The 72,089-nt window shown below is 28.3% G+C and overlaps 1 long non-coding RNA gene across 1 annotated transcript; it reads right to left on the bottom strand.

The window, feature by feature from the left end:
• Positions 1-3,099: 3,099 nt before the first annotated feature.
• LOC148226518 (uncharacterized) lies at positions 3,100-37,866 on the bottom strand. Its single transcript, XR_015812293.1, has 7 exons — positions 37,812-37,866; positions 4,453-4,621; positions 4,292-4,376; positions 4,151-4,236; positions 3,927-4,080; positions 3,702-3,860; positions 3,100-3,207 (listed from the first exon to the last, which is right to left on the bottom strand). It is a non-coding gene; the product is annotated as an uncharacterized LOC148226518 (long non-coding RNA).
• Positions 37,867-72,089: the final 34,223 nt, after the last annotated feature.

Here is a 72,089-nt window from a genome sequence, read left to right on the forward strand (position 1 = left end):
ATGTTATTTAAGAACATGTCATTAGAAGTTTTATTTATTTGTATTTTTATGTTTATTAAATAAATTTAATAATATTTCTTGAATACCATGTTTTATTTTATTATGAATTACCCAGCCTAAAAAATAAGCTAAGTGTTCCGCCAAAATTTTTGGATTTGCCAAGTGTTCCGTCGCTGAAAGAGTTTGGGAAATCCTGCTCTAGGGTACTCTAAAACTCGCAGCCAAAAGTCGCCGAGCAGTGACGGGTTGTCGACACCGCCCCTTGACAAATTTAAAAAGTGATTCATTGAGTTCACGCTACGCTTTTTTCGATGTGCATATGTAATATCCACACTCCCAAGTCATCCACGGAAGTATTTCTGCATAAGAGACTACAGTGATACGGGAGTCATCAACGGATACATCACGACAAATCTCAACTGCTTCACCCTCACAGCCGACAATAATACAACTCGACACGTCAGCGAATATTGTCTGACTTTGTAGATCTGCCATTTCAACTCCACCCCCTTATAGCGGCATCTTCGTTTCTCTATGTACATATGTAGTAATTTATATATATTTATAAAATAAACTGTTACCGGCTTTTCATACTTTACAAAGTCACACCCCTTCAGGCTCAAAATATATAATTTTGAAATGAAAATACACAATACAAATTTAATTTAGAATGTATTTATATAAGAATCCGAAATCACGTGATTTTAAAAATTAGCATGAAATAGATCATATTTAATAAATTGGTTTTGTGTTACTAATCTTCCTTACATTAAAATGTTTCGTTTTTCGAAATTCTCATAGCAAATGAGAATCATTCGTTAAGATGCAGAACGAGGTTTGGGTTCCAATCCACTTTGACTGATTGTCAACAATGGTCGTATAGTGTCCCACGTACACAGGGAACCAAATTAATTTCATTAGATTTCGCGAAAGCCGCCGAAAGTAAATACGCCGACAGAGTCGGCTCCACGGTCCATTAACTTCGGAGGAAAGAAATTCGAGGCCCCCGATCGGAATTAATTGCGGCGACGCCTATTTCTCCTAGTTTCCTAGTCTGTCGAGAGATCAATGGAGTTAATGATTGATCAAGGCGTGGGAACGAACCTTGGGATAAATGCGGGCTTTCCTTTTTTGTGTACGTATGTATGCCTGTAAAGTACATGTACTACGTGTACGAATGCGTGATTAATAGATTATTTGTAGCGGAAAAAGTTTAACACACACATTATGTATTGAAATAGAATAAAAGTCCGATGATTGATCACTTTTAGCTAAGTTGGAGTGTATGTACTTTAAAAATGTGTTTATTTTCAACGCTACCTAGCCCATAATCATTATGTCTTGCATACATAGTGTTTATTAATTGGATCAAATAAAAATACTTGTTCGAGTATAAATCAAAAGGCATATTAAAAATATGAATTTTAATCAAGAAAAGTAAAATTCACGCGCAGTGCAGTTGGGCGGATATAAATATTTAAAGAGTCATGTATATGCAAACATATCAAAGATACGTTTCAAACTGACCTTATCATACGTTTCAACATGTTTTGTTTATTCGCAATAGCAATCTCGGTCGTGTTTTATCATTTTCCTGCGTGCGGTATTCAATTCAATGATAACGAAATATAAATATAAAATGAGTCGTTCCCATATTATACATATTATCATTTTATTAACCAATAGAGTAGATATTTAATTTCAATATAAATCTTTAATATTAGTAAATAAATTATTTATTATAATTATTTTAAATAATAAATCATGGTTGCTTCTCTCCAATCCATAAACAATATAAAGTTGAGCGATTATTAACGGTTCCTGTTCAATAAAGAGCATGTTCCTGTGTGGCGTATTTACATTATTTTATATTAACGATATCAAAAAACACTTAATATTATAACTTTATTAGTTTTTCCATAATCACTGCAATAAGCAAATTAATTATTAATAATTAAAATAAATTAACAGGAGTCATATATATATCAAACTCTATATATTTTTGAAGCGTATTTTAATGACTGAAAATCTGTCGATTGGGATGATTAAGTAAATTGTTAAAATATATTTCTTTTAAAATAAGATTTTTAAGCCAAATTGTTGTATTTGTCGGAGTAAATAATACCTAATATCACAAAATAATTATCATAAAATAATTATAAGTGCTTATCCATAAACGAAACGACTAGTTTATTATTTTATATTTTAGAAGTATATACACATTACGACGTTATGCGATTTTACAGAGTAAATACTATTTTAAATAACTGTTTGTATTCGATATATCGTTTAAAAAATTATCGAATATTTATTATGAAAATAATAAAGAAGTCCAAAAAGAAGATACCTTTGCTTCTATTCATTCTGCCAGTTATTAGTTCATATATTTCTAAGTAGAGCCACGATCTTTGATCCGATTGAAAATTCAATTCCGCGCCTCGCAATCGGAAATTAACTTTCGACTTATACTTAGTAATTTCCCGCCGGCAACTTATCTCTACATTTACTCATACAATTGCATTTTTCTCACTATCGACACTATTCATTTAAAAGACGCTCGATAACTTTCCAAACAATATGGTTCTTTTGAATTCAACTGAAAATTTTGTGCGTGCAAGTCAATAGTGTAAATATTTTTTATGTAAAATACAGGAAGCAAAGGAAGCACGCGCACATGGGCGCAAAGATCAAAAGATCGCTTTATCGAACAATCGAAACGGGTTCGACGAAAGGCTTCAACTTCAGACGCTTTTTACCCTCTTTTGTGTGGGTGAAAAACGCAAAAGAGCGATTTTATAAATAATACAATATTGATGCAAACAAATAATACAAATTTTCGCATTTGTGCCACTTGATAGAAGTTTACCTCGAGGAGAAACGATGCCTTTTGAACTTGGCCACAATGGCTTCCAGCGTTTAAATGCATAATGCCCTGTATAGCTTTTAACTCCTTGTTGAAACGTTCTCTTGTATCAATGTTGCTTTTTATTTTATTTATTTACATTTACGGAAGTGGAATTTGTATTTATGCGACTTTATTACATTTCTCACTTCAGTTCCTTAAACATTTGATTTAAAAAATATAAAATAAATACATTATAATATAAAAAAACGGTTTAATAATTTTGAAAAGAGAAAATATTTTTAAAGCACGTATATAAATTTATTTCAATTCTGTCATCTTCACCATTATTTTCAGATTTCCACCTAAAAATAAAAATAAAAACATATATTTAAAGTTTAATATTTCATATTGAAGTTGTTATAAAGCTAAAACAAAGACATTTTACTAAAAATTTCGTAACTTAAAATTAACTAGATACAATAATTTTTTTTTAGAAATTAGAGATTAATTTAGAAAATATTTTTATTTTTGGTTAGTGTGCATAGTTTTAAATCATTGAATATTTTTTAAAATAAGAAATAATTAAATTCCACCAGACTAGAGACAAATAAAAATTTTAAATACATATTTGCGGAAATTATAAAAAAAACAACACAGTGACCATGGCTGGAGCATCACAGCCGAAATATAGAAAAGTAAATGTAAATCGTGATCAATCCCGAGATTCTAATAATATATATACATATACAAAATTGTAAGCATTTTGTTAATTCAAATTAATAAATTAAGTTAAATAAGAAGAATTTTGAATGCAAGAATCTATTTTTTAATAAAAAATGTATTAAATTGTATTTACCGGAATATATAATATTATATCACAAGTTAGTATTTACAGGTATATAAGACACATTGGTTTCCGAGGTATACTGTTGATTGAAACGCATTGCCATCGTATCTTCTCGTTTTATTTCTTTGTACGTCTTTATAATAGCAAAACTGAAGTATATATGAATAGCTGTAAAAAGACATTTGAAAAATAAATTTAATATATAACTAATAAAATAATATATGTTATACAAACCTTCATATAAAATAATCAAACAAAACCATGTAATACCATATGCATAATAATTTGGCGTAAAATACGCTGGTATAAAAATAATTGAAAACAATAAGAATATTGCCATTATTAATACATACGAAATAACACATGGAATTAATAATATTCTTTTGCGCTGAAAATAATATAATATTATTATTTATATAAATAATTAAATTTTATTGTGTATTAAAAATTTTTGGTACCTTTTTCATTGCAACAACTAAGCAAATATTTATTATTACATAATATATAAACACTCCAATAAGAATTTCCAGTATCACGCTCACAACTAAAAAAATAGTTATTACCATATTTTATTAAAATTTATATATCTTCATATATACCTTTGTTATTACTAAAATGAAAATCTAATTCAGTTGAAAATATTCTTAGAATACTTAGAGATGTTAATATAATACTGGAACATACCTATAAACAAATAATATTTTTTTTAAATATTTAAAAAAGTAGCTTCAAATATATGATTTGTTGTTTAAAGACTCACAAATTCTATCCAGCCAACAATTTTTACGCCTCTCTGATATTCACATAGAAAACAGCACTTATTTTCTCTGTCCATTTTGGATTTTAGTATATATAATATATTTTTTAAGTTTATATCACAATGTTTTCTTCGTAGCGAACTTCACTCTTAGACTAATCCATGACTACTGCTGCTAAAAATGAGTTAAATATAAATCTTCCAGAAATAAACCATTACAAACATCAAAGTGTGTTAAAATGCTTACAACGCACGATAAATCTAACGTAAAATTGTGCTATGCTTTATAAAATATGACGCATGTTTAATTTACACAAATATAATTTACTATACATATTGAAAAACTAAACGTTTAAAGTTGTTGTATTTATTGAACTATTAATTATATCAAATCGTACGATTATTATTGTTATATATTATTAAAGCAAAGAATTTTTAATATGAATATAAATGTATACTTATATCTAAAAGAAACAATAAAAATTCTGCTTATTTTTATTTTTTAAGCTAAAAGCAATTAAATATTTAGATATTATCGGCCTTGCCTTAGAAACATTTTTATAATAGGAAAGACAAGTTAAAAGTATGAGATATTGAGTAAAACAAATCATTAAATCCCTAGTTTTTAAATCATTTATTAAAACCAGTTATAGTGGTCCCAAAGAATTGCATTTTAAATTATATAAAAAAATAAAGACTGAAATATTGTTTTTAATTTAAGTCACTCTGTTCTTTGTATCAAAATATAGTATAATTAGTTTTTCAAATATAGACTACAAAATATATAAATAAAAACGATCTCTACTCTTGATATAAACTTATTAAATAAAAATAATATTATAATAAACATATTGGTAATTATTATTTCTAATGAAAAATTAAATTACTTGGAAATTTATTATATTATTATCTTGTTAACCTTTTATAAAAATATGTTTTACGTATTTGCATGTTTATGATACCTTCCAAGAATATATTTATAAAAAAAATGCAGTGCTAATATTTTTATGTCATATACATTCGTTTAGCTTTAACTGGATTTCACTGATATAATATAATGAACACAAACGTACACAAAGTATGTACGAAGAGAATGTGTCAAAGTGGTGCGCGTTTCAAGAAGATTCTCCAGTTGCACAAAGCGGTTTCGTCTTTTAATTCAAAGCGACTGGAGGATTGCGTTGTGATTTTTATTTTTCATCAGCGCTTTTCGAGGAGACGGGGAAGAAGATCAAAATAAATCGCTCCTGTCTACCCTTTGCTCCGTTGCTTTTAAGACCATACACGTGCCGAGGAGTAGAGCTTTCAAAAGCTCTCTTCTTTCCTACAGCAATGAGGCTGCAGCGAATGCGCGCCTTCTCTGCGTCAACTGAAATGTGAAATAGTTGCTTGAATTAAATCGAAAGTTGCGAGAAACTTTACACATACATACACACAGCACCTGCTTTTCGTAAGCGTCTTGTTCGCTTTGTGCAGCAAACGTATGCTGGGAACGTTACACCAACTATTTTAACACTGTCACGCCAATGCGAGCTTTCCAACTCTTGATTGTACGTCCACCACCAACAAAAGCAAATTAATTAACCCAACAGGTACTCTTACATTTTGCCATTTAGTTTTTTACTCAATTGGTTAGAAACACTGCAAGTTTTTAGTAAAGTAAAATTTAATAAAAATGGAAAAATAAACTATTCTTAAAAAACATATTTCATTCTGGCGTTACAGTCTGAGAGACTTGACTTTATCTAATATTATCATCCATTTTTCGCTTTGGTTTTTCTGGGCTAAGCATCGCTAGTTGCCATGGTCATGTAGAGCCTGCAAATGTCTCTGTACAGTCGCGGTCTAATTAAGCTCTTTAAAAAGCTTATTAAAAGCTAGCCGCTTTGCAGGTTTTGAGTCATCCATGCGGAGTAGATATCCACCCTATTTAAGACGTTGTATTTTGAAATATTTTCTTACGGTTTCAGTTTGATGTTTTAATCTGCTAAATATCACACTTATAAATCAGTCTGAAATTATTCCATTAAAGTTTTATAAACACATGCTCTATTGTTCTAGATAAACGAGGATCCTCTTTGTACATAGGAACAAGTTATATTGAAATTGTTGATAAACGTAATATAATATACGATATAGCTGTTTGAGAAATGTCATAAATAGTATTGAAAATGTTTTTATACAGTGCTTATAAAATCTTAAAATATTAAAACAAATTAAGTAGGTATCTAAATATTGCTTTATAGGTATTTAAATATTTTAAAATATTATTTTTGCTGAATCAACGAAGAGAACAAATCAAAATTATAGTAGCGATTTATATACAACACCAGTCGAGGGACACGCCAGATACGAATCTGAAGCCCTGCGAACTATGCCCACGAACCTAGCAGCTGTATAGAATAACACAGCATTCCTATGTGCGCTTTGTGTACAGTTTACATTCACGATTGTGTATATAATGTGGTATAAAATCTGACTATACATACTCGATTCCACTACACATCGATACTCGGATCACTACTTCGCTCCAATAACTTCTTCGTTACAAGAACTTCTTTGCCTACTGACTCGCCTCCTGTTCGAGCAATCACCTCGAAAACACGCTTTCAAGAATATTATTAAAATACAATATTAAAGATAATCTAATTTATTTGTTAGTAACGTTTTAGCGAAATAAAGAAAGGCTATTAAATCGTCCATCAAATATTGTATAAAATTATTAACAATAATAATTATAGCATAAATATTAATTGTTTAATTATTTATGTCGTAACTTATGTGTTAAAAACCAATGTTATTACCGAGTTATTGCCGCCCTAATTGCATTACACAAAATTATGTGTTGGGACGTATCGCGAATATTATGGACGTGTTTAGCTCATGTCTAACTATCCAAATGGAATACTAATGGCACACTACATCGACTTCGAATTTATATACATAGTTATAATCACCATATAATATCGTTCACAGTCAATATAATAACAATAAACAGTAACCGGCCGAGATAAGGGTCAAAGGGCGGCAAGTTATCAACATTAATCATCCAACAAATTATTTTGTCGCTGTTTCCAAGAATGTCCAAAATCTTTGAATAATTTCTGCCCTTGAAGCTTTACTTTGCATATTGTGAAACACATATTAATTAAAACTTTAGAAATAAAATAATCGATCATTATATCAATTTTATTACTTAACTTAAATACCTTAGAGGAATATTTATAGAGCTTTCTACACCATACACTAAATAAAAGTTATTTTGGTAACAGGAGACTTTGTTACAAGTATAAAATTGTATTAAGGTTATTTAATATATAATAATATCTGGAAGTAAATAACAAATTATAAATATCAGTCGTAGTCAAATCGTATATATGTATATTATTATATAAGTTAACCACATGTCCCCGGATTGTACAAAACAGTCCCGAATATTTTAAATGCATTATTTTATTAACTTAGTTTTCCGTTATGAAGTTAATACAAAACGAATATAAAGATATAGGTTTTAAGAAAATCAAAGTTTTTAGAATAGTTAACATAAATGGAAAGAGGAGTATAAGAAGTAAATTTAATTAATAATTATCTGATTATCATGACCATAGATTTATAAATAAATATGCAATTACAATGTTTGTTAATAATACTAATAATGGGTAATAGCTCCCTTTATAACATAATTTTTATATAATACTTAAACAATATTGGGGTAATTGGTTCCATTTTCTATTATGTGAACAATGATGAAAGTACAGAATAAAATCAAAATAACAACTTTGATTAAACCCCAAATTGAAGCTGTCAAATAAATAATAAAATTAATTAATAATAAAATTCTTATAATCTATATATTAAACCAGGTTATTATTTATAATTTTAATACAAGATTACCATATATTTTTTTTTACTTTTATATTTTTATTTTTAATTACATATCTGACCATCGTGATTCGAAAGCTTTTCTAATGCGTCATGACAGCTATTATACAAATAATAATTTTACATATTTATATTAAAAATAGCTATTTCACTCTTTCTTTACCGTTCTGACCGCAATAGTAAAGAAAAAGGGACGCGATCGCGACTTTCTAGAGCACTTTAAAACTCTCAGTTGAATGTCACCGAGTTTTGCCGGATTGTCGACACCGCTCATAGCAACTAAGAAAAGTGCTTTAATAAGTAGACGCTACACCGATAATACAATAAGCTATATCCCAACGTTAGGATACATATGCAATTACAACCCGTACTCTCACTTATAGAGATATCTCAGAAATTTAATTTGAATTTTCTCTAACAACAAGAAGTACTTCGCTTTTCTGGGATTCCAGACAATGATGAAATATTCAAATACGGTATCAACTTACGTATTTTACAAAACGCAAATGGACAAAAAATTAATAAAATGACACGCGTTCCGTATAGCAAAATTGAGCATCCTCAACGTCTTATCCCAAACTTTAGCGATGTGCATATATAATCCCAATCCTTTATAAATGTTGTATGTATAAATAAAATTGATTTAATATTACATTTATTTGTTTAATACCCCTGAATTCAAACAAACATGTAAAAAAGATGCTTTATAGTCAACTTTTAAAAACAATTGTGAATAATAATATAACTGACACCAGTTAGAGATAAGCATTCGTAATGAAGATAAGCTGCATCTCGGGTACATGCTGATTAAATATGCATCAGCGATTTACAATAATTTTAAAAGGCTTGGAACGGACTGCCATTTTGTATTAAAAATATTGTAAGATAAATTTAACTGTAATTACTATAATTGAACATTAGTATTATTAAAGTTCAAAGTCAAGTTATGATATTGTAATGATGCGAATACGAATATGCTAATACTCAAAGCATAATGCATTAGATTTTAATAAATTAATTCTAATTAAAACCGCGCATGTGTTTTGTCGTCCATGCGGGACAGATGTCCGACTCATCTGAAACGTTGTTTTTTAATATACTTGACATCAGACTCCTCGTACAATTCGTACATCTCGTTGTTCTACCAAAGACACCATGACCCAAGACTAATGAGCCAAAATTCCTAAGCTTTATGCAACTACTGAACGAGGATTGGCTGCAAGGCATATTTGTCGAGACCAAAGGATAATTTGTTGCTAAAATTAATATTCTGCCAATCATAATTTTCGCGTTAATAAGATAAACAAACTCGTTAATACCATCAATGTAGATATCGTTAGCATGGATTTGGATTTGATTTAAACAAGTTTTTGGTAATAATGTCAATTTCATCTGCACATGCAAGTAACTGCAAGGTTCAAATTGTCTCATAAAATATTTTTAAGTTCAGGATGACCTTTTCAAAGATAAAGAGCAGATATGCGAGAGAAGATAACCTTGTCTCGAGACTCTTATAAAAGTATTAAAATTATCCAGAAGTTATTGTTTGCGGATTTGCTATTTTTTCCTCGTTAATATGGCAAGGTTGACGAGTCCGTCCAATATATGAACGCTCATCGTATTGGTATTGGTGATAAAATATAATAGGGTGACCATGTGAAATTACAAGTGCAATTAACTTTCACTTTTTAATTTAGTTTGTTGAGGAAAGTGTAAAATATCACTTTCTCACTTATTTTGTTTATTTGTATACATATTTAGCTCAAAAACATGAGAGCAGTTTTGATATCACTCTGCAGGATGAATATCTGTTCAATATAATATTTTTTAAAATACCAATAGAATATTACAGGAATTGTTTTATTGATTACAAAATACCACAACATGATCATTTATAATAAAAATTTAAACATTGTAATTTTTAATGCAATTTCCAACGTATAGTCACCCTACCATTAAAACAGTAATAAACATTAGTTACGTTCTTCTATCGGTGTAAACAAATTCGCGGAAAACTGTTTATGTATGCATGCATGCGTACACGCACTTTCATTTCCAACACAACGATGATGAGCTCTAACATATTGGATGGACTATACATGTAATTCCGAAATCATCTATTGCGTTGTATAGTTTTCCTCTATATATTCTATCGTAAACATCCTTCAAATCAACGAATATAATAATATATATAGCAAATGCAAAATTTTACTCATTATGCTATTTTCTAAAAGTATAAGCTGATGATTTATACGAGGTCGTGCAATGTTTACTTATTTAATGTGATTTCCATTTAAATATACAATGGTTCAATGTGCATACGGTCACGCATTGAGAATAATTTTATATAATTTTATCAAAGCGACACTCGAATGACCCCGTTTGTAACTGATAAATTGAATCGTAGTTCATTTTGTTTATGTAGATTAATTTTGCATGTGCGATAACGATCAGATGCCGATCGCGAAAAAGTCAAATGACGTTTATCAAACTGGGGTAACAATGGTGCGATTTGTATGTGAAGTTTGGTTTCCGATTTAACCGCCGCAAGAAAGGGCAACTGCTTCCTCTTGAATACACTCGCCAACACGTTGAATCCTTCTTATTCAGGGTTGTCTCTCTCTGCTTTTGACAACAATGGGCCACATTGTGGGGCGAAACGTAGGGGTAGCCTCGTACCCGCAATCCGACGGTAAAATAACTTTTCGTTTCGCCACGTTCGAAATAACGCCGCAGTAAAATATTGCGGGACGTTCTCGGCTGTAACGTATCTTTGTCGTTAATAAAATAAAAATAATAATAAGTTAAAGTTGAATATATATACTGTTCTGTATTTTCATTAAGTAGAGTTTTTAAACTTGTAATTTTGTTCTGTAGCAATATAAGATAATCCGTTTCAATACATTTGCTTCAATTAATTCGTCTATTATTTTTGCTAAAAAATATTATGTAATATTTAATAATTAAATGGTTTTGCTACAGGAGATAATATGCATTATAATTTTGTCCATTACACACAAAACGGATATTAAACATGCATATCCACTTCCGGAACAACATTATTGTACCAATGGATGAAACTACTCTTGTGTTAACACATCGACACTTTAGTGCTGTATTGCAGCTGTGAAATCGTAATCGTCAAACGCAATCTAGCACTATTATCTCAGAGCATTACCCATGCGAGCTTTCCTAAAACTAGGTTTGTAATATATTAGCAGCTATTCATAATAAATAAATAAATTTAATTTTTTTTTTTTGAGAAAGCTTTGGTATTACATTAAAAAAATACAATAAATATAATATCACGTAAATAAAAATTGTGTGTATTCGTAAAAAAACTCAAAGGGAATAGATTAGAAATAATTCCTACATTGATAGTAATCACATCAGAATCCTACCATCCCTTGTTTAGTTAATCCTGGCCTATCAGAATCTAATATTAAAAAATAAATTAATCACAAATTAAATAATGGTTAATGAATACATGAATACTGAGCTCTGTAAGTGTCAATCAATCAGTGAGCAAATCATAGGCAACAAGTTCGTTTGTATTATTTTAAAATATTAGTTGAAAATATATGTATAATACATGTCATGCCATGATCCGGCCCTTCACAAAAAAATTTGCTGACCCCTACATTAATAGAATATAATATTTATTTTAAAATGTGATTTACACATAATTTATTTTAATATCTACAACTAAACTTTGATATTAGATTTATAGATTAATATTCAAACGTTCTCGTCGAGTTTGGCAATCTACGGCAGATCCGGTAGGTATGAATACATTACCACCGGGCAAGACCGGACAAAGTTGTCCGCATCGTTTTCACCGTGTCCATTGTCGGACAGGCGGTTGTATGTACAGATAAACAGTACGTGTGAATCTGGGACAAACTGCGATCCCACCAATAAAACCTTTGTAATCTAAGCGATGCGGGTGCAAAATGACCGCCCGCTTGTCTGCTACCGTCTTTATTATATATTTTGCGCAGAAACTTGCCCTTTTTAAAAACGACCCTGGCAATGCGCAAAACCAATCTCTCAATCACGCCCAACGTATAACTTAACTACATCCTTCATGAAACTAGGTAGAGTTACTATAAAATAAATTCAACAAGTCATCAAGATTATTTCTTGTTTATTTTTGCTTTCGTCATCTTTATATCATTCTCAATATAATTTTTTTATCTCCACCCATTTTAATTGATTAATTTAAAATGTTTTGGAAGAAAAAATATTTATATTTTTTATCAAATATGTATGTGGCAAAGTTAGTTATTTAAATTATATTCTTAGCTATCTCAAAAATTCTACATATAATGATAATATTAATAATATTTACCTTTTTCATAAATAATTTTCTAACAAGTTGTAGAATAATTTATTATATATTATCCAGCATCTTTAAAATTTAAGTTTGAATTATCAATGGAGTAAGCTTCTGATGTATAATTGTTTCAAAATTAATTTTGATTACCATATATTCAAGTTTTATTCCATACCAGTAATAATTAAAGCTTCAAAATCAAATCAAATTTTACCTCAACTGGACATGAATCATCAGATTTTATTATCGTAATATTCATTGTCAGATTATTCTATAGATGTTTTGTTACCATCATTGGTATTATATCATGTACATAGAACTAATACATTGATCTCGTATAATATGTATTAGGTTAATGCTAGCCAGGTGAATTTCATGTTTTAATCATAGCCCATGTGATACAGGTAAAATTTTCGCACACAAATTGTTTACTCCATTTATGATAGATGCTTTAATTATAAACTGTATTCATATTCAATAAAACGATTTTATATATTTTTTTAAATTTTGCAAGCACCACATTTATACAAAATTAAAACGTAGAATAAAAACAGTCGTGCAGTATGCAGTTAGCAATTTTAATATTACTAAGTCTTTAAATAAATCCTGTGATTCGATCTCTGAAGAAAAACTCAAAGACAAAATTCAATTATTTTGTAGTCTAATTTCCCCTAAGCTTTCTAAAAATATATCAGTATCTACACCACTATATCGTATAACATTAAATTAATTACAAAAAATTACCTTATGAATTAACCAAATCAAAAACTACAGCAAATTGATATTTGACCCTTACCTTGCATATTATCACATTTTAAGCTTTTAATTTTTGTATATTGTATTTTTTTTAATTAACATAGTGATAATAAAAAGTCCTTTAAGAACTATAATAAAACTTATTAAGCAGCAGCACAGTTCCCAATTATCATCTTTATTCCACTATACATAATTCAATAATAATATTCTTAATTCGTAAATCAATAAAAGCAGTCCTTGCTAATTTTTAATTTGTTCAAATTGTTTATTATATATCATTTGTAAGTATTCGGAAATCGTGGAATATAAATGAATTTTGATATAAAAATTTAATTTGAAAATTCTTCATAAACCATTTTTGACTTGGTATGCCCTTATTTATCATATCCTATCTGCCGGACTTTGTTATTTTTCCGGAAAAAAGTTTCCGTTTTTTTAAAGACGATCCGTCGCGCCCTAATGCGTAAAAAACAATTCCTTAATCCCGCGCTCCGTTTATTTAATCAAATAATCTATTTATTTAAAATTAATCTTCAACTTGAATTTTGAGAAAAAGGAAATTGAATAAAAATGAAATTTCATTTCTGTGCGCGAACGCAAAACGTTCGTCATTAGGGCTTGCGAAGGGAAAAGGAATTATGTTTCGTGTGTTTGAGTTTGAAACTGGTTAAACAGATTTTCACAGTAGCCATGCGGCAGCGTGCCATTCGGAATTTTGCGGTTCTTTCCATCTTATAATATTTGTATTGAAAGATCATTGCTCAATTGAAAGCTACTATAAGTTTAGGCAGTTAGTATAATCTAATATAAACAACCTAGTATTATTTAACCCTTATCTCTATCTTGAAATTTAAATAATTTAATATGTGTTATAAATATTATCCAGACCGTACTAGTGGTGTTTATTTTTGTTTTATTTAATACAAAGCTTGTTATTACTTAATTTTAGCACGTTAGTTGTAAGTGAAGCTTTTCGTGGGTACGTCTGTAGGCTTCAGGCGTCTCTGAAGCGCATTTAACTATAGAAAACAGACGTAGATATGCGAAGAGAGAAGAGGCGGCTTCTGCGATCTTCGATAGTCTAAAGTTGATTGAAATTTGTATCGACTTAATGCGTTAAAATTAGAAAGTTCCTTAATTTTTGACGCCCTTAACTTCGAAGTAGATGTACAAGTCTGAATGTCAATAGAAGTGGCAAAAAGAGTCTTTTAAAAATTGATCGTTGATAGCCCTTGCTTCCGATTCATATTAAATTTTGTTTTCCACTCCTCAGATTACAAAAAAAGTTACTGTTGGGGAATAAAAGATTGTTTTTGGCTGCTAGAGCAGATCATAAACGGCCGTTTGGGTGGAAATCCGGAATGCACGTGTTATCCTTTTTCAAAGCGTTTGCGATGGATACATTCTGAAGGTTGCAAGTTCGCTTGAGATCAAAGGCGAGAGTTCTCTACAATACCATCTCATGACCACGAAGGAAAACCGTGCGATAGAAATTGGACCGAACGCTAAATGGCCATTTTTATGGCTGCCCGCGGGCCCTCCCTTCAGTTGAAGCGCTGTATGTGACATTTAAAAAAATAAAGAACCTTGTTTAAGGTCGAGTCAAATACATTTCTCTCCCCTAGAGAACAGCAGGTGCACGCAATGCGACTGCACGCTACCTCATTTCCCCATAATTTACCAATATCTAACTTATGTGACAAGAAATAGTTTGATATGTCAGAATTTTCCAATGTTTGACAGTCATCAGTCAAGATAGCTTCAGAATAAGTCCAGACCTTAAGTCAGTCCGCGCAGCGTACCGACGCAAAAACATAATCGAGTGAGGATCGCAGTTTCCCATTAAGAAAACCTTATAAGACAAAGACAAAGCGAGTTTAATAATTCCTGACTAATAGGTAACATTTCTCGGATGTTTTGTTCCCGGAAACGAGAAACTTAAAATGAATATTTCCGTGAATCTCACCCGTAAAAATCGTGTTTTAAAAATGTTTTCAAAAAATTCAATTCAATTCAAAAGAAAAATTAAAAACTTTTTTAAAGTAAATTAATTAATTAGCTAAAATAAAAATGTATTGATTTGTAATTAATTTATTACTTGTTCTAAAAATAACATTTTAAAAAGCACAGACAGTCAAGGAATAAGTCGCTTAAAGATAATCTTTTTTATTAAATGACAATACCCTTTGACTTTATATTTTTTTTAAGTGCGGCATTATTAGCATCTGCCAATCAATCAATTATACTACAAACTTGCCCATTAACTTTTTCGCATAAATTTCACGTTAAGTTTCATTTTCAACACTATCGTATTCAATCTTTTTGTTGAATAACTTATTAAAAACCTAGCTAGCATAACAAGTAATTGAAAGCTTCAACTAATAAAACGAATCTTATATAAGAGCTTTTGAAATTCTAGTCTTAACGTATTATCATCATTTTTACGTAAATAATCAAATAAAAAATTCAAAGTTTGATGAGCGTGACCAAATTTGCATTACATTTACCCAAAGCTTCAGCAGCTAGTTTGATTTGATTAAATGCACTGCAAATATTCCTCAATATTAGAAGATTACTGTCATACGCTAATGTTAAGAAACTCAAATCTTTCAATACCTCTCGAACGGTGTCAACAATTTTTAGAACCCTCTTTACCATGGCACAATGCTATTTTAAAAATTTACTCGTGAGCTATCAAAATTTAGGATTTTGTAACGAGTGGCTGAATACAAGGTAAGAGTAGTAATTTTTAATTTATTCCCTTGAAAATGTTTTTTTCTCAGTAAACGAAAAAAGATTTTCTTAGTTAAATCTGATTATAGGTCGGGTTTGCTATCTGAACTTTCAACAACCGCTTTGTTTTTCTATGATTCGAATACAAAGCCGACTTTCTCTTTCTAGTGTTTAGACGTTACAAAAATGCCATTTTTTATTCTAATTCTAAAAAATCTTCGCATGCGTTTATCTTTGCTAAGTTCATGCGGTATTTATTTTCCCTGCATTTTCCTCTGATTTTGTATTGAGCTCCTACACACATGACCAAGAATATCCTATTTGTATTTGCAGTTAGATTTATTTTGATTGCGACTGTTAGGATGTAGTAATTTACTTTGACTATTCTTTAGAGCAAAATTTACAATAAGAAACTCTATAAGCCATTTTTGACATTCTTAACATTTGCAAATGATTTTAGTTGTAGTAGTTGCAATCCTTTTCTTTAAAACATGATATAGCATACATTTTTACATTTTGAACATATAAATTAGTTAACTTTTAAAGTACAAAAATACAGGGATAATTATTTAACGATACAATAAAAATAGATAGAAACTAATCGGCAAGTACAGCGCAATTGTTGAAAATTGTCATCATAAAAACCCCAATTTTTCAGTACATCTTATGTTTTAATATTCAATCAAAAACTATTTCTTTGTATTATTTTTTCTTTGTGTTATTATAAAATTTAATTAGCTTTTTAAAAGTTTTTATGATATGAAATATTTAGCTTTGTTTATTTAAACTAAAGTTTTAAATATTTTTAATATATAATTATATTTTTAAATGCCCCTCTTACGCCCTATATTTAATTCACGCTACTGCTCCACAATTAGTTATAAATAACTGTTGTCTGCTCTTTCTACATGTTACGTGTCACTGCTAGCATATTTAGCTATTTAGTTTTTTAATTTTTATTTAATTTTTTTTTGCCGTAACCTTAAGTATCGACTCACTTTAAATGCCACTGCTTTATGTACATAAAAAACCTAATATAAAACATTTATAAACATACGATTAAATTGCTATGTTTTTATCTTATTAACGAAAAAAACAATGTAAATTGCTACAATGCTTAAGCTCGGAAGATTCAAGGTACGTTGTATTTTTAAATATTTATATCTTCGCGTTTATATACACGCACATAAGTACGACGTCTGTGCCGGGCGGAGACAAAAAATATTTTTTATTTACACAATCTAAATCATACAAAGGAGTAGAGAAAGAAAACGAAAGGGCCTCCACTCCCGGCAAACATTGTCTGGGGGCGCCTCGTTCCCTTTAGTTATCCACGCCCCGTGCGTCGGTACTTTGAAATTATTAAAAGTCGAGATGAAACGAAGGCAGTCTGGCCTCGGGCGTGGAAACAATTTCCATTCGCAGACTCGCTAAGTCTTTGTACGCTAATAGGGCCCTATATGATGCGAGTCGTCTTTGGCCAAATGCGTGTCATTCGACGTCCATCACGACTTTTAACCCTCCTCGCTATAATGACTTTTTGCGCCGTTTCCCTTCCGCAAAACCATTAAAATTCTTCGCTTTTGTTTGCCTCTATCGTGGCGTTTTATCATATGCGTGACGTAAAAATTAAATTATTTTTTTATATTAAATAATATCTCGAAATGATTATATTTTATACACATATTTTTACGTTAATAAGTAATTTAATAAAGTACTTATTTTATATTTTATTAAAAATCCAATGCTTTAATTTATTTTCTGTACATGTAATTTAATCAATACTAGGAATAAAGTCGATCTGAGGCTCAAGAAAATCAGATTGACGTTAGTCGAGAGGTGTGGATAACAATTCCGATTATGTAAATGAGTTTAATCGCATTTTTCTTAAGAAAAATGTTTAATTGAGAACTCACAGAAATTTTCTGATTTCTCGAGAATTTTCATAGAGCCTCTTTTTTAATATATAGATAAAAATTTAATTTCTACGTATATTTTTAAATATCTTACATGATTGAAAGTATGCATGCTTTCTTAGAAGCATTTGTAAGTATTTTAATGGCAAAAATTACTTACGATTTTCTCAACTACAACAATCAGATTACAAAAAACGGCCCGCGTGGAAATCACCAGATTGCAAAATTGTATAGAGGTTTTCACAGAGTTACGATATAATTTTTTTTCTTTTCTTATGTGGTATTTTTTCAATAATCTAAAGGAGTTTTTAATCTTTAATGTAAAGTAGCAATAACTATTAATTAATATTTTTTTTGCGATTCGAATATAAATACAGGAGCCCTGGATTTATTCATAGCTTGACCATCTGTAATCTGTGGTCCTTTGATTATTTGCGTCCATTATAATAAATCATCGTTTTATTGAAGTTAGTTCTTTTCAACGATCATTTAGTTCCCTGTGCATCAATACAATAAATATTACTTCAATAATATTTTATATGTATTTTTATAATCACATGCAATATAGTAAATATATTTTTAATTTATCAGTATTTCTTGAAAATTAGAGAAGAGAAAATTCTCATTTATCAAGAAATAAAATACATAAAAAACTAGATTGCCTATGTAAAAGTAAAGACTAACTGCTAGTATCAAATCGTTTTTCAACATACTATTTATCAAGTCAGTAAATTTGATTGGTTTATTCAATAACTTATTAAAATAATTAGTAGGTTTTATAAAGGGTAAGTTGATAATTAATGAGTGATTATAAAAAAATATATTTTTTATTTTAATGACAAATTAAAGTATGTTTATGAATTTATAGTTTTAAAAAAAAAAGTTGCTATACATTATACACTACGAAATATCTAGTAGATACTCCCTACTTAGGATATAAGGACTTTATCCGAACTCGCACTTAGTGGGGTTACGACGAGTATCAACCGAGCTTTAGGAAACTATGGAAGCAGCAGCTTCATACAGTATTTATAAGTAATTACACGTGTTGAAAATATAATATCAATTTATATTATCCTAAACTTTGCCAATAATCGTGAGGTCAACACGAAACTTATGTTATTTCATATCCTTATATAAATTGCCATAAATTTAATTTTAATTTTAAAAACAAATACCTTATAAAAATGCAATATTTTAATCTATTTATATAATATTTTCACCAATATGTTTCTGTACAGTATCATAGAGATACGTATTTTGAGGATCTATTTTTGCATTTTGATTTACATATTTACGCAAATTATGGAATATTAATTTATAATATTTTACCAACATTTCAATCGTTTGAGCATATACCATTACAAATAGTAAATCTATATTTATTTAATACTACTCTCATCACCTATTTGAAATTTTTATTATATGGTTTCATATGCTTCATATGTAATAGCATTACACTTTAGTTAAAATTATACAATATTATTCACGTACTATTATAAATTGTTATTGTTTTATATTTACCCTAAATACATTTTTTATCCTTTACAGAATATTTTATAAAGAATATTTTTGTTCTTTCGCGTTATTTTCTCAAGCTCAAAATGTACTATATTTACTGCTTAAAATTCATTCGAGCAAAACTTAGTACCTACCCGAAATATATTATTCGTAAGTTTATCATATTTATATAATACTAAAATATAGTATCCTTATATGTTCCAAAAAAATACTTTTACACCCATATTAAACATTTAGTATGCAGAGCGTGTTTGTAAAATTGTTTATTATTTTTACAGTACTACACTTTATTTACGATTTCATTTTGGCGTGTTAAATTTAAAATAAATAACTTATAAAGTGGACCCAATTATCTCACGTACCGAACATAATATTATAACACAACGCTCCATGTGTACAAACAATTGTGCTGCAAACCATACTGAATTTTGAAGTGGTTCCGTTCAAAATGCATTAATTTGCTTTGCTTCAAAATTGAGATTTATGATATTGCTCCTGTTCAAATGGCTTGTATGATATTTGATCAAAGTAATTTAAGGTATACGTACCATGTTGTATTGAAATTATAACACTAACTAGTAGATTATATAAGGCAATAAACTCAATTCCTATTGCTTTGTCTATCTTTTAAAAACATTAAAAGTCAAACTTTGATTAAAATAAAAACCATTTTTTTAAATGATTTTGTTCATAAAATTTATAATTTTTCATCCTATTTTAAAATTTATGAGGTACTTCACTGTTATGATTATTGTTTAAGCTACTAAAAAGTTCTTAGCTAATGTGTTCATTTAATTCATATTTATTTAATTAAAAAAATTATACTAAATTCTTAAAAAAATATTGAAAAATATCATAAAAATAATCGAATGCATTTTAACTTAATAAATTATACAATCAGTGATTACTATAATTAAATTGAATTAATATAATTAACCTAAAAGTAGTCGTGCTTTTAAGTAGTTCATATTTTATGGCTCCAGGTCTCTATTTAAGTTTAAATATTAAAATATCCTTAACTTATTCATTTAAATATAATAAAACATGTAAAGATTTAATTTTTTCACATATGTATATGATATTATATTTTTTATTTTTTTTATAAACAATTATTAATTATGGTTTCATATATTTTTAATGTGAGGTATGTGATAATTTTATTTGTATATTGTAGTAGTAATTTTTATTTTGTATATTAAATTATAAAATAATTATATACCAGTGTCTTGTATTTAATTATAAAGTATGTACATACATATACATATATTTCTCTATTATATTTAATTTTGTAATAAACGTTTTTATCATCAAGTCGAACGTGCTTGTTAATATACTTATATTATAATTAATTAATATGTTCATGTTTAATTATAAAATGATTAACATTTCTTAAAATATACTTCATAAGCACCAAATTGAAAATTACAAACGATTTTTACATAACTTTCATAATCTGCTTATGAAGTATCTATACAAACACGGCACGCTTAGAGCAACGTAAACATTCGATATTGATTTTATTATGTATTAATAAACGCTTCGGATTATCGTCGATAAGCAACTCAGCAAGTTCAAAAACTCAAGATATAGTATGTAAATATTATATAACTCAATTTTAAGTTAAGAAAAGCTCTCTAAACTTGACTATGTAAAAGCGCGCAAATTTTCATTAGCAATCCGTCTGCAAGTGTGTGTCTGTATGATCGAAGCAAAACTGTATCAATAAAACACGTAGGTAAATATAAACTTTGTATAGAAGCGGTTTCGCTTAATACATATTTAATCAGGTTGACGTTTTGTTTTCAGCCGTTTGTGTTTATCGGACACCTGAAACGTTAGCTCAACTGAAGTGTAAATTGCAGACAAAACCCGTTTTTCTTTTCAACCAGCTTAAATTTTCAGTCCTGGCAAAATTAATCAGAAAACTGGTGAATGAGAACGGAATCAACTTGGACGAGAAAATATGTGAAATCAAAGAGTATTCATGGCAAAAATTGTTTGTCGGAATTTCGCGAATGTTGAGGTCAGTTTGTGAAACAATGAAACGAATTATAAATAAAGTTATTTTTTATTTTGCCCATTGTTACTTAAATAAAATTCGAAAGCAAATTTCTTTTGGCTATTCTTTTATAATTTTAATTGTGCTTTATTTTTCAATGTTGTACTTAATATATCGGACCTTATTTAATAACGAACATGCCTCGACACGACAAGATATTTACTTATGATTTTCATTATTGTATCACAATTTTCATTGTTGTATCACGAAGGTATAATATTTAAACCATAATTAAAACAGGTTTGGATTAATTCAAAACCAATTAAATTTTTTTTATAATAAAACTTTTATAGATTGGAGATTAATTTGTAATAAGCTGATGTATATGTTAAAATAAATGTGTATTACCAGTATCACATCAAAATAATTTTTCACGAGTATATATGTTAATTTATATTAGCAAATATATACTTTAACTTATGCTAGTGAAATTATATGCTGCTTTAAAATAGTTATGAAACTCAATTTAAAAGTTTTTTTTTATAGTAACAAAAAATCTCGTTGAATATGTGAATTATTCTATTTACATTAAAATGCTTTGTGGTTTAGGTTCATTTAGGTTTCTTTTTGATTGTAGGCTGTAAATTTAATGAAAGCAGTTTCTTAAAGTGCAAGATAAAAATACGATCTCTTTTACATCGATTGATGAGTGAAAAAGAAAAATGAGTTGCCTCCATCAACGTGACACGAAAAAAACATTTGGTCAGTCAGGTCAATTCCCATTAAGCGCTTCCAAAGCCACCAACTAAATAATATAATGCTTACGGTGAAATATATAAAGTATCTTGTGTAATAGTGTTCTATAATCTAGTCATCATTTATTTTAAAACAGTTTTGTACTATCTTACAAAAAGAACACAATTGCATTAGTAAACAAAACTATATGTGGCGAATATTATCTGTAAACCATCACTGAAGAGTTAGAGCAGTCGCACTATTATTTTAAACTATTTGTTATAAAATTAGCGTATAAGTAAATAAGTCAAAACTCTCTATCGACTCGTCAAATAAATGAGTAGCTCTCACTCTAGTTGTAGTTAATAAGTTTTTAAGTAATGATTTTCAATAGGAGGTTTTTGCAAAATTTTTCATTATATAAACACAAAAACATACTTTTAACAAATTAAACATTTACGTAATTAAGGAAATTGTTTTTACTAGACAATTAAGTTAAATTGTATAGCAATTGTACAAATAAATAATATTATGTTAAAGAAAGAAAATAAATTATTAATGGCGAAATAGTCCTAACATTACCACTTGCTTCATTTTTAAGTCATAGCATTATTCTTCTAAAGGGATTAAATTATTAAGCGTTCAGAAAGATAATTCACTATAATAACTACAAAAATATCCCTCCCAAAAATTAATAAAAATCTGCAAAATGTCGATAAAAATTATATTTGTATATTTTAATATTTATTTTTAATTGAATGATAATATTTTAAACGGAAAGCTTATTGAAAACCACCTAACATTAAAAGCTTTTTTTTTGTATAAAACTAACTATATCACTTTTTGAGATTTTCTTATTATTTTTTTATTCCCTTCGGGGGGAAATAAATATGTTTATATATTTGTTGAAAAATCTAGCTACAATTAGTAAATTAACACAATTAAAATTAAGTTTGTGATGGTATATTTTATAACAAACACAATACTAATATTTTGCTACATATTTTTTTTACAATTATTACAATATGTTTACCCTTATTTGACATGAAATGATACTATGTAAATACAATATTTGATAGATAATAATTTTTTTTTATTGTAAATATATGTGAAATTGTAGTAAATATATGAAATATAATATTAATATTGGTTTTATTGTCTTATACTACATGTGTATATGTATCAATAAATGTATATGCTATTTTGTATGTTAATTTTAGTAAATTACATTTAATGATCATTTAAAAAAATAGTTATTATTTTATAATACTTATAATAGTCGATTACAGTATTAACAAATAAGTTATTTATAATATATTTTTTATTATATTGTGACTTATAGAAAAATTGTGAATATAGAAGTGGTTATACACATATAACCTTGTATAAAATAGTATGCTTGTAAAATTAAAAAAAAATGTGTTAAAATAAAGTAGTAAAAACTAATAAGATTATTTTTAACATTTTATCACAATCCTAATTTTGTATAATAATATATTATACATTAATGAAAATTATATTACTGTCGAAAAGTTTATTTAAAAAGTAAGGATATTGCATTTATTAAATGAAGTCGTGGGTCATTTATTTTTCTGTCGTTTCTCCATCCCTAGTTATCTGCTCGTAAATTGAAGATGCTCCCTTGGGCTATTAGTATCATAGCTATCAATACACTGAAGTGTATTAGAAAACATAATTCAACTTTAAAACTACAATTTGATCATTAATGTAAAATCTGCTCACATTTTTTTTATAAAATTCTATCACACAAAACTAATAACATTACAGTTTTAAATGCAAACATGACACAAAAAAATAATTGATTAAAATAAGATATATTGATTTCCTATTTTTTAAATAATTTTATTCGGTTTTACAATAAACATCTCTGGGGTAAATAGTAATGTGGCAACTAGAAATTTTTGATTTAAAAATCGAAAGCATATGGATAATTGTAATTATGAAAACGTTATGAAAGCTGCTGATTTATTAAAGAAAATATATCTAAGAATGGTGATATTGATAAGCATAAATATATAATAGCTGATCACTTAAAAAAAATACATCTGAGCAAATTAATGCAATGTATTTAATTATTATATAGAAAATATGTTTTTTTAACTCTCGCCATAATTTATTTATTTATAATAACATTTTGAAGTTTTTAACAATATTGAGAGGCGGGGCCGCATGAGCGAGTGTACTTCTGATCTATTAATAAGATCTTATTGATCTATAAGATCCGATAAATCTTCATTGTAATGTAACTTACAATGAAGATTTAACAATACAATATTTACGTATAATATATTGAACACTGACGTTTTGAAAACATATATAAATCTATAATTAATTAGGAAGCTAAAGTATAGCAGTGAAATAAATATTTTTTAAAACACGCAGTTCTTAAAGACATAAAATATTGTTGTTTCGTTTTAATTTAAATAATCAATAAACATGCTAAAATTTTGTACATTCGCGAAAGTAAATTTCGTAGAATCTTATTCGCGCTGGCATTACCGAACGAGATCTGTTTTACCAACATACTTCACAGCTTCACCCACCCGATAAGAGATGTCTCTCCGTAAGCGAATATGAACTTCTCGCCACGAACATTCACAACAGCCGATACGTCCATCTTAATAACGCTCCCAGGTAAACGTTAATTAGATTGTCCTCGAATATTCTCACCTTTTACCAGAGACCCGTTTAAATCACTATACCAATACCCCGGCTAAATACGTTAGGTGCCTCGCAAATTAAATCAATTACTTTATCAGCCGAGCTTCGATATATTCAGGGCTCCTTGCCGTTAACACAATAACTTAATTTCCAATTCTGAATTTATAAATGTGTAAACTTGTGAACAATAGAGCGAGAGGGAGGTAGAGAGAATTGGTAGCGGGTCGAAATAAGGTGAAATTGAAATTTATTATATTATAATACACGTACTGTACATGCGTATGTAAATATGTAAATTAATTTAACATTTAGCGAACTGTTCATAAAAATACTTTTTTTTATATTTTTGGAAGTTATTCACAGTTAAAAATGTACCTACGCATAAAATATCATTTGCTAATAAAAAATATTCGAAATTAAGAATTAATACACCAAAATCTCATCATATATAAATTTTAGGTAATCCCGAAATGAATTTTAATTTTAAAAATTAAATTTATTTTTATAGATATAACTTTTTCCCACATCACATTTAATTTTTTATAACAATTAGAATAAAATTTTGGAGGCTTTGATGCAAAATATTCCGATAGCCCCTTTTTACATTATCTGAATTTTAACTTTTTTGTCTAGGAAGTGTTGCATAAATCAATGGGAGATGGAAGGAGCAAGATCTTAAGAATTAGGTGGATAAAATAAAACCTTCCCGGCAAGTTCCTGAGTTTATCAAGAGTCAATTTAGCCATATCGAGATGTTACTTTTTAGTGTAAACGATTCAGCAGATCACAATAGAAGATTGCTGTTATTGTTTAGCCAGTTTTAAGAATTTCATAATGCACAATAATTAAAATCCCATCATACATATAAAATAATAATTTTTACAAAGAGCTTGTGGTTTGCTATTTGGCTTTGGATAACCACTGTTTTCTACGATTATTGTTGGCATAAAATATTTTCAATAGTAAGTTTATGTACTGTCACAACAGCAAAGCACGACTCACTCTTAAAACTTAAATTTAATAAAAACGACATTCATTACAGGAAAACCTAATATATGTATAAAATTTCAAATAAATTCACATATAACGTATAACACCTTACGTTTTACTTTGAAAATAGACATTTTTTAGACATTTTTCTCTTAAAACGCGTAGACATGGAGCATTTGTAGACAAACAATTTTTTAAAGGGCATTTAGATAAAGAAATATTTTTTAACGTCTGACGAAATGTTAGCATGTGACTAGTGATCAGGATTACTGATTAAAATTCTAAATTTAATTTCGATAAAATAGGCATTTACTACTTTTAAATATTAACAAGTCTTCAATTTGCCTCTTTGCTAAAAATTCCTAATGGATACTATACAGATAACTTTAACCAAATACTAAATATAATACCACTCGAAATCTCGAAAAATTCCAGTTTCAGTTCTTTAGAGAAGTTTGCTTCTCTTTATCTTGTATATAAGGTGACCAAACGTCTACCTTTAAGAAAGATTGTCCTTCTTTTGTCCTTCCTTTTAACAACAATTTTAAAAATGATATTTTTTGCGCTCCCTTAGCAATTTATTCTCCTTTGTCCTACTCAAAATAGTTTTGGAGATGGCATTTAAACAGCAATTTACGAAATGATATATTTTTAATTTGTCAAAAAATCCGAGATGGCTTTTTTATTTTTAGTGTTTTCCTACGCTATTTTTAGCATCTAGTCATCGTAATACAAACGATATCCCAAAATTATTAAAAAGCGTTTATCTATGTATGTTTTCACAAATATTTGACAAGTGCTTACGGCTTAAACCCAATCGCGAATAAATTACAAATTATTAAATGTCTTAATAAATATTTCTAGAAGTTGAAATTTAAAATCAATCTGTTCTAAAGTGAACATGGTAGTAACATAGAAAGAAAATTTTGCGTGTAATACCTGGGTTTTCACCTGAACTTCAAGCTTGAAATTAATAAACACATTTTGGCTTGCTGTCAATGCGTCCATTGGACCAATATTTATTATTAAAAGCCCGCTTACTACATACAATAAAATCCTAATATATGAGCCATTATTCAGAACCGTCTGAACATATTCAAATAAGATTATTTAGTTTTTCCTCCCTTAAATTACAACCACCAACAATTTATTTGATGTTCTTATATCTATTATATGGTAGCTAATAATAAAATTGTAAACATGAAAATGGTTATAAACCAGTAACATGTATTGTATATAATGATATGTAAAAAATATATATAGCAACATATCTCGTTGTAAAAAATATTATATTCACTCCACTCCTAGTGCGTTTATGTGTTTGATTAAAATTAGCTATTAAAAAGTCAATATTTTACTTTTTGATAAATTTTGGCGAATTATGTAGATGAAACATAAAATATTTATAGCAGTCTCAAATTATTAAACTTGTGCTATTGCGAGACAGACGAGACGCGTTTAAAGAAAAATTATAGCAACTCACACGCAACGATTGAATAACATTGCGCACAGTTATCGTTTAACGACCACAATAAAAGTTGATACCGAATTTAACGACTTCGTATATTAGTTGCAAAATTGAATTAAACTCGAACCGTCACGGATTAATAAATATATTACTATTCGTTTTATTAAATGAGAACGATAATAACTTTTACATCAGTCGTTTAATGCAATAAAATTTCTATCAATCGTTATCAGATTTTGCTTTTTATCTGTCATATAAATCTATTCGAAAAATTAAAAAAAAGTTTAACATTTTTTTAATGAAATGAGATAACCTTAACCTTTAATTGACATTGATTATTTTTTTACAAGAAGTATCACTCGCGAGTGCTATAAGTAGATTTTAATATATAACCAATAAATCATTTTATTTTATATTTTCTAGTTGAATTTAAATTTAGCGATGTGTAAATCATAAAATATGCATTAGTACCCAAAAATAAAATTTATAATTGAGAGGTACAAAGTTTTAAAACAATCTCTGTAATAGATTATATTTTGACAATATATTTTGTATTATAATAACACAAATATTTATTATTCTAAATGGTAAAACTTACAACTTTTTAATAGTTATCTATGAATGAATTACTTAAAAATGTGTTTATATTAGTTTAAACAAATTTTAGAACTATATACAATGGTGTCTTATTTTATGTCTTTGCGTTAAGCCTAAAAAATAATGATATTTTCGTTACTAACAAATAATATAGATATTTGATTAACATTGCAATTAATTAATAAATAATAATGATTGCAAATATATTAATATTACAGTGATACAAAAATATATATTTAAGTTTACTTTAAAACAGCATAAAAAAATAATTTAAAAGAAATAATGGCTAAATTTCTTAATTAATTAAAATAAATTTTTTAATGGATAATAAATTGCGCTTTTCAAAACCGTTAAAATAATATAATTTAGTTATTGATAAATAATAGAGTAAAAATTAAATTAATACAATTAAGTAACAAGAGTATTAAAATACAATATTTTTTAATTTGCATTTTCTTCTTATTCTAATCAAATCATCAAAATAATGCCATTTATCTAGTGATTATTATTATACTTATCATTCTCCTCAGGGCTTACTAATATGATTTATTAGTATGCCCTCTAAAATCAAAATAGGAAATTATTTAAAACTGATGTGATAGAAAGATTAACATACATTTATTTATTATACAGTTTTACGACCAAAAACAATTTTTATAAGCTTTTAGCAATGTATTGAATATAATATATATTAAAAGAAAAAATCCCTGCTTTTAAAATAAATTTAATTCAAGACACGACTTTATACAAGTTCAATTCTGTAACGGGCAGTTAATTGTACACGAAAACTTAATTATGTATATATTTTTTATATATATTATATATATTTTTTTTAATTTTAAGTTCGTTAAATTTAATTATATACTCAAAAATATTTACAACACCAAACTTGCTTAAGGTGTTTTTTCACTTCCTCTAATTCAATTTGCGTCAAGGATCCTACAATGACCCTTTTCAAGTCAAAAATCGATAATTCGTCAAGCTTCACAATATTAATAATTTACTCGAATATTTTTTAAAATTGAGGCAGGATTTAAACTCAAGACCGAAGAGAAGGAAGTTGAAAGCGAAAGTGAGAGCAGAAAGGGTACGGGTGAGGACGGTCGTAATTAAATCTAGGCAATTATCGAAAAACGTATACGTACAATGCGCACCATGATGGTAAGCAATCTGCCAGAGGCGGCGCGCGAAAGAATCGAGACTCTTTGACCGCGAATCTTCTCTCCGGGTGCGAACAAAAGACTTTTACCCAGGGTTAAAGGTCTAGCAGCCATTTACCGCCCCCGCTCGCGCCGCCCCTGGCCGTGAGAACTTTACGACCGCCATAAATAAAAGTGGTCCTCGGCCGCAACATCCCGGCGGGAGAATCGCGACTCTTATATCCCATTTAATACGCCAGTGCGTTAGATTCCTGCGGCTTTCCGTGACGCCCCAGAGAAAATCTAGCGGCGAGAACGACGCCCATCAGATTTCCCGAGCGTTCATTACGATGCCAGAACGCGTTAAAGATCGACCGTCTTTATCAATTTATTCCAGAGCAGCGTGTAATTAGTTGCAGTATATATAAATAAACAATACCGTATGTCTAGAAACGATTCACGAGGAAATCTTGAGAATGCTTGATCAACCTCAAACTATAAGTGAATTTATTTAAAACTTTACTAGAGAAATTACATTTATTTAATCATTGCATTTTGTTATGGTAAAAGACGTTGATCTTCTAGTGTCATTTTAATGTGGCATATGTTCCAAACGCAGAGTCAACCTGATTGTCTCAAAAAGCCGCTGTGAACTTAAGTTAAATTGCGAATTTCTGTATGTCTTTTATCGAAGTTTTGATAAAACCATATAAAAAATAAAAATAGTACCAATGCTATAGAATAATTGTGTTTTAGCTGGCCAGCTACTTAATTAGAACTCGAATAGGACAGCATTAGCTAATGGTACTCAATGCATAAAAAACATCCTTTTTTAGAGAAAATATATGTGATACTTAAGAGTTTTTTCAATATAAAAAAACGTAATTATCAACGACCAAAATAAAATCATATTAGTGGCATTAGTAGGCATCACTCGGGACTAGAGTTTCCAATTCGAGTAATCGAGTACTCGATACTCGAGTATTTTTGTCTATTTTTCAAGTACTTGATAATCGAGTATTTTGAAAATTACTCGATTAATACTCGAAATTAATTTTTTTTAAATATTTCAGAAACAAAAATAACTTTAACTCGGTCCGGTAAAGGTTAACGTCTTGCTTTTATTTGGCGTTTATGCCCGAAGTCCCGAGTTAGAGCGGTTACTATCAGGTATCATTTTTTCATAGTTCCATAGTTGCATAGTTCCGGTCGTCGGCTATGTTAGTGGGTACGACGGAGAAATTTATTTTGTGTTTTCTGTTCGACAGTCCCGACTTATCTAATTTATGGCAATGAACAATATGAAATATCAACAAAATTTTTTTTTAGGTTTTATGACTATGCAGTTGTAGCGTAAAGTGTTGTCAATTGTTTATACTGATCCCTCAGCTTAAAATATAAATCAAAACAATTGTGTGTTTTAAAGGCATTTAAAGTAAAGTCAGTTCTTTGCGAACCGTTTAGCTCTAGAGTGAAAGGGATTCACCCAAATACGACTTCGAAGGATATAGATTTAAATTCTTCGCATTAATCAGAAGGAGTAGAATATTGTATATTGTTAAGAAAAAAAATCTATTCAAGAAGAATTACAAAATACTATTTTGTCAATAGTCGAAGGAAATAAGAGAAAAGCAGAGAAGGGAATGAAAGAAGAGAACATAAAAAGAAAAAACCAAAGGTTAGCAGTAATATTAAATTCGAGACACTTTTTGCATTATTGTTTTTAAAAAGTATGTTCGTGAAGTTAAAAGAATTGTAAAAATAAACATACTAAGTATTTTATTTATTTATTTATATGTGCACAAATTTGAATAATAGCTATTTTGGTACATTTGGTAAATACTCGAAAGTACTCGAGTACTCGAGTATTTTAAAATTTTAATATTCGATACTCAAGTAGTTGATGGTTCGAGTAATTGGAGACTCTACTCGGGACCCACCAAAATATGTTGTCATTAAATAAGTACTAGTATCACACACATACCCCTAAAAGATTGTAATATGTTCATTCTTGACTTCAAGCAATATTATTCACTTCAAGTTTCTTGAATGGAGCCTAACAGTTACGACTTAGCTATATTTTATTTAACTGGATCGTGTAACGAATACTTTAGAAACAGGCAGGGCTAGTTATTATTCAGAATATTTTTTTCTACTTACAATTTACTGTAAGATCTCATAACATGTATAATTCATGAATCAATGTTTTCAATTTGATCTGTTTACTTAGTACACTTGCGTGATACTATTAACAAATCAGCTACAGTTGAATGCAACATCAATATAATCTCGCCAATCAAGAAATTTGCAGTGATTTGGATCTTTTCTGATGTTTTCAAAAGTTTGAAAAAATCCGATCGCTCGAACAAATGCGATTTCGATACGATAAAGTAGCTCGTAGCAAGCTCTGCTACAATATATACGAGTACAACGTTACAATGTATATTATACGCTACCACGTACATACACCCGATTCGTTATTATTGAATATCGTTGGTGTAGCGTGTGCTGATTGAAATTTCGCTTTTGTTATATACGATTAAACGAACGCCTGTTTACCCTTCTGACGCTATCTTCGTGCACAGCACGCGGCATGGACCATAATTCCAGCAGCCGTACTAACCCTTTCCACTGGGTGAATACACACTCACACAAGACACAGAACTGATATGACACAAGTCCTATTTTCTGGCCGTTTCTAGGTCACGTTTTATTCCACGCGATGACTGATAAATTGTGCTCTTTGTTATTGTTGGAACACATTGATCTATGTACACGGGATTCTGTGCCGCGACAGAGATTGTCATCGGCGGAATAGCGTCTAATAAAAAAATAATAAGCTCGATATTTGGAATAACAAGATGTTGCGTATTGAAAATAAACATTAATCTTATTGAATGTATATGAGTCTGTTACCGTTTTCCATATTATAATATATATTAATTTTAACGGTATATTGTTTTAAAAATATATTTGTATATTAAGTAAGAACATATGTCTTAAAAAATAGTGAATTATAATACTACTGGTTATAAATAATAATAGTTATTAATAATAAGAGTTCTTGCATGTGGTACTTTTACGCGCTAGTACACAAAAATTAAGCTCATGGAGAATCTTTAGAATATGAATATATATATATATATATATATATATATATATATATATATATATATATATATATATATATATATTCTTAGTACAATCGTCGAGGCGACTCATGGGAATCATATCCCAGCATACCATGTAGGAATTTTGTGTGAAATAAAAATATATATATTTATATTCCCTCATGAACAAGTTTCTGAGAAACATTTTTGGACCTTTTTTATTAATAGACCAAAAAATCATGCCCGAGGGTACTATGCACTAGTTAATTGTACAAGGCATACGTTAGCATTGAGTTACCTCATTTGAATTTCGTATCGCAAGACAAATCAAACATCTTTCAGGCTTTATTGCATATATTTTATAAATATATGCTGATGGAATCTGTAGTCATCTTGAAATTGGACACCCAAATCGGTTACCACTTTTGTGCACATTTTTATAAGTGGTGTTTTCACTCAATTCTTAATGGAATCTATTTTAAGAAATACTCAAAGGTCCTTGGTTTAAAATTAAAAATAACTTCATTAAGGTCTGAGATTAGAACATTGAGGAACTTTTTATTGTGCAATTTATTTAGACTTATAAAATTAAAACAAAATCTAATATAAATATTCTTCGCAAACAATTATTCACTAAAGATTTCATATTTTAATTTTTTAAAATCAACTGGTTATTTTGCCACATACTGCATATAGATTTTCATCATATTTGATTGAAACGATTTTTTTATCTTAACTTATATTCTAGTATGAATTCATGTAAGATCAAAAATGCATTTTAATACTTTGTTAAATGATTAAGTTATATATATATATATATTTTTAAGTATGTATGTGTAAGTACACTAAGGTCATAATTTGATACTCGTTTAGACACATTCTTTTCTGTTTGATTTATATATCTAAATAGCAAATTCGACATGAAGAAATACGAGATTTTATTTTTCGAAATATACTATTTCTTTTAAATTCCAATTCATGTAATTTAGATACATGACAAGATTTAATTCAACTCACGACATATACAATGTACATTAGTAAACATGAGTAAAACCACATTGAGGTACCGAGCTATCGTCCTTAATCTTATTTATAAAAAATGTTTACATTTAATATTAACCCGTATGCACATATGGATATGCAATATTTCACGGAATAAATCTGTATCCGTATGTGTTTACGAAAGAGATGAAGTTCATATACAAGGATATAAATTAAAAACAAACAAGGATTATTTTTTTATAATTTTCATGGAGAAAATTTTTAATCCGCTGTTGAAAGGCGAAGGTATGCGAGAATTTGCGTGTATTATACACCCATACTACATATGTACATACTATGTACATAGCGACTGTATACCTGCGTATTAAATAAAATATACATTCGTGAGCGATGTGCACACCGCTCGTTCAATAAGAGCATGAATGTGAGATAAATAAAATTTTGTTATTTCAAGGTTTGTTCAACTGAGTTTTCACCGTTGAGAAGAATCCCATACATTCTTTGCGGTGTAGAGATAAATTTTACATACATATAAAACGAAAGCTCAAACGTATTATTGATTATGTATAAGGGACTTATTCAATATTTTAAATGCTTCAGATGAAGCTGCACTATATTATAATATTTAATCGCAAATAAAACATGATGTATGCAGATATTTTTTAATTCACACTAAGTCATTATTAGACCGACGGTTTTGTATTATCATACTGCATCAGATTAAACGCGTTTAACAGTTCCCTTATTGAATTTAAAAATAGGACCAAAATAGTTAATTATTTATTAAAAATACTTTATTAGTATTGTACAAATATTTTATAAAGTAATACAAATGTGCGTATGTATCATATAGAAATGAAAACTGTGAATATTTAGTGTACTTCAAGGTTATTAAAATTAAACAAATATATAATTTGGATGAGTAACTTTTATTACTTATTAAATAAATTCTAGGAATCAAACATTTAATATTCCTCTTTAAAATATGAAGTTAAAGTATTAATTTTATTCCTTAAATTGATTTAAAACTTATTATTCAAGTAATGCGAATATATAATGTCAATATATTTTTAGTACTTTAATAATTTGTAATAAGTTTATAAGTCAAGTATTTTGAAATAAAACACGTAATTGTATAAACTGTTTTAAATATATGGATAAATAAAATATGAAAAAAACATTATTTGTATCGTTAAAGTAAAATTAAGGAGAAGCGCCTGCCAACTTCTGTATCGTTAGTGGTTCTCTTGCACAACTTAAAATATTCATAATGTATGTGTAAGTTTGATACAAAAAGAGCGAAAGATTAATTTAAACTTAACACAGCGAGAAAATTATAAAGGGTCCCCTGAATAAAATTTATGATTTTACTTGGGCATGAGTTTTGTGCTAAATCTGGAAATTATGGTCGGGCGCAACATCTGTACTTAAGTGTTAACAACGGTTGTACGTTATATTATTAAAAAAATAACTATTTATCACAGTTGCACGCGTATGTTTATCAATATAAACATACTATGAATGTACATGTATGCATGAACGCCCTCACACACTGTAAGAGCAAGATTAACTAGTTTGTCGGCATTAATTGTATTTTCGAATAACAGAGCATGAATAATAACATTTATGTAAATAGTCGATGCCGTTATTCCATTAGCAATGTTGAACTAACAGTCAAACCTTTGATCGTACGTTTGTGTTTGCTTGCATAACTACCAATGATAAAAATTTGATTGGCTCTAAAACGAAACAGCATTTTGATCGGCGGAAAAACGTGACAAAGGGACAACGTAACACAAACGTTACAGCTGGGATGGCCCATTCCAATTTGCACTAACCGGGTCTGTTTCGAATTAGTTTTTTAGTTTATTTCTCTCGCCATACTAGTAATTTAATAAAGTAATAGTAAAAATAGTATATTTTGTGTTTATATGTTGACAAAAATGATACACTATCAAACAATATTACCTGCGCTTTCGATTTATATCTTTCATATAATTAAATCTCTGCCCTTTTTATGTTGAATAACACTTTATTTTTTCTACATTTTCTGAAAATTTAAGCTTTAAAAATATATTATTTAAATTGACGTAAAGCGGTAAATTTATTAAATTCTACTATAAACATCAGCGCTCCGTAATTCTTACCCAAAGAGTATAGATAATTTTTATCAAGAAGTTATGCTTTAACACCAGCAATATTGGCTTTTTTGTGTTTTCAGGAACAAGGATCCATTAAGGATTTTGTTGATAAAAAGGTGAAGAGTTTAGTCCACTTAGATCGTATCTAAAATATATGTAATGTATACAGTACAAAATTAATGACAATAATAGGACATTCACATTGTTTTATACATGTGGCGCAAAAGTCACTTTCATTTTAAAAGCGATTTTTTTTGCTTATTCTTAATATTTTTTATTTATTCTTTTTAGATATATTTAAAATAATTTTAAGATGATTTTTGAATTTAAGCTCGCAGTCCAGATGTATACTAATTTATTTTTGACACTTGCCCTTCATTATTGCAGTTTCCTTGGTCACGTTGTAAAAACTATTGCTTTAGTTTTTTCTTCGTTAATTTAAATTTTAAATTAAATTAAATAAACATTAAAGTGACTGAAAATACTTTTAAAACTCGATTACAAATAAAACATATATAAAATTTTAATATGTAATAAGTTTTAAATGGTTTTTCTATGTCCAGTAATCTTCTACTTTCCCAATTTTTTTCCAAAAAGAACAATTTTTTACAAAGACACTAAAAAACTATTAAAGTAGGCGTCATTCACAAGATATATTTTGTAATGTGCAATTAAAATATAAAAAATACTATGTTGTTGTATAATATATTTATTTAAATAATTAAGTGACTTTTTGCAAACCTTGAAATAAGAATATTTAACTATTTTTTAGTTTATTTTTGAAATCCAACAACAAATATTTTTCAAAGTTTAATTTGGAAGCTCTGTCATTATAACTTGTGATTTCAATGCTGGTCTCTCGCATTGGAATTTCTGGTGCGTATCGATCGAGGAAAATGCTGTTTGCATGACACTGACACGATTATTCACTCCCGAAATTCAGCAACTCATTACCCTAATAACGACATGACACCGTCAATCTCATAAATAGCGTTAAACAAGGATAACTCTCGAATCTCGAAGATGTTCTGTATTTATGCTTTTTACAGTTTTTTTTACGATATAACTATTTTACACCGAAAGATGTAGTGGAAAAAACTAAAATACATAAATAAATATATTAAATTTATATTTAAAAAAATATAAACTAATGTGATTTTCTAAACCAAAAACACTAAATAATTTCATATCATTAAAATATAGCGTTATGTATGTAAATATATGTTTTTAATATTTTATCGTGTCATGGAAGATCAGAAATAATTATTTTATTTCTTTTACGTTTTTTTTGGATTGCAATTAATAATTAAAATAAAAGATAGATCGTGAATATATTATTGAAAAACTGTTTTTTTCTCATAAAGAATATCATATTAAAATTACAAATAAACAAACAATATAGCCAATCAATCACACAATGCGTAATGGATATATGCTGACACAAAATTATACAAGCTCTCAAACACAGACAAAGTAACAAAGTTAACAGTGGTTAATAATAGGGTAAATATTAACCCGCTGGTATTTTAACGCTATATCATACATTTTAAAAATAAAAAAATGACTGATAGAACACCTTTCAGAACCTTAAATATTTAATGCGTGCTAATCTTTTGGGAATATTCTCGCTATATATAAAAAAAATCCATCTCATTACAAAAGCGGCAAAGAATAAAGCATTCCAATAAATTATCGTCCCATTAGCTTATTGCCTTTACTAAGTACAATATTAAGTAAACCTTAACGCGTTTACTATTTTTTTTAGATATTCATTTTTTTATTAGACAATTCGGTTTTCGCGAAATACAATCAACCAATTAACAGCCAAACAGCTCATTCTCGCTAATTTTAAAATATTTTTTATATAAAACAGGATTATTGATTCATATAAATAAAAAATATTTTTGTACAGTATATATATATTTTAAATCGTGCGATAATGCATAAAATTGGCCATTTTAATTAAATAAAATTAATAATATAATTTTCAATAGCTTATAACTTTAACACACATGTAGTTTACATAAATGAGTGTTAAAAATATTTTTATTTTACGGGAACTAAATTAAAAATAATTATTACGTAATAGTTATATACTGTATATACATATATATTAACAAATTATAAGACAATTTTCTTTAATCAAATGCATTATCATCCTGATCACGAATATGCAAAGGAATAAGTATCGTCTATATCCTCGTTCCGTCCAAGTTAGTACTAGTTATTATCACCATATAGAATTTTTATTGCTTCTTTGTGTCTCCATATTTTAATTAAGAGTTCCTGTCACATGCCTTTTGAAAGTGCATATGATCATCAAACATATACAAAACTTATTTGCAATTTACACACCAAAATAAGCGCCACAAAATCCATTGCACTACTTGACTCGTACCACGTGCTTCTCTGACCAAGATAGAATTTGACTGTTTTGCTGTTTTAGACTCCCACCGCGCCAGTATATAAAATGAAGCGAAATATAGAATGACCTCATATGGACGATTCTCAGTGTAAGTTATAATGATCCTTCAATTTTGTAGATCTGTGTGATTTAATTATATTAAATATATTTATCTATTCAGGAAAAACATTATTTCTTATATAATATTTTAAATATTGTATGAGTTTCCGAAAAAAAATTCCAGGAATCTCACAATTGGGAGAAAAACATTTTTCGCTTACTTTTTAAAATAGGTAAATATATCATTTTTCGATACTTCCAATTAACAGAAAAAATGCATTTATTCATACTTATTAATAAAAAATAGTTCTCTCTATTTCGAACGCAGTAATCGAACCAATAACCCCTTGAACGTTACAAAAGCATTTATGGATTACACTATAGCTGGTCCTATGAAAAACTCTAACGATATAATATTTTTACAATGCTGCAAATTTATAGTGAAGCGAATATTTGATGCTAATTATCAGCTATATAAAAATATTTTATATATTGTTGTTTGTGCATCACCTTTAGTGATTGTTTTATTAAAACAATCAATGAGATGACATATGTATTTTACTAAATCCAATCCAATCAGTCAATCTATAGTTAATCACTAATAAAAAGATTTAGGTAAATTTATAAATTTTCTAAAGCTAAATTTAACAACACAAATTATCCCTCAAGGGTTGTAAACCATATTATGCTGCTAAGAAATTTAGATCCACCAAAATTGTGCAATGTAATGCAGTTGTTTTTGAAGAAACTTTTCTTTATCAAATACACTTCTCAGGTATTATTTTTAACAGTAATTTATATCGATTATCATAGATGAGGTATTATTTGATTTTTTCAGTCTCACAGATTTTTATAATTTTCTTTATATTAAATACATACAGGATATTCTATATGAGTAGAAGTATGTAGCTCATTATTAGAGAATTTTCAATATATAATATGTACGACCTAGTTATATCTAGATAAGCTTAATCTGTGATAGTCGATTGGAATTATATTCATATGGTAATTACTAATTCCAATCTCCTAGATACAATAGAAATGAAAAAACATTAATGTCCATATGGGATTTAAACCTAAGATTTTCAGGTCAATATTCAGAGACTTATACTGTTATAAATAGTGAAAATCAAGGTAGATCGTAAATATATGATTAAAAAATATCTTATAATAAGCTTAATTCATCTTATAAAGAATATCACATATGTATAAAAAAATATATAGCTAATATCATACAAGAAACTAAAAAGTAAGTTAGTTTATAATCGACGCTCTATACTCTGACACAAAATTAAACCTACTCTCAAATTTAATTAAGATAATTTTATGTATAACACCTCTCACATGCATATTCACAACTTAAAGTAAAACAATCACAAAGCAAAGAAATTAGTCTAAAGACATAAGAAGAGTGAGTATTGAGATAAGTAAGATAAAACATATTATTATTATTTTTGTGTAAATGTTCTTATTGTGAAAATAAAAGTAAATAGCAAAAATATGTATAATAAATAGAATCCAAAAAAAGACAAATAACCAAAACTAAAGAAAACTATGTTAACACAACAAGGCGAGCGGGGTACAAAAAGCCCTAAATTTATTCGTAATGCAATTAAACAGTAAATTGCGACATTAAAGAGTACACCCGGGCCGCGAAAAGTTTCGCACAGGGCGAGACCGTCGGTCGGGCGGGGAGGCGAAACGAAAGCTCGGATAAACTTTTATCACTTATCAAAAGTTGGAGCGGCCGTGCCGCGCCGAGGACTACCTGAACTTTCCTGTTTGCCCAGGATACAAGAAGTGTTGTGGTCACGTGACTTCGTGTTTACTGCGCGAAAAGATTAATTCGCGTACCAACTTGGCGAATAAATGCGAGCGGGCACGAGTGCAATTAACGCGACCCCCTTCTTCCCTTCCGCCAGGAGACGAAAAGAACAATAATCTGGACTTGGTATTTTTGTCGTATGTACATAGGTACTAGTACTCTACACATTGTGTTTGCTCTTCTACTAAACGACGACGCTACTGTGCTGTAGTTTTTCATTATTTTCATTGTTCGAAATCGGTAAAGCGCATTATCCGCCCTTTGAATCAAAGTATTGCTTTGTGCACAGTTCGCATTCACTACTTGCACTATAAATAATGTAATTAAGTAAAAATGGTAAACTAAAAATAGTTTCCGTCGTATTAAACATTTTCATATATTCCATTTTCATACAAATTATATTTGTATACAAATAAAAAAGAAGTTTAAATGCACAAAAATTATAAATACATTATTAAAAATTAAATAACTTAAACTTATGTAAAAATATATATACAATATATAGTTAAAATACAATAATGTAAAGCAACTAATTATATACAAGTAAAATATATAATAATATTAAAACAAATATTAAAAAATTATATTGTAGTAAGCTAATGAAGTATTAATTATATCAAAATCACTCAGTGAAGAAATTTAACAGCGAAACAATATTAACACACTAATCTCTAGAATCGATGGCTACAAGATTTTTGATTAAGATTAGGACAAAAATAGTGTGGTCCGTGAGGTGCTGGACTTAATAGACTAGAGGTAACGGGTTTAAGCCACCTCAGCAGATTAAAAATTTTATTTATAAAAATGTGTTTTATCAAAAAATGATGATAGCTGCAAAATGATTATTTAAAAATTAAAATACATAATAAACAATATTAATTTAATATACATGTTACTGATTTTCAGAATTTCAGTTTGGTACTTTTAATACTTACTTTTAGGTGTTGTTTGTGTTTGATTGACTTACACCGTTGGTACTGATTTATCCCGTTGTAACGAATTATATAGATTAAAATATGTTTGCTGAATTGATTAATACGAAGGTCTAAAACAAAGAGGGTAGCACTAGATACATAATTATTATTCGTTAGACTATGCTAGCTTTCATTGTGTTTCTAAAATATTTCATATGTAAGGTTTGTGACTTTGTGAAAATATAAAAACATTTAATAAATTTTTAAATAATAAAAATAACATTTAAGCATTGATAAACTAAATGTAAATAGTTAATCCTTTAGCTGCTAATGTGTTTTTAAAAATCGTATTTTTTCACATATTCATAGTTTCATAATACACAATAATATAAACAAATATATATAAAAAGTGTTTCATGTCTGAGCCACTCGATCACAATAGAGTAAAAATTTTACAAATTCATTATGACATCAACAACGATCGACGTGAGCATTTATTTAATGTTATCACAGACAACGATATATCATAGTTTAGAGTAAAAAGATTGAAAGAGTACAACATTAAAAAAATGTAAGAATAATTTTAATAAACTCTCTGTTAGACCGCAAAGTTTTCATTCCACCTTTATTGATATTCGTTGGTTACTATAAAATAACCACAATATGAAATAGTTTAATTATAAATTTGATAATATTATATTTAAGTATCTACCGGAAATACAAATAATACTTTGTGATAATTCAGAGTAACTAATTTAAAATTTTATACTTCTTTACAACAAATTTTCACGATTAGAATGATTATTAATTCCTGTTCCATCGTTAAATTATATTCTAAATTTATTATAATTAAGTTTGATAGATATTATAAGTTATTATTTAAAAAAAAATTTAAAAATAATATTTAAGAGATTTTAAAGGTTTAAGTCGATGTTTGGTTTTTACATTAAAACTGTTTTTTTTAATCAAATTAGCATATATTTTTAAAATAAAATTAAACTTTGTATTATCTAAGGGAAATTTTTTAATCAGTCTGATCTAATATCTTATTTTAGAGAAACCGTTCAAAAATACATAACTCCTATAAAAAAAATCTTGCATAAAAAGCAGATTTTTTTATACATAAGTGTACTTCAAATTAAAACCACGTACATACAATTTTTAGGTAATAAAATAGTTTTCGGTAAGAACCTAATATGTCTTGCATATTATTCTTAAAAATGTATAGACTTTATACAAACAGCGTTTTTTACAGAGCAATGCGATTTATTTGGATATGACGAAAATTCAGCATGCAAGTGTTAGAAACTATTGATTATATTAATAAATTTTTTTTAAAGAAAAGTATTTAATTTCTACATTTTTCTCTTATTGCTGATTGATATCAGTAATTTTAATTCTTTAATGCATAATTTCTTTCTATGCAATTGAAAATTTCAAAAATCACTTATGGTGAAAAATATATTACAATTTTAGTCACGATTATTGTTTCAAATAAAATAACTATTACCGCATTTTTTTTCATCATAAATGCATTTATGTTATCTCGTATAAATATGATACAAAAACCATCTGTAATTTTGTCAATAATTTTATTAAAAAGCACTAAAAATTTCTAACCAGTAACGGATTATTTTGGTGACTAGCTATAAGACATATTATAGATATTATTTATCCTCCGTAAAAAATGTGATTTTTATTAAATTATTAGTGAATTATTAATTTGTAAAAATGTTAATATTTAATTTATATAAAAGTATATGATCGTGAAAATTTAAATCTTATTCAAAGTGTAAGGGTGAAACTAAATACGGAACACCCAAAGAGGCTTTCAAACTTTGTTGGTTCAGCTCCCTCACTAATTTTTGCGATGTCTTTATTCTGCTTCGTAATGGTGGATGTTTCAGGTAGAATTGCAATAAACTTTTACGCCACTTTATAAATGTAAACAAATCTGATATGTATTTTAAAACTATTTTTTTTTAAATAAAACGAATCAATAGTTTTGCATGAACTGTTCAATAATTCATTACAATCAATTTGACCATATTTTCGGTTGTTTTTAAAAAGATTTTTTAACAGATATTTTTGAAAAATTATGAAATGCATAACGTATGACTCTTGGTATGTTGTTTTTAATCCAGAAGCATTACAGATAACCAGAAAAATTGTAAAATGCACACAAAAACAGTTTTGTAAAGTAAATTGTTCGGTTATTTTTTTATTATAACGTATGAAGCACGTTTATTTATAACTATCGAAAAAAATAGTATTTATACTATAGAAAAAAGTGATAGTCAGTTAACTAACAAATTAAACGACAATGATTAATATAATTGTAAGTAAAATTGCAACATGCTATTTCTAAAAAAAGATTCCGGATCGGCAAGGAGCGCTCCAAGGTCCCATTATGTAAAGCAAATCGCAACGAGGTGGAACAATATCTCATCAGGCTAATAAATTCATAAATATACTGTGGCAGACTGGCACCCTACCTACCCTTAGTCCCATTCAGTTCCGCGATTCCGTCCGTACCGAAACAGACTTCTGTAAGTTTGCAATTTTCCAGAGCAATGAAGCGTGAGTCGCAGGCAAAAGTTTACGACGTCGTAATAGATTTTTGTGGCATTCGGTTCGGCGTTCAAATGAAGTATTATACGATTTGAATAAAGAGTGCACAACTAGGCGGAAGATATGGTAGCGTGTTTTTTCTCTCTTTTAGCTCTTTCGTGCTCCAGCCATACGTCGAACCAAAAATTGCACCCATCCAAAAGTTCGTCGCGGTATGTAAATCGTATGTATATAAATCTTGCTTACTGTAAATTAAACCGAGTTAATCGGATCTAAAAAATATATATATATATATATATATATATATATATATATATATATATATATAACGGGTTAAACTTTGAGATAAGGCCGTAATACATATTAAAAGGTCCTCTCTCGACTATCAAATATTATTTGAGGAAAAACGATATGGTGATGTGAAAAGTTTTTCAATTTCCGTTCGTTTTTTCTCTCTCACAAAACGTCAAAAGGTTCGCCAAGATAATATCGAACGTTTTAAATTGAAGTTGTTTGATAATTTACGTTACATAGAGCGTTTAAAATAAATCGTAGATTAAAAATAACATTTGTAAAGCAGAAATGGTATTATATAAAATTTAAAATGTTTTAACGAGATGTAAATATGGATGATGACATTTGTTATTCTATAAATTTATATAAAAAATAATAAATATTTTAACGTACATGATTATAGATTTATATTAATATATTATTATATATGTACAATATATACAATACCAAATATAAAGGTCTGAATAGCATAATCTGTGAGGTGATAGAATTTTTAAAAAAAATACACTTTTCTTAAAAACAGCCTTTAGGTACGTCGTGACATCGTGTATTGAAAGTTAATAAATATCACTAGATCAGAGACTTCAGTTTTAGTATAGTATTGTCAGAAAAATGTGCATTATAAACTGATAATTTGGATATTAACAGTTATGTTATTAAATATAAGTCATTGATAATTACTTCCATTGTAATGCAATGAATTAGGACATAATAAAGCTAAAAGTTCTTATATTTATAATAAAAAAAATTAATTTATTTGTAATATTTAACTAAATATACAAAATAAAATTCTTATTATAAATATGTAGTGTTAGATTATTTCATCGTAATGATTATAAAAATTAAGAATAATATTTTTGTGTCTTATAAAATCAGACAATAATTGGTTAAATAATTTTATTATTTTTATTTGTATCAACGGCCTCGACTTATGATTCAACAATACTTAAAATATACTATAAATACTAGATTAAGATTTTTTATATTTTATATTATTATAGATATCTATATAATATTGATAAACAGAGAACTGGATGATCGTTGAAGAGAACAAACTTTAATAGGATGATAATTTGTTATAATTAACTACAAAATTTGTTATAATAACAGCCGTCGTTACACTACATTTTTCATATTTTAGCAAGACAAATATAAAATCCTCTAATTATTAAAAATTATTGAAAAAATTAAATTTAAGCTTAGCGACAGAGAAATTCAATGACATAACTCCGTGGAAAGCCCCCATACATTTTTTAATATGCTAATTCCCGCGTGATAAGACCAATTAGCGAAGTGCCATGCAAATACTTTTGACTTTTATTAAAAGCTTTACAGTAAGCATGCATATTTTTAAATATCTGGAATGGATCCATCCTTTCTTATACAACAGTATAAAAAATGCAACGGTTTTAAAACATTTCAAAGTACTCTTACAAATTTTAATTTTAACAAAAGGCTCTTTAAGGTTCGGTAACCTTAGGGAGTTATGACTTTGTAGCCAGTGAGACTCAAGGTGGAATCTAGATATTACATTATATGTTGCGACAAACGATAAATGGCGAGAGCGGTGGTGGAGAAGCTAGCGGAGGGATGATGCCGATGACGATCCTCAGAGTTTTGATTCGTGTGGCAGCGACAGTATATTCTCCGAGCGGTGGTGAAAAAGCTGGCGGCAGGATGTGTGAGTCTATGATCATATGTTGTTCGCGGACAGCGGGCGTCTGCTTGTTTCTTCGAGTGGCTGTTGGTTTCTGCCTTCTCCTTATCGGAGTCCAGGCTGCAAAGTTTGCTGATCAATTGCAATTATGCAGCGATTATTCAGTCAATCGCTGCAGCCGCTTCTTGGAACAGTGAAATAGGTATACGCTTTTAGAAAGCGACGTTCGCTTGATGGGCATTGTCCAAGGTGGTATTGAATTGCAACTGGAATCTTGTGGATCCGGTGATTTATTATATCAGTGACCGTTTCGCAACAAAGAAATATTCTCTCAATGATGGAGTATATTTACAGTAAGAACAAAACTCGTGTTATATATGTGGTCGTAAAGAGGGCTTTTGTGTGGTCCATCCTTTTTGGTCACAGTAAATTAACGCTAGGTTTAAGACAAAGACCGTTCAAAATGGGCATTTGTGTGTGGCCGCCATAGCTCTGAAAATTCTCGATAAATAAGAAATCATTAGATTAGGCATTTTCCTTGAGAAATTCCCGAGGACAAACACTACTCGTTACTAATCTATATTTTAATATTTTTTAACAATAAAACTACTTATGTAAATATTAAAAGTAAGGGGTATTATTAAATATATATAATACATATGTTATTTATAATTGTAATATAATACAATATGTAAATTTGTTATACGCTTACAATTATATATTGTTAAGTGCATCAATGTTACTCTTTGTTGAAGTTAGTTGATCCGTAACCATTAAACCAGCATACATATTGCCTGACTGAGTATTATTAATAATGGCAATTTACTTGTTCAAAACTATAATTTATTTAGAGAATATTTCACATTTGTGATTGTGAAATATTTTACCTTTACATTTTATTAAAATGTATTATTAATAAATACTTTATGGACTAACTCAAGTAGCATACCATCAATAATCATGCCGTTTTTAACTTTAGTCTGGAATACGCGGTTTGTACTAAAATTGCCTCAATTGAAATTTCAGTTAAACACGTATATATTATAAATGAATGCACGTGATTATTACACGTGTCAGTAATCATAGCCACGTCAAAGCTAAGTGTCCGACTCCATTACGGTGTTGACCATCCCATAACAAACGGTCTCACGCCTCATGTGCTTAAAGGAGAATAATTGACGAAGGGACAAACCCATCCTGTAGTATAGTGGGTCATTGTCATTCTGAACGTATATCTAAAGCCATACTACAATTCACCATAGACCATTTTCCATAGAGTTTCCCTATTGTGTGTTATATATAGTAAGTTTCTGAAAGCAACATACCCGTTTGTTTACGTTTGATATTAGTTTGGACGTGCATTTCGGAGATACAATGCGATTTAGCGAAAATTCGGCGCTAAACCCTCGATTTAATTGGAAAAGTTATGATGAATCCGTTTGGCGTAATGCCTTATGTAAACTTATTTAATTCCACGATGTGATTGTATTGCAAATTATAAAATAATACGATACTTTAAACTTTGTATAATTGCTTACTATTTGTGTTTAATATAATTTATGTGAATATTTTAAAGATAATTTTTCTATAATATGTACTTATATTAAGCAATAATTGTAACAATTTGCTTCTTTAATTTTATTTGAACTCCCAAAGTGGCTTTTCTTGATGATAAATGGAATATTCAAAGATTAAACTTGTATTTATAGCAGCGAGATTAAAATAAATACATTAAATAATCTTTTAAAGCAAAACATATAATAAACTTGACTTAATTTGACTTTATATTAACCAATTAAAACTGTATGCCTAATTTATAATATAATTATATAAGTTAGTATATATTACCGAAAACTCGCGAATATAATTGTCTAGCGATATTAAATTTTTAGAAAGCTTAACGTCAACGATAGAGGTATTTTTAATGTATTATAAATAAATAAAATGTGATAAATTGATGAATTAATAAAATCAGATATACTTGGTTTGCAATATTTATAAATTACCACACTACAAACTAACCACAGAAATCGTTTTTATGTATTGATCCAATAAACCGATAAAAAGCTCAATAAAAATCTTACAATTTCGTTAGGTTCATTATCAGCATTTAGTAAAATATTTGAAAAAATATTCATTATGCGCTTAAAAGAATCTCTTGAAGAATAAAATTATTTACAAACAGTTAAGCTTTTGCAAAAATTACTGGACAACATATTAAATAAATAGTTTGATTGAGCATACGTGCTCTAATTTTTAAATGCAAAATTGTAATCGCAATTTGATATTAGATATAGAAAAAGCTTTGACACGATATGGTTTGATTAATTCACGTTATAAATACGAGACTCCTGGCTATCTACTATAGTACTTATTACCTGAGAAGTAAAAAGTTCGTTGTTTCAGTAAATAATGAATGTTCGGTTACGCGTAAAATTCCAGCTGGAGTTTTTTAGCTAAGTTTATTCTCTTTATTTTGAGCAAACTGTATCTCAAAATAAGAAAATGGGTGTTTAGCAATGTACGCTTAAGACATAGCTATTTTGATAAGTGATTAAGGTCTTAAAATAATCGAGAATAAATTACAAAAAATGTTTTAAAACTTAAATAAATGTTTTCAGAGGTGCGAAATTTGTATTCAACCAGAATAAAACGAAGACAATTATATTTACAAAGCATTGACGAATTTCTCTGACGCCTCTCCAAAGTTAGCTAGGCCGTAACGTGAAATATAAATAGGCTTACATCTGGAATTTTTATAAATTGAACACATTTCAAAACTTCGTTCTAAAGGAATTGCTGTCTCATTGCGGTCCTCAAACCGATATTTATTAAAACGACATATAATAAAATTTTAATTTACATACAATTAATCACACCAAATTTAAAATATGTTTGCTTGGTGTGAAGTAACACTAGTAGTACAATTTTTATGAATTGCAAGTAATTCAAAGTAATTAAAAATAATATATATAAATACTACACCTAATTATAACCATTGTGTATTTAACGAAATCTTTAATCAATGCTATCAAATACTATTCAAGTAAACACGCAAATGTAATATTATCACCATAGACGTAAAAAAACATAAGAGCACACAACAAAATGAATCTTATGTACATATGTATTATACATACGTATCCTCAGTATTGTTTCGCATTATACTGAATCACGCATTTATGCTGAGGCCTTTGTGCGATGGCGGCTCCGTCAATGGCCACATTTTGGAAGTGAAATTGTTTCATAACATCCGATCGGTAACGAGTTGGCGATCCGCAATTTCAACTCGAACAATCACGCCAAAAGCAGCCGCTTGCGAACAATTTAGCTCTCGGACCAAGATATCTCATTACGTAAATGCAATGGACCGGAAGTTTGTACAGCTCTCTCTCTCGCTCTCTGTGTGGGGAAATGCAGCGCCCCGGGCCGGCAGACCGCAATGCTCCAGCCCTGGACATGAGGTCCTGTGTGCGGACGAAACTTTCTTAACGCCCGCCTGCCGACATCTCATACACATTCGCGGTTTAGGCATATCATTACCTACGTCCGAGTTCGTACAACATATCATTACCTATGTGAGAATATACACGCTCAAAAAGTTGTTGGAGTTTTGTAATTTTTAAAAAGTAAACCGAAAAAAGTAACCTTGCGTTACCTAATAATAATAATCGATGACAACGATAGACGGTACGCAAATGCGTTTATTGCTGGCTGAATTGCATAGACGCAACGGAGTAGTGTAGTAGGTGAAAATACATAATCTATTCCTATTAATTTCACCCTGAATCAAAATATCTGCTTCGTTTATGCTTGATAGGCAATATATGTTATCTATCAGTAAATTAAATTAGGCAATTACATAAAGTTGGCGCAGATACCAGATTTAGAGAGCTTTCCAAGAGTTACAAAGCGCTGCGGAATCAATCAAACTAAAATTATATAGTCTGTTCACTTTCAATATTTAATGGTTATTAAATGCCTTAAATTTATGTCAAGTGATGAGTTCCTCGATGAAAGGAATTTTTAAACCCAGATAAAAACGCACTTTGTTGTGAGTTGTTATTCAGGTGATTCCTGCGTGTATTTGTATGTTTGCTGACTTAAAAATTAAAAAAAATTATTCAATAATGTTAATATGATTAGTCCAGCCATATTTGTTGTATACAAGCAACAATTAAAACATATTTACTTTCATACTAACAATATGTTATATACGTAATATACAAATGTATATTAGAGTGAAGTTATATTTTCACTGTTGTAAATATAATTTCAACTGTCTTAGTGAAATCATATTTATCAAAAGATATATATTTCTACTAGCAAAAATATAATTCAACTGATAGCGCTAGTGAAATTATATGCTGCTTTAAAATATATGTGACACTCATTTTGCCAGTTAAGAAACGTCCAGTTGCTGTTTAACCTCAAACCAAACATAAACAAATTAACCAAATCTAATTTGATCTAATGCATTCTTAAAAACTATATTTAGTTTTATTAATTTCATTAGCTAAGTTGCGATTAGGGATTGCAATAATGCTGGTATTTTCAATACCGGTATTACCGAGGGAAAAAACAGTTAATACCGATATTACCGCTATTGACATAATGTCATAATTTAATTAATTTACCGAAAAAGTATTTCGAGTACCGCTCGCATGATTCTTGATTATTAGAGCAAAACTAAAGCATTCAAATTCACCATGTTTATTCGAGACAAAACTAAACCGTATTTTAATTATAAATTAACTAAATTAAAGCACTTTTATTAATTATAAAAAAAATATTTTTAAAAATTCTGAAACCAAATCTTTCTTTAGAACAACAATAAATCTAGGACAACATCGTATTTGATCAACCACTTCTAGATGCCTCCTAAATTATTATACCAGGGGCCAAAGCACCACTCGACAATTTATTCCAATAAAATATATTGTTCAATATTCATGCTCATTATTTTTTGTCAGTTACGATTATCCGAAAGAACCTTATGACGTACGTAAAAAAGTGTAAATTTGTTTGATCAAAATGCAACATATTTATACGATTGTTATATTTTTGTGATTGAGATGTGATTTAATTATATTTTTTCATTCTAATTATTGCGTATTTTATATTAATTTTAGAATATAGCAATAATATTTATTTTCGAAAGACTTACCTATCGTATATTTACTTATTTATAATTATATTAAAAGTAACAAATAATAAACTTGAGCTTTAAATATTATAGAATAAAAATACGTAAATAAATCATAACCCTTTTAGTCCCAGACAATTTGGCTTAACATATGCGATTATTTTTAAATAATTGATTTTCATTTTTTAATTATTATATTATACATATTTGCTTTAAAATTTTACTTGTGTACTCTCATTGATGTGAGATTTTATAACCTTTTAATTTTTTTTATAAAAAAGCATTATTTAGTTTTTACAACAATAAAAAAATGTATTTCTCATTTTTATTTACTTCAAGTTTGATTAAAAAAAACACCCATCAACACATTTTATATATTATTTATTTTAATTACATATACGTACAGAATAACATGTGTAGTTTACAGCTGTCAGTGAAACTACCTCATTATTACATCTTTCATACCTGTCAAATAATAGTTTAAACAGCATATAATTTCAAATAGCACTTATTAGATAAATTGTATTTTCATTAATAAAAATATATGTATATCTAATGATAAAAATGTATTTTGATATGATTTAACTGAAATTCCAGAGAATATATATTTTAAATGAATATGATTTATTATTTATCTTTACAAATTAAATCGAATAAAATTATATTAGACTAAAATATTTTTTGGTTATAATTTAAATAAATAGATATATTATATATTTACCGAAAAAATAAATATATAATAATAAAAAAATATTAATATAGCCTAATATTTATTTTTCTCTAATGAAATAATATCTATAGTACATCTTATACTATACATAATTAACTTTTTATCTCTATCTTTCTAATACTGAATCAATATTCGTTTATGTATCAATACATCTAATTTTGCATACTAGATTTCCAAATCACCAGATAACAATTATATGCCTGATGTAATGTATACGTATGAACAATTAAATATACGACTGATTTAACGTTTAAACGTATAACTCAACTAATACGTCTATATTGCGTAATTTAATTATTAGTCATTTTTTTAATACATACTTACAATGTTTTAATTATAAAAAAAGTATTTTCAAAAATGTTTAAAATATGTATCATGCATTTAAAAATACAATTTTATATTGCGTATTAAAATCTAAGAACAATAAAAAATAATTGCACAATAATGCCTTTACATTATTATATACCCTTTATCATAGTATGATTACTACAAAAAGTTGTTAAATTAAAATATTTTAATGGAGACGCCACAAAGCTCGTCCTAAATACGCCCGCCTTTTGCTTAAAAAAATGAATATTAAATCTACCAGCAAGATGTCTTTTTAATTTTCACTTTTAAAAACCCTTTTTCTTAGAATTAAAATTAAATGTAAATATTATGAAAACATTTTATTATATAGGCAAAGAAGCGATACTATTATATTTTTTAAACGTATTAAAAAACAATGAATTTTGAAGTAATGATAGCAGTAAAGCGCCTTAGCGCTCAAAGTACTTTAATTTTGATGTATATTATATCCTCAACGTTCTTTTTGTCACTCAATTAAAAAAACAATTAATGGAGCAATATTTTTCCTTTCCCATTACTTATTGAGCATACATTTTCGTACGCCGTGAAAATATTTGAAACCCCTACAGTACCGGCGGCGACACTATTTTACGAACACCACATATGCTATGCTACACGTAAACTGATACTGTGCTCTAGGGGTTTTCTTGAATAAACGGCGTATTTATTCTGGCCAAAGTTGTAGCTTTCACACCCTATGTGTGTGTGATATACTATATGTAAGTTGTATGTATCACAGATTTGAATCTATTGTTGGTATTATTTAAAGCAATTTATCTGTTAAAAAACTGGATAACTTTAATAATGAACTGTTTTTTTGGACTGTATTTATGAATTAAAATATTTTTACTACGAAACTGATATTTGTCATCATTACTGTTACTTTTGCACTACCCTATTATTAGTCCACTGTTTAATTGAATATCACAATTAAATTTGAATTATATATCCATGATTTAATCTGAACAGACATATCTAATCACTTGTAAACCGACCTGCGGTAACACAACGTCATAGTGTGCTATGAGCAGAAACCGCTTTTCCAGGTTACGTCTCGTGAACGGACATGCCAAGGATAATATTAAATTCAATAGTAACCATATGTATCTGACGCTAAATTAAATTAATAAATCATACTTTTTTATAGCAATAAAGAATCCAGATTTCTAAAACTCTTACATCAGCTAGGACATGTTTGATTAAAGAATATATTTTTGTTCAAAATATATTCTAAAGATATTCTATTTATTGATCTCAAAAATCTGTAATATAAATTCATATTACGGGAGAAATTGTATTTATGTTATAACCTAATGCAATAAACATCGAAGCTTTATTCGAAAATTAAATTATTTGCCAATCTACCTATTGCAAAGGGTTTTTATCGCACCTTAAAAATAATCAATGCAGTTTCTCAAACCTCAAATCACTTTATGCATTTTTTATGTAAAAAAAATTAATTAAATATGTTGTTTCTATGTAACTATAATCAGGATTTCATCAGTTTTTTGTAAAAAATGAACATTTAAGGATCTGTGTTGAATTAAAAAAATTGTAAATAAAACGACCTTGCTAACTGGACCTTGCAGCTAAAAAAGAAAAAAAATTCAATATTCAAATGAGCCAATAACAGCTTCAGATTAATTTTAGGATACTATTCAACAGCGAATTATTTTAAGAGATTGCATTGTATTGAAATAAATACATTGTTCCGTAAAACAAATTGTTTGTGCACTAACGTAAGGTACATCTTTGGATTTTTTCTTTAGAAAATGTTTCGCTGTAGAGTTATTCATAATATGTCTACACTTATTTTATTTACGCATTTAAATTGTTCTCTTAAATTTTCTGAGCCATAAATATTTTTTCCTAAGCTTAGGCTTTATTATACTATTTATTAAAATATTTAAAATAAATAAGTTAAATAAAGCTATGTCTTATTTCCGGGATATATTAGTTATGCGGGATTTATTTCGGATAATTTATTAAATACTGATCCTAATTATATCTAGGAAAGGTATCATTAAATTAAAACAATAAGTTAGGTGATATTTTTTTATCGTAGCAGTATTTAGTTTATTTAAATGTAACAAGCATCACACCCTTTGTTTGTTCTAATTGTTTTTTTTTCTCATATGGCACGTATAATAAAATTACACACTTTGAACACGGTCGTTGACAGTAACGAAAACATTTAATAAAAAAAACAGTAGAGCAAAGTCAAAGTGCATAAAAAAAGTTGCGCTTCGTTATTGGCACACAAAAAATAGTCAATAGAGATATATATACATATATAAATCAATCGGTTCGGGTGCTGGCTGCGGCCCTGTACGTCGGTTACGGCGCGGGTGCTTAATGAAAACGTGAAATTTTCCGGCCCGTGGGCACTGTACGGATTTTCCATTAGTGTGGCCCACTCGTCCATAATGCCTGCGCCGCTCGTCGCAGTTTACATCGATAATGCAAATTTCACAAGTCAACTACTCCGCCACTTTTCGCGGTGTCGCTTGTTAACAACCATACTTTCGCGTCAACAACACACTCAAACTTAAAACCAACAATCGTGTTGTGTGTATGTATGATATGCTGAAGTGTATAATGTCATTTTAATAAATTACCACATATAATATGAAACGTTCATATAACTAAATATAACTATCAATATTGATGTTTTAATTAAACTTTTTTTTTAATTAAACGTGATTTTGTATAATTTTAATTATACACATATTTTTAATTGTAATCAAATACTAATAAAATATTGTAGCTATTTGACAGGTGCATTCCGTCCAGTAAGAACCTTCTATTATTGCTAGGAAAAACATACAATTGTTTTTTTTGTGTATGATCATCGGTCGGTTACTTTAAAATCGCACACATTCTTTAAATGTTTATGCCGTTACCAATAAACCCTGTTTAAAAGTTGACATTGTTGTTCTTAAATATTCCTTTCAACCTTCTTTTGCACTTATATTGGACAAAAATTGAATGGAGCCTTTACAAGTTATATAATCTTGTAAATTAAGGTATTTGGGAATAAGTGGAAAATGTAAAGAATTATTCTAAAAATGTTTTATTCGCTTTGAATTTTACTTTTAATTTTTTTTAATAAACTGCTCTTAAATATTTTTTGTATCTAAAATACAACACAGGGTGTTTTCCTGACTAATGGATTATGATGTGTGAGAGTAATATATTTTTATTTTATAAAATCACACAGTTTGATATTAGATATAAATGTACTAACAATATAGTAATAAATTATTAAAATCGTCCGTATACAATTTTAAAATATATGCATTGAAAATTTTTTTTTTTAATATTTGTCCAAAGTTTAAGAAGCATTAGTAATATTACAATTGCTTAACATAAGTTATTCATTAAATTTTTTAGTTAAATAAAAATATGAATGTGTATATTTTTATTCCACAACACCCTATGTATATTGTTAGATAACCAAACCATAAAAAATGGCATAACTTTTTTATGAAAGGGAACTACTTAGACTTCCCCCTATTTTAAAAGGGTAATATTACGATATAACACCATTAGATTTGAGATACGCCCTGCCCTGTTCTTATATTGTTTGAGATCATTGATCAAATGATATTCTGAATTGTTTTTTGTTATTCAATTTTAGCAACCCTTCGCGTAGTACACAACTACTACATAATACATGTATGTTTTACCACCATCAACTGACTGATTTATATATTAAAAATGTATAACATAATACATATGTTAACAATAAATAAGTAATATATCCTGACGAAGGTGAATAGCATAATCAAAAGGTGTTTCGACTTTTTTGCGAGTTCTCATTTATATTAAATACATAGCTTTGAACCAAGGCTAAAGCACACACCGAAGCTTCCTTTTATATACATAGTCGTACGTATATCGAATGAATTGTTTATCCAGGACATGTGTTTCATTTCGATGGGCGGTAGGGTGTGGTCCGTTTGTCTGCAGAATCCTCGCGGACCGAGGTGTTAGGCGGCAACAAGGCCGCCCATGGGAAATCAGCACAATTATTTGAAGGGAGACCAAACCTTCATAGCCTGATATAGCATATGGAGACTCAAGGAAAGGAGGAGGCACTCTAACTGCGATCTCGGATAAAAAAGTGTTTTGATAAAAAAAAATAATGTACATACGCCCTATGTATAATATTATGCATTCCTTCTACTCCCAAACAAAAAATACAATCTCACTAAAGATACTCTAGTTTGCATATCTGAATACATCTCTAATCCCAGTTGGCGATACATTCAAATAAAAATGCTTTTTAACGATATGCTGAATTGAATCATAAAAAAAATATGTAAATTTGAAATGTAATACAAATCTAAAATGTATAGGTCTGTATAATATATTTATTCAGTAATTTATGGCTTAAAAATTATTTATTTGTAGGGAAAAGAGTTTAATCAATGCATCTTTATGATAGCTGAATAAATCTTATTGAAAAATACATTTAGTTTGCTAACAAAAACACGAATCTACGATAAGATAAAATCTGATATATTAACAAAATTAAAAGAATTCTGAAAAGCTCTAAACAAACAATAGTCTGAAGGTTCAGACTATATGGTCTATGTAGTAAAACGCTTAAATCAAGCTACAACATTTTTATCCGAGACTCCACATATTTTTTCTCAGACTTTCAAGACTTACTATCGGCTACTACTTTAATTTGCTCAATTGTAAGCAATACTTTATAAAAAGCACTTTTCATCGCCAACGATTAATTGATTGAGCAAAATCTCGTTTTCATTGCGTCTGGTAAAGAAATGCAAACGAAAATTCGGTCCACTACTTTTATATCGCTCAATTCATGCGGCACTCCGGTACTGAGCTTCCTGATCACCTAAGATTTTTTAAGTGTTAAATCATTTATAGCATCACCTCCATATATAGATTTTTTATCTTTCGTAAAAACTATAATATATTATAACAAAATTATTCGTTATTTTCTGACGTGTTTAATATTTTTGCGAGTCATAAACAAATCATAAACTAGTAACCGGTGAGACGTATGTAATCTTCTAATTCCTACCAACTTGCGTGATGGGGATACAGCAAGCTCACGCGACCGTGTATATTACTCGGTAGCAAAACCAGACCCCGAAACATTCGAATCCATTACGCCTCGACACTCAGATCACTACTTCACTCTAAGAATTTTGCTCTAGCCTTCTAATAAGCATTTCCTTTAGGACACATGCTAAAGGCCAAGTAGCAAAGACTTCAAGAATAACTCACCAACGCAACCGAATACCTACTATCCAAGCTACTACGATCTGTGTGCTTCAATATTTTCCAAAAAACACTAAGGTCTTTGATCAAACCATACTTGTATTAAAATAACAACTAAGTTCAAAAAGCGGTGTTCCAATGTTTAGCAGATAAAATCAGACGAATATATGTGACATGAATATACGTTGCGAAAATATTTGGAATACATATCATAAATGGTTCAGAAAAATGTGGAAAAAAGTCGCGATTTGTCCTCGTGATGATGCTGGATTGATATGTCTTGCATATATGTAATATCCTGGCTCGTTTCTGCTGCTTTTACTCCATAGTGTCTCACCTCTGTTATTAAATGTCATATTTTTTTAATGCTGGTTCAAGACAGCTCTAACAAATCGCAGATAAGGATGTTTATGGGCCAATTGCATCACTTCTTTGACACATCCATGAAATGTGATTTTGCCTTGAAAGAGAAATGTTAAGGATAGCCACTCCGGCGGGTATTAGTCAAAGAGTATAGTAATATGCGCATGGTAGAATGCAGTGTCAAGCGTCCTTTAAAAACATAAAGTAGTTTTTACAGCGGTGTTGATGAATGATTAGCTTTTTGGGACGGAAGTGCTATTAGGTGGTCCATGCAATAATTCCAAATAATAACACAATTATTTGGTCACGAGATCTCTCTTCCATTGCTGTGTTAAATATGTTATGTATAGCTTTTCTTTCGAGACATATTTTCATTTGCTTTCAGTGGTCAGAATAACCACTAAATTAAAACAAATTGTGCAGGTGGGCGAACCCCCACAATTTAAATGCTGATATCCCAAGAATTGTAAATTCAATAAAAAATAGTAAATTATTAAAATTGAATATAATTTTAGGTACAATATTATTCCAATTGAGAGGTTGATCGTTTCCCTTCAAATATAACTTACACAAAATTGGAGAACACGCCATTTTTGCATTGTCAGTGTTAGCAGCATTGTTATAATGCAATGTTACTTTGATCATTGTTATACAATGAAAATAAGTTTTTTATACAGCATTATATGCATTTAAAATATCGTTCCATTTCTTTGGACCAGCCTGTATATTTGTATAGTTTAGTATGTATTATACAAATTTAAAACAACCATGTAACAAACATACGTAAATGCTTCTAAATAAGCTCATTAGTGGCAGCGAACAATTGTGGCTTACCACGTAATAAACATAGCACGGGAAAATACAATTTACCCTTAACAAGGTAACAGCTAACCCTAATATTGCAATACATGGCAATAAACTATTGACAAATAACCGTTAATACGCATCGATTGATTCAATAGTGTTTACGTGGAGATTTATTACTCGTTGCAATCATACGCAAAAAAATATGAAACAGTTTCGGTTCAACTCAGCAACGTGTGCTCTCTCTCTCTCTCTCTCTCTTTCTCTCTCTCGTAAACGTTGTTGAAAAGTTAATGAAAAATGGTAACAGCTGCATATAACGACCCGATCAATCACTTTTTGTTAACGTGGCAATTTGTTAGCTACCATTTTTAAGTTATCCAGCGATCACAAGGATTTTATTGGGTGCGTGTCGCAACCGTTTGTGACATTCGTTTAGACCTTCACATGCGCCTGAAATTGATAAATGTGTAAAAATTAAAATTGACCCATAAATCTGCTGTACGGGTTATGAAAAATATGCATGTGTATGTGTGGATAATAAGTGATTAAAGTCGTAATTTACACACGTTTCGTCGTGCTACCGAATCGAAATGGAAAAAAAATGAATATTGAGATAGTGTCTAAGGCAACCCTCTGATCAAATAAGTGTTATTGAAAATTTTAAGTATTCACCGCCCCGCCCCTCCTCGAGTGCTTAATCGTGCCTAATACGCACCATCTTTCTCGTCTTTCATACAAAAAACCCTTAATAGAGGCAAATTAAAACGTTCTGGGAAATTTTTGATGATGAACACATTAATGCTACACGATTTCGGATCAGCATAAAATAATATTCGTTACGATAGTTAAATATAGGATATTTAAATTCAACGTATTTATAATATTATATTATGTATATAAATTAATTTTAATTAGCATAATCAGATATGTAAATAAATAATATTAATGGCCTAAAGCAGCGAACCTTTTGAGCCCGGTGTGGCAAAAATCTAAAAAAATAGCTTAATAACTCTAAATTTCTTGTTCGTAGTGGCATTTTTATCTACCTTATATTGTTTCCAGATACTTAAATTTGGACCTCAGGTGGAACATCTTAAGAAACGACAATTTGCATACATTAGAAACTATTTAATTCCAAGGTACTGTATACTACTATATCTGGATACTTAATTATTTTTAGTATATTTTTGACAGATGTAAAAACAAATTAGTAGTTATTCGAAAACATTCTACGGTATTATTTTCAGAGATATAGAATTTTTCTTCAATGTTTTTTATGGCTATGTATAAAATAGTGAAAGCAAAGTGGTATTATTAGGTAATTTCCACTTCATATTGGAGCTAGCCGGTCGATATTACTAATAATAGTACACCAAGTAATAATATTTGTAGTAGTGCACCAACAATGTTTAATTTCCAAAGCAGAATAAAATAACATTAAGGGTAGTATTTCGAATACCCGTTCAATAATGAAAAAATCGCGTAGTAATTAAAATAAAATTATAATTGAATATATAACTATTGAAAACATTTGTATTAAATTGCATTGTATTTGCCATCTCATTTTGTATACCAAATATTTTATTACAATAATTTATTATTTTGATAGTTTTGTCGTTGATCTTTAGTATTCTTTAGCGATTTTTTACGTACATATCACATAATTGCTGATTAAAAAAGAACTTGTAAATTCCATAGGCAATCTGATTTTTTTCTGCGTTGTATCTGAAACTTAAACTTCATTTTTAATAATATTTCTAATAATACCTAAACTGTATAGTAGTATATCTAATTTGCGCACATTTTTGTCAATTATGTTGAACATGGTCTGTGTTTAGAAATATGGATTATCTTTCAATTTATTTTATAGTCAGACCTTAAGGAATATTGTTTATTAAGACTTACCAGAATAGATAATTAAAATATATTTTAAGGAAATTGCTGAGATGAAAAATACAAAAAAACCTTGCTCTTAAAAATATTCTAAATGAACTATGCAAATTAATTTTTCAGATTATATTTTAAAAATAAATATATATACAACTATTTTAGATAATTTTTTGATTTCTCAATTTTATTACTTCTAGGTAATAAAAATAAAAAGACATTTAAAACTTAATCAAAGCGAAATAATAAATAATGGGTTGTCACACATATGCGAAAATTACTTAATTACAGCATAAATAAATAATTAATCGCTAAATAGCAATAGTCAATGATTTTACATAAATAAGGATTTATTAAAATTGTACTGACATTTTTTTGTAATATTTTTTAGCAATAGAATAATACATCCATGTTTAAAAATTATTTAATTAATTCAATTTCTATAAGCTATGTCCATAATAACCAATTTTTAAGGTTTCTCAGCAAGGAAAGGTACTTTGACAAAATTTAATATTAAAAAAAAACTTGAGACATATTAGAAATTAGCGTGTAATTATATTATACATTATTATAGAGTTATCTTTGTGGCAAACATCTTGTACACTATTATCATAAAAATATATTGTCAAAACGATTTTCCCTGGGCGAGAATAACCGTGAATGGGATATACCACCCTTCCTCCCTTTATCTTAGTACCGAACACAAGCCTCACCTAGCACTGTACATACGCCCTACAGTAGCTTATAAAACCTACTTTTGTCTGACATATACTTTAGTTGTAGATTTATGTATATGGGTATAGATAATGTATGTTATATATATATTTTTTTATTTTCCGCTAATATTGTTTGTTATTTAAAATGAAATTATTAAAAAATATGCCAACGAGTTATAATTACAAATAATTTAAAATTTAATAGAAATTTTAAGACTTGGTAAATAATTTGCTAATGGTAAATAGTGTGACAATAATTACTTTACTTAAAAAATACTCAAGCAGAAAATCTGTACTTATTCACGTAACATAAAATATAATAAATATTTACCAGTTAAATGAATAAATAATTTATTTATTTTAATATTTGGCGAACGGTCGAAAAACAAGACAGCGTTTCTCCGAACCACTTTAAAACGACTTACTAAGAGTCATATTAAAATGTAATAAGACCTTTAAAAAAATTGTCAGCTTACAACACATTTTTAAGAGCTCTTTGTCGAAAGAATATATCATATAATTATATCATTCCTTTGGGCCAAACATCTATCTGCTTTTCACGTTAGTTTTTAAAAAAATCAATACGGCAGCTGCAATTTCATTATTTCTTCTCTATTTAGATGATTAGAAAATTATATGGTAACATGTATGGTACTCTCAAAATCATAGCATAAATCATTTTTTCACTGGCAAAATACAACAAAAAAAAACATTTAGAGTTTTAATAAATATAATTTAATCGCCTTGGTAACTACAATATTTAATGTACAAGTTTTCTTTCTTATAATATGAATTTTTCATATAAAAGCCAATTATAAGATGCTTATTTCCATTTATTTAGGATGATGTACCCAAGTTTAATTAGTATATCTTAATAATATTAGGTTTACAATTTAACCTAAATTAAGAATATATATAATGAAATATCTATTTGTATTGGTACTAGTTTTTAAATATATAATATTTAAATCAATACTTAAGACACGCTCGCAACTTTATGTGATTCGAGATTAAATTTCGATTTTAAGTCCTATATATTTTTTTAGTATCTGACAGCATTTAAAAATAAATATATTATGCGTCATTAGCGATTTTTAAACTTGGTGTTGCGGCATTTTCATAAAAAAAATGCTGCAGACGTCCGTAATAAGTTATTACGTAAAATATAAACATACAACTTTCGGAATTAAACGTTAAAAAACATTATGTTGAAAGTCATTAATTACCAAAGAAAAGCTACTACCAAAGCAAATATGTATTGTATGCGAAGGTAAGGGGGGAAAATCTGTATTTTCATGCCACACCGTTTTTTGTATTCTTAAAACATTACGGACGCTATGAAAGCGAGTCACGTCTTATCAGACCGATAGCCGGAATCATATAATACGACATTTTTGAAACAAATATTTAAATTGAGATGCCTGTGACATTGTTTGAACACTTTCACGAACCGGGGAAGTATGTAATACTTCGGTAATGGATACATATCTTGGGGTAAACTCGTCCAAGACCGAAACGCCGTATATTGTAAATATTCAAATATATGAATGAAATTGCTCTTCTTGCTGGCTGAAAGGTAGACGAACACGCAAATATGAGTTTCTTTTTGCGCTTACCGAGTGTACAAAAATGTCATGGGCTGCATTCCGAGCATATTTGGTACGCTTGTAGGGATATTAGAATCCTCCGTTGGAATTCATCAAATACGAATTGCACAGGCATGGGAATAAGTCGAGCGCGTATTACGCGAAGTGCATCGAGAAAATATCGGAAATATTTATATTTTTGGTGCTACTTCTAAGACTTTGGCGTGTATGGGTGTGTATATGTGTCGGCACTGGTAGTGCCGGAAAAGGAAATGATATTTCGGGTGGAGGAAGCGGAAGGACACAAAGATAAAGTTGGCTAAAGGCCTGCATCTCTTCAACTAGTGATTCTTCTGCACTGCCTGAACTATTCCGCACTACTATTGGAGAAATTTTTGAGACGTTGTGTAACGAACGCTCCACATTTTCAACTTCCGAGCTGACAAAGTTTGAGTATACATTTTAATGAATAAATTTGACATATCGTTAAATATGAAGATTTGTTCTACATTTATATTTCATATTACTCTCATTCTTAAAAAATATAAAGCAACATTAAAGTAATGTCAAGATATAAATTTGCGATTTTACTTTCAAAGCAATAAATCAGCGTTTTTATTTTTTTTATTAAGTTTCAAGCCATACAGCTTTATTCTATTTAATGTGTAAATAAAAAAGTAACTGAAATTTAAAATTAAAAAGTTTAAAATATAAAAATACAGAGAAACATATCATTCAATTAAAATATTTATAAGTCTCCACAGATGGTGTTAAAATATGACCGGTTCTAAAACTATTACATACTGCTAATGTATACATAGCAATAAACAACTAGATATTAGGTTAAAAGAAATTAATATAGATAATAACAATGTTATGTCATTTTTCAAAGTGTTTGCAGACAGCTGTTTTGTTTTTTCAATTATCAATTATATCTTCGTGATCAATTAAACATTAAATTTCGCCATTTTTTCTTAAAATTGATTAAATATAGCCTAAAAATTACCTAAAATAATTTAAATGATTAAATAAAATACAAAGTATTTTATAAAATACTCTAGCACCTAATCCTCAAAATTTTCTTTATTAATAGCAGCTAATTAAAAAAACATCGTAAATTTTACCACTGCAATTGAGTCTCGTCAATGTTTTTTTTAGAGAAAAAGCAGTTTATGAGTGAAATGTACAATGTTCATGCTGTGTGGTAATCATTTTATTTACGAAAAATTAAACTTTACTCCTGTCATTTTCCTTTATGAAATTTCTGAAAAATTTGCAATGTGCGACTAAATGTATACCGTGATTTTTTATACATCCACCAGTTTGCTTTGTAGAAATAAATTTATAACATGTATGTTTGAGTTTTATTTACCTAATAATTCATTGACAAAATGATGGCAACATTATATAATTATATTGCTATGATTTACAATTTTATCGACTTAAAATTTAAGCTTGATAAGCGGCATTAAAAAATTAAAACTAGGTCAATCATCTTATCCATACTTCATAATTATTTTCTTAAAGTATCAAAAAATTATTGTACACAGTTTATTATTATAATTTTTAGCAATTTTCACAAAAAAGGAAAATAAGATTCTAAAGTATAGCACTGTCTAAATCTTAGATTCTCAAACACTTTTACTCATCGCATACTTGGCAATGACAAGCTCATTTCATTGCTCATCTCCGGAAAATTCTATTTCTATATCAATTAATAATATATAGTAAACATATCATTTTTAAATTTAATTAAAATATTAATGTAGCTTGTGCAATTTGAGAATTTCAAATAGCAATTTTGGAAATAAAACACTTTTACACAAAATATTTACTAATATTATAGACTATTTCATATTCTATTTCAATAATTATTAATTGCCATTTTTACAGTGCTACTTATAAAATTAAAAATTACATTTCTAATTAATATTTGCTATTTACAATATTATTTGTTATTTATACAAATAGTATTCGCAATTTAAAAAAATCGAAATAAATAAGTAATTATCCTTATGAACCATTAGTATCTAGAAAAAATGATTACAGCAGTCACTTTCAAAATATTCTAAAACGCATTATATTTTATACAAGAGATATTAACTTTAATAGAAACATAAAATGCTTAAAATATTTTCGCAAAACTTTTTTTAACAATAAACTTTTTGCCCACTTCTCCATCTCCCTCCATGGCCCCTTCATCGCCCACCAAATTCCCCAGATCCAGATAGATCAAATCTTAGTCCACTGCTGTTTTTTGTGTAAACAAATATTAGATGAGTTATATTTGGAATAAATGCACTTATTATTATTTAACGGGTTCTTAAAATAGTTTTAATAGTCAAGGATATTAAGTTTGAAATAATAATAACATACAATATTATTATTTTAAAATTACATAATATAAATAGGTTTATAATATTTTAAAAGTAATAATCAATGGTTTGCATTTTTTTATTTTCAGTTCGGAAAAAATTAATTACATATACATAAAATATATAAACAAATTTAAGATACATGTAACGGGTAAATAAAGTGAATTTACTTTCTAGTACAAAATACATAAAAGGAATTTTGTATATTTGAACGGTTAGTAATGTGACAGTATTATATTTAAAAATAAGATAAAAAATACAAAAAATCATGATATATTTATTATATTTAGTACACAATTTGATATTAACGTCGTTGTGTGTTTTATGTAGGTATTAGTTTTAACGTATAAATTTATATAAACAATATCAATGACAAAGCTTGATAATTAATGTTTACAGTTTGCCAATTAGCTCGATGATCGTATTTGATAAATTGCGCTTAACAGAGAAAATATTTTTATTAAATATCAAGTTGTAAAATTAGTAATGTACAATTAAGTCAATATTTTTTTCTCTGTATACAATAAACTATTATTTGCGTAAGTCCTGAGTAATTTGTCGCCTCCTTGTGGCGTGGACGTAAGACGGTATTATTTACACAATACAGTTTGTTGTGTTAAGCAATTAGGCTTGCACGATGTTTACACAGCATAATGTGTTCAGGCAATGCTTATGGCTGGGATTTGGATAATGAGGTGAAACAATACACATAACTATTTTGCTGTTTCGCTCAAACACGCTCACTTGTACAACCGTTGCTTTCTTGGTCCTTTGTAGGCGGCAGAGTTGCCTGTGTCTAAATTCTATTTAAATTCAAAGGTACCCGCCACGTGTTTACGTGTAAGCGTTCAGGAGTTGTGTTAAAGGATCAAGGGTTGTTTATTGACGCGAATGAGCTAAGGTGGATGAATAATTATTTTCATATAGGAGAAAACATAATACATAACAAATAGTATTTTTAGCGAAATATTTGTAATATAAAAACATTTATACGATCAATATATAATAAATTATATTGCATTTTTGAAAATGTAAATATTAAAAACATATTTTTTAATTATGTGTTAATTTAAGCTCTTTATTATTGCAGCACTTAACGTACGCATATTAAATTGTGAATTTCATAAATATATTTTATATGAAATTAATTTAACATAAAGCTTAAGGAATTTATTATTTAATATATAAACAACAACATAATATATTTACGTGCATTTTAAAGTTGTTTTATATTGCCTCTGTGCTGAAATGTAAATGTATTTATAATTTAAATTCAAGTAAAACGGGGGTAATGGATTCTGTTCTCTTGGACATCATCAGATTCTTATTTATTTATTTAATATATTTATTATTTTTAATGCACTAAAAAATCATCACATTTTCTTGTAATGACATTTTTCTACAAGATTTCTAGAAAATATATCGAAAGACAAATAAAAGTGCAAGATTATCAAAACTTGTTAGCCTTTTCATAGACAATACACATTCTAGATGTTTTAACGTAATAAACAAATCCAAACAATGTTTATTGTACGATTATTTATAACCACGTTATCATTATGGCTTAACCCCCACAATGATATCGTCTCCAATAATATATTAAAATGCACAGAAAATGCTTGCTAAAATTTTTTGACATTTCTCTAGGGATGGCATTATATTTTCTTTAATTATTTTATATATATCTGACTTCTTTATAAAACGTTCTCAAAAAACGGTTGACGTCAACAGACGTCCAAAGCACTGATGGAACTTCCAATGATGACGTCAACTGACGTCTGTAGCATAGAAATTCTTAAAAGGATGTGTGCATTCAAAAATACTTAGCATTAAAAAAAAATCTATTTATGTGTAAAATTATGTAGAAATATGAATTATATTATTAATAAACATAAATAAAATGTAATATTAATTAAAACACAAAAAATTAATTATTAAATAATAGAAATGTCAAATATTGAAAAAATATAAAAAGTATTTATGACAAATATTAACAGAAATCAGATATACAAATGAAGCACTGCCATCATATATTAAAATTTTTAAATAATTATCAATAATATAAAAATAAAAACATACTTTAAAAAACAATTATCACTTCTGAGAAGTCAAAAAGTCACGTCCAAAGCCATAAAATCTTGCCGTCACCGTCGCAATAAAATATTAATGACACCTTCACAATTCATTAGAGTTTAAAGGTCATTTTAACGACTTTTTTTACACATTTTCGAAACTCGTTTTAAAAGTAAGGCCTAACAAAGACCTTTTCTTTTCGATATAAATTCAGTTGAAAATGTTGACCTATCATTGTAAATAATAAAAAACTAAAATTTAAGTTATTTGCTCAAAAAGCTTTGAATTATTCTAGTATTCTTTGAGATTAAAATATTCTCGTTTTGTAAAGCAAACAATATATTTATAAATATATAAATATTAGATGCCCAACATGACATGCGTGCTTCGTTGTCAAATATCACATAACAGTTCAATGTTTCATTTTAAGATAAACAGCAACAGCGTTTATAGTAACATGTTAAAAAAATACTATATCCTAATATATTTATTTTTCATATTAGTAAATTTTTTTCGTCGAATTTTACATTATTTTAAATCCTTTACTTTCATATATCTGTCAAGCTACGAAAAATGTGAAGTATTAAGGACGTATATTATGTAATTAAATATCATTCATTAAGATAAATTACTTATACGAAATACTATCATTAATAGGATTTTTTTAATTAATTAAATCTAGAACGCTCGCGTATAATAAATAATGGATTGCGCGAACACAATAACAATATAGAAATAATACATTTCGCAAACAATTTAGCGAAGCACCGCTATAAGTATAATTGTTGCGTTGTATTACCATCATCAAACACCCCCGTCTCTGAATTCGTCTCTAGTTCGTATAAGGGCAATAAATAATAAATGTGCTGGGGGTGTTAATTTGATACCTATTCGCATACAATATGCGATGTGTAAGCGCCTGGGGGAGAACTCCATTTGCCGAGGGTCAATTTTTCGTGATGTCTCTCCGATGTAATAAGATGAGTCATAGTTTATATCAGAAACGTGTCGAACCGAGATGGTGGGGACGCTTAAAAATTTCGCAGGGGTGAACGTATTTGACGTGTTTGCGTAAGGGTTGACGCAATTGATCGCACCGCTTTGAGGGAGCGATCGAAAAATATGTCCAAATTTACCTAGTATACACAATGTCTCATAAAATAATACACAGATTATCTATATCAGACTCGAATCAAAAATAATCATTTTAAAAATTATTTCAGTATTATTTTATTAATAAAAAAAGAAAACAATAAAATATGAGATATGTGTCACAACAATGACACTAATTGTGCAATAAGGGACGTGAATACTTAAACTAATCACGGATGATAACATGGAAGCTAATATTTTACTAGTTTGAGTTCAAATAAAATTAAAATAAAATACACAAACCATTTAAATGATTTTTTTTTTATCAAGAATAACATTTAGTAAAGTTTTAAGCATATTATTAACACGCACTTTACGTTTAGTCAACCCAAAAAGAGTGTGGTTGTTAAATAATTAAAAATATTTAAGACTGATATCACAACTAAGCTCTCTGAATAAATCAATTTAAAAATCAAAACAAATAGTATGGTAGGTTATGGATGCAAGCAAATAAATAAAACATAATTGGGACACAAATCCTACTTGAACTACAATGTTTTCTAAATTTCTATCACATCGGCGAGTTCGAAATTAGTGGTTATTACAATCTCATTTCCCATCATTTATCATTAATTAGGTATTATAGTTTTTTTTTGATCTTATGAATAAATAATTAAAATTGAACTAGGTTATCTACTATGTATAGTTAAAAAGCTTATAATAAAGAGTTTAATGTAGCTCATAAAGAACTGTCACAATTGAATAAATAATAATAGTATAATAATTTGTTTATAATATAATCATCTAGCACTTTTCTTTAATTTAGTAAGTTAGGTATTATTATAAACAAAGAATGCATATAAGTCTGTAAAATTTTGTCTTGTGTCAGAAATTTGTAATTTAAGTTAAATTATTTTTTCGTACTAGACACAGTAAATATATTTAATCTCCTGGCCATCGTACGAATTTTAGCTATATATTATTTAAACTACCACTTTTACTATCTTTTGAATCTATTAGCTGAGCGTTACTCTAAAAGTTTTCGTAAATATGCGCGATAAGCTGACAATTTCTTAAACTCTTTGCCACCCTCTTTACAAATAACAAAGAGGGACGCTCTTAAGTTTAATTTATTGAATAATAAAATACACGGTTACTTTTGCTTTCGGCAAATATAAATTACGCAAACAATGTTTTATACACCTGTGTGTGAGTTTTATTAAAATCAATTATTCCACGAAAGAGTAATAATGAAAAGGTTAAACTTCGTTAAGTTATAACTTTTTTATAACGAGTAAAATCAACTCATATCTTTTAAACGCGTAATATAGAAAATCATCTTCTAAATGTTATGTATTAATTATGTACATAAATTAGAAAGTATTATCAGAATTTGTATTATTTTTCCAGTTGATTTCACTTCTAAAATTGCTAATATCCAACACGTTCTTGACCCATCCCCATCCCTTACACTAAATGTGAAATTAATCATGTGTAAAATTAATGCGAAAATATACACCAGCCTTATAGAATACACAATCAAATTAAATAACTAGACTGTGTAATAAATTAGCGTGATATACTCGTCCATAAAATAATATGTGAAACTCGATTATGCGATAAATTTAATTGAAAACATTTTGTGATAAGTCACAAATCAAAACTTTCATGCGAAAATATAGTGAATATTGATTTACGAATCTATACTAAAGCCTTTATTGGCATTCATTGAGCAATTTCGGTAACTAACTTCTCGAATTCCATAATTTCTGATTCTATTTATGAGAAAAGTAAGTTTTAAAAATGTTACATTAATATAGGATAATGTTACTTTAGAAGTCGATGACATTAAAATAGTTTTTCATTATTTATATGCTGTCCGATGAGTTCAATATTAAATGTAAATAAAAAAGTTTGATATAATTTAAAAGTACGATTTTATCAAGCATTTCGTGATATAGATAATGACTAAGCAAACAATTCGTATATATGTATGTACACATTTGAAAGCTATTGTGTATTGAACAAGTAATTTCAAAGCATAATTGGAATACGTATATATATACACATATTTTTGTACTTAACTACATATTCAGTAAACGATTAATCATAACATGTTTTATATGCAATAATTAAAAGCAATGTATTTTTTTTAAATAACAGATCTTTTTATAAAAATAAAGCAATTGAAGCAAATAAAGTCAAGCTTTGCAATTTTAATCTTTTACGAGCATTCTTTAGTGGCTTAAGTTTTTATAAATAATAATGAACAATATAAAGTTCTTCATTATTTTAAAAGCAAGGATCTTTAGGATCTTTAGGATACAGTAACTCTTAACATTTTATAAAATAAAACGACTTATATAGTATATACATTTAAATAATATTTTTCGCTTTTTAATAACATATTTAACATTTACGGGGCGTTATTCTGGGCATGATTTTCTTCTCAAGTTCAACCTGGAGTTCAATAAACATTATTAATTAATGGTATAATTACGACAGTTACAAAGTTTTATTTTGTATGCAGATCATTAAAAATTATAGAATGAATAATCACTCTCTACAGTGATTTAGATCTTCTAGAGATGGGCTTTTGTCGATCATCTGCCTTTTTGTTAATAAATAGTTATTTTCTTGATCTCAGTCGCCACCAAATTATTCCTACGATCTCGGAAAGAACATTTTGACTAAAAAAACTTTTACCAAAGAACTCGGAATCACTTTCGAGCGCAAGTGAATGTCTGTATTTTTGTAATATTTTAGTAAAATACATTGAAAATTATATTATGATAATAATTAAATTCTTCGAATGTGTGATAAAATTATTTTATTAGGTCCAGAACTACAAAATTTATAAAATATATCTAACGATAGTTGCTTTTGCATTTTATGTGTACATACATATATTATCTGATAAATCTTAATGTAATAATGTTTTTTCAATACAATGGTATATTGAAATTTTTAATTTGTTTTATATTTATCTATTCTAACTGATTTTATGTTAAGTTCTTTATTAAATTATGTAAAAATGAACAAAAAGAAATGTATTAAGATAGTTTCAAAGCTCAACGAGCGATTCCCCGCGGGAGAGTCGAAAGCATAAGCCTTTTGAATTCACTTGCGCATTATCGATTACGTGCAACGAATGCAATTCCTCTTACACGGCGGCACTCGCATGCAAAGTGAATCGTGAGGAATTTTTCCGCGGCAAGATTTACGACCCGAACTGTATATTGTGTAATACGTAAGTACGTATAATATAACTTGCAAACATTAACTTATTTGATGCCGCGTCATAATTAACCGTGATTCATCGTCGGTTGGTTGCAATGTCGCATTTTGGTTTAAAGTGCGCAATGTGCACTTTATTACCGGGAGCTTTGCGGCGGTACCGTCTGAAAAAGCTTTTGCGCCAAGCATGACGAGCTTTCCGCCGGAGCGCCACTGAATAAAACGCTTCAAAATCAAAATTAAAAACAGCCAGGCAAAAACATAATTGGATTGTAACGAATGGTTATGATTGTGAGTACATGTATATTTAGCTACATATAAGATATACTAACATACATTCAAAGCAGAAAATGAAAGCGAAGAAAATTGTCGTAGCAGTAACACAGAATATCTACTGTTTCAATAAATTAATTGTAAAGAATTCATTGACTATATTTCCTGAGGCATAAGATAGCACTAAGACAGAAATACTTTCATTAGACAATACAAATAAATTGAATTTTAAAACTAATTTCTACGTACTAGCATAAAAAATATTACAAACTAATTATATTTGTTGTATGACTATAATAGATTATTTAGAAATAAACAACAATATTTTTAAAATATATATATATATATAATTAGGCATAATTTGATTTAATAGTAGTCTTGACAACCTTTGTGAATAAATTACAAATTTAATTTCTACGTATTCTCAGTAAATTTATTCGCTAGAATATTTAATAACCGGAATCATACTTGCTTAAAAATCAGCAAAGGGTATTTCTATGAATTAACCTTAAAAATATAATATAATATTTTATTCATAAAGCAACTCCATATTAAAATAATTTCCTTGCTATCACAATAAACATTATAATTACATTTAAGGCTACCAATGTCCAGATTTTTTTTTTAACTTCTCTGTATTATTTATATTATTTTATTAGCTATTTATTCATTTACCATTATATTATTTATTAATTATATTAAGGCCACATTTTCCCAGAGTATTTTTATTCTATATAATTTTATGCGATTAAAGTACATACGATAAATATTTTAAAAATAATAACTAATAAAGAAATTCAATTCCATAAAATTTACAACTATTAATGGGTGGTCTTGAACTGCACCACAATAATTCTAGCGAAAATATGTCGTGTATGATATATATAAAGCAATATCATACATGTATCCTCTTCGCTACATTAGGCACACTCTAAGTATCCCCACCCCTAAACCCGAAATGAGGGGCCTTTTGTACCGGTGATTTACACTTGAAAATATATCCAGGATCTTCCCCT

The sequence above is a fragment of the Plectrocnemia conspersa genome, unplaced genomic scaffold (genome assembly GCF_051122295.1).
Source record: "Plectrocnemia conspersa isolate PC_06_02 unplaced genomic scaffold, ASM5112229v1 ptg000014l, whole genome shotgun sequence".
NCBI classification, from domain to species: Eukaryota; Metazoa; Arthropoda; class Insecta; order Trichoptera; family Polycentropodidae; genus Plectrocnemia; species Plectrocnemia conspersa.